This window comes from Hemitrygon akajei, chromosome 12, assembly GCF_048418815.1.
Source record: "Hemitrygon akajei chromosome 12, sHemAka1.3, whole genome shotgun sequence".
Lineage (NCBI taxonomy): Eukaryota > Metazoa > Chordata > Chondrichthyes > Myliobatiformes > Dasyatidae > Hemitrygon > Hemitrygon akajei.
Window position 1 is genome coordinate 114,757,855 of NC_133135.1, and position 72,089 is coordinate 114,829,943.

The following is a 72,089-nucleotide window of genomic DNA, read 5'->3' on the forward strand; positions in this document are numbered from 1 at the left end:
CAACCATCGAATTAACACTTCCTCCGAGGTACACATATCCACCCCACTTAATACACCGGCATGGTTAACCAGTATGTCCTCGATCTCACACCAACGTTCAATCTTATCCGAGTCCATCTCCACTAATTTAAACCGGGTGAATTACACAGTATCCGACAAAATTCAAATGCCGGATGAGCCACCCACAATGTAGTGACCATGCCCCAATTGACTTCCGTTCACCTAGGGTAAACTGATACCAACCCTGCCAGGTCTGTAATCGTGTTGGTGTGGATACGGTGTGATGTGCTCCAGTACACACCCACAACATAAAATACCAGACAGTACACAATATGCAAGTGAATGATTACACTTTATAATTTTACTGCAACTAGGAGATTAATAGCAAACAAATACAAATACGAAAGTGAAAAAAAATAAGGCGCCACACTTATCAGAGTTTATCAGTTCGTGCATAAAATCATTGGAGCTCAAGAAGCAGGGTATTCTCTCCACCATTCGATCTCCTCCGAACTCCACGGCCCTCGGCCTTGGACCAACCATGGTGGTCAACCAGAGCACTTCCCACACATCCTTCCTCTTCACCTCTTGGCTCCAAAGATCCCCAAACCTGTGCAAACTAACAGCTTTAGACAGACAAGAAAGAATAACATCTCTCCCATTGGATAAAAGTCCCATTATCACTAATCATAACCCAAACACGCTGCTGCAGAGAACCCATTACCTCAGCAGTTAACATTACAAAGAAGCCATCTTATTATTAACAGGACAGAGAAGCCATTTTATTAGCAGTTAACAGGTAAAATTGCAGGTAATAGTGCTAAGAACCCTACATTCTCCCCCCCACCGAATTTAGTCATGCCCTCATGATGTTCAGATAATTTGCCAACCCTTCCTGCAGAACACACTGCCCAACCCAAGTGCAGAAAGCAGTGTCGTAACTTCCCAAAACAGTGGAGATCATACCCTGTTCCCCGGGTGCTACGTAGGCCAACCTATCTGGGGGGGTTCCTACTTCTCTGAAACCTGCGCAGTCCCTCTTCTAACTCCTCCACCTCAGACACTACAGGGAGCCCTTTGGAGCTACGGGGCAAACCCTCCCACGAGCGATCACTCAAACCCCTCTGCACCCTGGAATCCTCTGTCTCTTGTTTAAGCCCCACCTCCTCCTCCTTTGGTGCCCTGCAGTACCACCAACAGCCCATCACTAGCCCCCCTTACCCCATCTAACGGGAGCATCAATGTACGGCAGCATGTACAAACATCGGAATCATCATCCTCCGAATCGGTATCCCTCACAGGGGCTGGGGCCGGGCACGTCTCTTCCGTCACCCCGCAGGTACGCAGAGACCTTGTAACCGGCACCTCGGGCTCCCGCTCTACCTGTAATTCTCACCCCTGGGGCAACAGGTGATTCCGATAGAGAATCTTGACGGGCCCCTTCCCACCCTCGGGCCACACTCAGAAAACCGGTAGGTTTGGCATCTGACTCTCCACCACATAGGACGTGGCCACCCAGCGATCAGACAACTTGTACTTTCCAGGTAATCCCAAATTCCTTATGAGGACTCGGTCTCCCAGCAGGAGTTGGGAGAACTTTACTTTCTGGTCACACCTCCTCTTATTTCCCCAATTCTGTTTGGCGGCCGCTTCCCCAGCCAACTCATAAGCCCGTTGCAGCTCTTTCTTCATATCAGCCACATACTTCAAATAAGGCTTCGGCGAAACTTTCACCTGCGGCAGTCCCGAAACAGAGGTCAAAGGGCAACCTTGCTTCGTGCCCAAACATCAGAGAATAGGGTGAGAATCCAGTAGCTTCATTGTGTGTACAGTTGTAACAGTGAACCAGGTGCCCAATATGTTGACTCCATCTGCTCTTTTTGATGATCTCCAGAGTTCCGAGCATGTCGAGCAACGTCCGATTAAAGCACTCCGGCTGGGAGGCGCCCTGCGGATGACAGGGCGTGGTCCTCAATTTCTCAACCCCCAGCATGTCCAGTAACTCATAGATGTGCTTACTCTCAAAGTCCCATCCCTGGTTGCTATGTATCCGCTGGGGAAGGCCATAATGCACAAAATACTTCTCCCATAGCACTTTTGCCACTGTAGTTACCCTTTGATCCTTGGTAGGGAAAGCTTGAGCATACCTGGTGTCATTTTCCGTGATGACGAAGACATTCGCCGTGTTGCTGTTATCGGGTTCTATAGCCAGGAAATCCAGACACACCAGATCCAAAGCCCCTGCACTCTGCAAGTGCGACAAAGGAGCAACCTGCACAGGCAGCGTCTTCCGGCGTATGCAACGTATGCAGGACTTGCAGTACTCGTCGACCTGCAACCTCATTCGGGACCAATAAAACCGGTCCTTGAGCAACTCATAGGTCTTCTCCACCCCCAAGTGCCCAGAGTCATCATGCAGTGACTTCATCACAACCCTCCGATACTTCTCAGGCAGGACCAGCTGCCAACGCCGAGGTCGGTCCAGGGGTGACGTTACCCGGTATAACATTTGGTTCTTCAACCTCAACTGAGGCCATTCTCTCAGTGACAGAGACACTGAGCCGTGTTGTGTCTTCTCCACCCGGGCCACGTCCCCCTTCTCAGCTGCATACCAAATAGTGCCAATGCCAGGGTCATCTTGCTGAGCAGCTGCCACTTCCCCAGGACTCAACTCTGGCAGCTGCGTGGTCTTCAGAGCCGTCATGTCACAGTAAACTAGGGGTAGGGCATCATCGGACACCCCCAATGGGTCCACTGCGTGATCTGGCCTCTCCTTTTCCTCGGCCTGCACGGTGATCGCAAACTGACACATGGCCTTCACCCTGGATGCATGAGCGCTCTCCCATTCCTCGTCCCCCTCCAGGACCTCATGCCTCCATCGGTACAGAGCGTCCACATCGACATTCCGGCTCCCTGGCTGTTACTTCAGGCTGAAATCATACAGACAACACTGCCAACCACTGATAGCTGGTGGCGTCCAGTTTCGCTGAGGTCAGGATGTAGTTGAGTGGGTTGTCAGTCTTCACCTCAAACTTGGCCCCATAGAGATAGTCACTCAGCTTATCCACCACCACCCATTTCAATACCAGGAACTCCAACTTGATGGGTTAATTGGTCATTGTAAATTGTCCTGCGATAAGGCTATCATTAAATTGGAGGATTGCTGGGTGGTGAGACTCAAAGAGCCAGGAAGAGCCTATTCTGCACTGTATATCAATTAAAGTAAAGTTAAAAAACTAACCCTTTGAATGTACAGCTACTTGTGAATTGTGTTTTAAATGATTGCTTTTATGTTTATATTTATTGTGTGTTTTCTCCCTCATTTTTTTGTTGCTGTTTGTGTTTTTTTGCACATGGCGGGGTGGGTGTTTTCTATTTTTCTTTGAAGGTTTTTCTCTATTTTGTGGCTGTCTGTGGAGAAGATGAACGTCTGGGCGGTACTCTGCACACGTACTTAGAGAATTATCTTTATTGAGGCCCTTCTGGAACTTAAGCAATAAACATTGACAGCATGAAATGAAGAGTCCTTGAAAGTGAGACCATTGGTTGTGGGGACATTTCAGGTGAAGATGAGTGAAGTTATCCCTTTTGGTTCAAAAACGTTATGGTTGAAAGTCAGTAACTGTTCCTGAACCTGGTGACGTGAGTCTTGAGGCTCCTGTATCTCCTTCCCGATGGCAGCAGCAAGAAGAGAGAATGGCCTGGGTGGTGGGAGCCCCGGTGATGGAGGCTGTTTTCTTGCAGCAGTGTTTCAAGTATTTTCCTGTAAATGCAAGAAAATGAATCTCAAGGTAGTGTATGTGCACTTCGATAATAAATTTGTTTGAACTTTGAACTTTAGGGAGGACAGAGGGACTGCTGCAAGGTTTTGCCTGTGGTACGTCCTGCACCAACTGTGCTCATAATGCAACCATCTCTGTGGAATTTTTCTACATTTCCCAGATTCAAATTAATTTATACATGCACATCAAAATATCCACTTAAATGAGTTGTTTGCATTAACAACCCAAGGATGAGCTGGGGGCAGCCCACAACTGTTGACTTCACAAACGACCTCCTGAAAATCTTGCACTTTATTGTTTACCTGCACTGCACTTTCTGTGTAGCTGTTACACTTTAGAGACTCATAGAGTACTACAGCAAGGAAACAGGCTCTTTAACTCATCTAGTTCATGATCAACTATTATTGTCCCTACTCCCATCGACTGGCTCCTAGACCATAGCCCTGCACACTCCTCCTGTCCCTGTACCTATCAAACTTCTCTTAAATGTTGAAATCGAACCCACATCCACCTCTTCCAGTAACAGCTCATCCCACATTCTCACCACCCTCTGAGTGAAGAAGTTTCCCCCTTGTACTCCTTAAATATTGCACCTCTCACCCTTAACCCATGACCTCTAGTTCTAGTCTCATCTAACCTCAGTGGAAAGAGCCTGCTTGTATTTACCTTGTCTATACCTTTCATAATTGTTGTACCTCCATCAAATCTCCCCTCATTTTCCCACACCTCCAGGTAATAAAGTCCTAGAGAGGAATAACATATATTGGAAAGGAAAGAGCCAGATTGTTCAAATTCAGAGTGGAACAAGTCTGTGGAAGTGTGCCAGACCCTGTGCCTATCTGTCTGCCATTTTGTGAATATTTGTTCTAACATTCCCATCTTATTTATTTATATTGCCCTCCCTCTTTATTGGCATGTCCCTGTCAGAGACAAACACTTGAAAATAGATGAGTCACTGGTTTTACAGTCTTTCCAATTTTTTTAAGAGTGAAAGAATTGTTTTTGGCACCCAATGGAGTAAGGGAGCATAACATGATCGGAATGCTTCAGAGAAAAGGCGGAAGTGATAACCAGCCCCGACAGGAAAGGTAGCATTGTGTTTGTGTACACTCAAATGAACTGCAAGCTCTTGCATGAACAATAAGGGTCGGAAGCAAAGAATGTCCCGATGCAAAGTCCAAACATTGCTACAAGATTATTGAGAATGTTGTTCCTGTGTCAGAATAGTGTTGCTCATTCATTTTTTGCTCTTTTCAGGATTTCACTTGGGTTAGTCCTCATTTGTTGGGTGACACAGGGATGCAGCGGGGTCAGTCTTGCATCTCCAGAGATCGGGTTCAGTCCTGTTGTGTGTGTGTGTGTGTGTGTGTGTGTGTGTGTGTGTGTGTGTGTGTGTGTGTGTGTGTGTGTGTGTGTGTGTGTGTGTGTGTGTGTGTGTGTGTGTGTGTGTGTGTGTGTGTGTATCAAGTCAAGTCACTTTTTATTGATATTTCAACCATAACTGCTGGTACAGTACACAGTAAAAATGAGACAACATTTGTCAGGACCATGGTGCTACATGAAACAATACAAAAACTACACTGAACTACATAAAAACAACACAAAAAACTACACTAGACTACAGACCTACCCAGAACTGCATAAAGTGCACAGAACAGTGCAGACATTACAATAAATAATAAACAAGACAATAGGCACAGTAGAGGGCAGTAAGTTGGTGTCAGTCCAGGCTCTGGGTATTGAGGAGTCTGATAGCTTGGGGGAAGAAACTGTTACATAGTCTGGTCGTGAGAGCCCGAGTGCTTTGGTGCCTTTTCCCAGATGGCAGGAGAAAGAAGAGTTTGTATGAGGGGTGTGTGGGGTCCTTCATAATGCCGTTTGCTTTGCGGATGCAGCGTGTAGTGTAAATGTCTGTAATGGAGGGAAGAGAGACCCCGATGACCTTCTCAGCTGACCTCACTATCCACTGTATATGTATGTGTCTGTGTCAGTGTGCATGTGTGTATGTGTGTGCATGCATGAGTGTGTTAAAATTGTACAAGGCATTGGTGAGGCCAAATTTGGAGTATTGTGTACAGTTCTGGTCACCAAATTATAGGAAAGATGTCAACAAAATAGAGAGAGTACAGAGGAGATTTACTAGAATGTTACCTGGGTGTCAGCACCTAAGTTACAGGGAAAGGTTGAACAAGTTAGGTCTTTATTCTTTGGAGCGTAGAAGGTTGAGGGGGGACTTGATAGAGGTATTTAAAATTATGAAGGGGATATATAGAGTTGATGTGGATAGGCTTTTTCCATTGAGAGTAGGGGAGATTCAAACAAGAGGACATGAGTTGAGAGTTAGGGGGCAAAAGTTTAGGGGTAACACGAGGGGGAACTTCTTTACTCAGAGAGTGGTAGCTGTGTGGAACGAGCTTCCAGTAGAAGTGGTAGAGGCAGGTTCGATATTGTCATTTTAAAAAAATTGGATAGGTATATGGACAGAAAAGGAATGGAGGGTTATGAGCTGAGTGCAGGTCAGTGGGACTAGGTGAAAGTAAGCGTTCAGCATGGACTAGAAAGGCCGAGATGGCCTGTTTCTGTGCTGTAATTGTTATATGGTTATATATGGTATGTATGTGTGCCTCTGTGTGTGTGTGTGTGTGTGTGTGTGTGTGTACGTGCGCATGGGTGTGTATGGATGTGTGCCTGTGTGAGTGTGTGTGATTGTGAGTGAGTAAGTGTGACTGTGTGTGAGTGAGTGTGTATCTGTTTGTGTGTGTATGTGAGTGAGTGTGTGTCTGTGAATGAGAGTGTGTGTGAGTGTGTGTGTGAGTGAGTGTGTGTGTGTGAGTGATTGAGTGTGAGAGAGTGTGTGTGTGTGAGTGAGTGAATGTGTGTGTGTGAGTGAGTGTAAGTGAGTGAGTGTGTGTGAGTGAGAGTGAGTGTGAGTGTGTGTGTGTGAGTGAGAGAGTGTGTGTGTGAGTGAGTGAATGTGTGTGTGTGAGTGTGTGTGTGAGTGAGTGAGTGAGTGTAAGTGAGTGAGTGTGTGTGAGTGAGTGTGTGTGTGAGTGAATGAATGTGTGTGTGTGTGAGTGAGTGAATGTGTGTGTGTGAGTGTGTATCTGTTTGTGTGTGTACGTGAGTGAGTGTGTGTGTGAGTGATTGAGTGTGAGAGAGTGTGTGTGTCTGTGTGTGTGAGTGTGTGAGTGTGTGTGTGAGTGATTGAGTGTGAGAGAGTGTGTATGTCTGTGTGTGTGTGTGAGTGAGTGTGTGTGTGAGTGAGAGAGTGTGTGTGTGTGAGTGAGTGAATGTGTGTGTGTGAGTGTGTGTGTGAGTGAATGTGTGTGTGTGAGTGAGTGTAAGTGAGTGAGTGTGTGTGAGTGAGAGTGAGTGTGAGTGTGTGTGTGTGTGTGAGTGTATGGAGTTTGCACATTCTCTCTGTAAACACATGGGTTTACCTGCTGCTCTGGTTTCCACACTCAACCCAAAGACGGTCAATGGGTTAATCTGGTACTCTGTGTTAAGTGGGTGTGTCTGGCCAAGTGGTGGAATCTGGGAGGAGCTGATGAAAATTTAAATAGGATCATTCATTTGTTGTGTACCACACCGTATGACGTGGACAATCATGGTCTTTCCATGACCATGATTATTCTTGGCAAAGGTTTCTACAGAAGTGGTTTTCCATTGCCTTTGCCTGGGCAGTGTGTTTACAAGATGCATGAACACCCAGACATTATCAATACTCTTCAGAGATTCTTTTCCTGACGTGGGGTGGCATGGTAATGCAATGGTGAACACAGCACTTTACAGTACAGGTGACTCAGGTTCAATTCCCACTGTTGTCTGTAAGGAGTTTGTACATTCTTCAGTAAGGACAAACTGAACATTCTCCCTGACACCACCTGGGTTTCCTCTGGGTGCTCTGGTTTCTTCCCATAGTCCAAATACTGTGGTAGCTTAATAAGTCATTGCAAATTGTCCTGTGATTAGGTTAGGGTTAAATTTGGAGGATTGTTGGGCTTATTGTCAATAAATAAATAACCAGGACTTGTGATATGCACCAGCTGCTCATATGACCATCCACCACCTGCTCCCATGGCTTCATGTGACCCTAATCAGGGTGGGAGGTGGCTAAGCAGGTTCTACACCTTGCCCAAAGGTGATCTGCTGGCTAACAGAGGGAAGGAACACCTTACACCTCATTTGAAAAAGACGTAGCTCCACCCAACCATCCAAAATGGAATTAATGTAGTTAAATGAATGGTTGGTGGCTAGCATGGACTGTAGGTCAAAGGGCCTGTTGCTATATTTCTTTCTAACTATGAAAGAGAGCTCTGCTCACACTGTCTCTCACCTTTCAAGTTCTCTTTTCCCACTTCAACATCAGAAGTTCTGTAAATGCTGGAAATTTGGAGCAACACACCCAAAATACAGGAGGAACTTGAAAGATCAGGCAACATCTATGGCGGGGAATAAATAGGCAATGTTTCGGGCCGACACCCTTCATCTAGAAGGTTTTGATCTGATCTGATGAAGGGTCTTGGCCTGAAGTTGTACATTTCCCTCCATAGATGCGGCCTGACCTGTTGAGTTCCTCCAGCATTGTGTGTGTATGTGTGTTGCCCATTCCAATCTATGGAGAATTAAAAATTTTGGGCATTTAAGAAACTCTTCAATAGGCATATGGATGATATAAAATGGAGAGAAGAATTAGAATGATTTTAGAATAGGTTAAAAAGTTGGCACAACATTGTTGATCGAATGGTCTATACTATGCTGTTATAAGACCATAAGATATAGGAGCAGAACTGGCCATTTAGCCCATTGAGTCTGCTCCGCATTTCAGCATGGCTGATCCATTTTCCTCTCAGCCTCAATCTTCCCCCTTCTCCCCGTATCCCTTCATGCCCTGATTAATCACAAAGCTATCAATCTCTGCCTTAAATATAGATAAAGACTTGGCCTCCACAGCTGCCTGTGGCAATGATTTCCACAGATTCACCACTCTCTGGCTAAAGAAATTTGTCCTCGTCTCCATTCTAAATGAAAGCCCCTTTTCCTGAGGCTGTGTCCTCAGGTCTTAGACTCCCCCACTATAGGAAACATCCTCTCCACATCCACTCTATCTGTGTCCTCAGGTCTTAGACTCCCCCACTATAGGAAACATCCTCTCCACATCCACTCTATCTGTGTCCTCTGGTCCTAGACTCCCCCACTATAGGAAACATCCTCTCCACATCCACTCTATCTGTGTCCTCTGGTCCTAGACTCCCCCACTATAGGAAACATCCTCTCCACATCCACTCTATCTGTGTCCTCTGGTCCTAGACTCCCCCACTATAGGAAACATCCTCTCCACATCCACTCTATCTGTGTCCTCAGGTCTTAGACTCCCCCACTATAGGAAACATCCTCTCCACATCCACTCTATCTGTGTCCTCAGGTCTTAGACTCCCCCACTATAGGAAACATCCTCTCCACATCCACTCTATCTGTGTCCTCTGGTCCTAGACTCCCCCACTATAGGAAACATCCTCTCCATATCCACTCTATCTGTGTCCTCTGGTCCTAGACTCCCCCACTATAGGAAACATCCTCTCCACATCCACTCTATCTGTGCCCTCTGGTCCTAGACTCCCCCACTACAGGAAACATCCTCTCCACATCCACTCTATCTGTGCCCTCTGGTCCTAGACTCCCCCACTACAAGAAACATCCTCTCCACATCCACTCTATCTGTGCCCTCTGGTCTTAGACTCCCCCACTATAGGAAACATCCTCTCCACATTCACTCTATCTGTGTCCTCTGGTCCTAGACTCCCCCACTATAGGAAACATATCCACTCTATTGAGGCCTTTCAGCATTTGATAGGTTTCAATGAGATCCCCCAATCACTCCTTATGTGATAAGGCTTTCAACACCAAAATCATTTTGGTTTTATGTTATGTTCTAGATTCTATGCTTTTCAAATGCTGCAATCGAACCCACAACCATCACTTCCGCCAGAAGCTCATTCCACACTGTACATCCTTCAATAATTTTGATCCTGGTCACTGTCTGTGAGAGCTTGCTGTGCAAGATTGGTGGCTATATTTCCTACTTTACAATAGCCACTATAATTGACCGGCCATGGAGAGTTCAGGTGTGTCCTCGGGGTGCCATAGAAATGCAAGTCAGTCTTTTTTCTCCGTGTCATATTGTCAGGATGGGAAGGAGAGGGAATGAGGGGATGGGAAAAGGTGGTGAAGGAGTTTCTAAGGAAAAGGGAGAGGGGGAGGGGCTGGGGATGGGAAAGAGGGAACAGATGAAGGAGGAGAAGGGTGAGGGATGAGTGGGATTGCGAGGGACAGGGAGAAGGGAGGGAGGGAGATGGAGATGGGGAGGAATTGGGGATGGGAAGGGGAGGGGATGATAAGTGAAAAAGGGTGGGTGAGGAATGGGAGAGGCAAGGGAGAGGGAGATGGAGAAGGGAGGGAGATGGGGAAGGGTTGGGGTGGGATGGGGTGGAAAGTCGATGAGAGATGGGAAGAGTGGGGAATGAGTGGGATGCAGAGGAAGAAGGAGATGGAAATGTGGAGGATGTAGAGAAGGGAAGGGGGTAGAGATTTGGAATGGGATGTATGGAGATGGGAGGCATTAGAAATGGAGACAGATATGGGAAGGGCTTAGGGTTATGAAGATGGAAATGCAGAGGTGTTAAAGATGAAGACAAGGATGGGGAGCAGTGTAGAGTTATGGAGATGAGGTGGGGAGATTTTAGAGATATGAGACGGATGGGATGTAGTGTAACAATATGTAAGTGGAAATGGGGAGATGTTAGAGATGGAGACTGGAGACGGGGAGTGGTGTAAAGATATGTGGATGAGTTAGGGAGGTGATAGAGTTGGAGACAGAGATGGGGAGCAGTGTAGAGATATGGAGATGGAGATGGAAAGGAGGAGCGACTATACCCCATACCAGGTTTTTGGGTCAGGATCGGTGGGGTTCTCGCAACGTGCCCCCTCGGAAACTTTGGTTCACTTCGGCAGGGAAACTTTGTGTGTGTGTGTGTGTGTGTGTGTGTGTGTGTGTGTGTGTGTGTGTGTGTGTGTGTGTGTGTGTGTGTGTGTGTGTGTGTGTGTGTGTATTTATATTCAGGAATGATTCCCCCCCCCCCCATCCCGAGATATGGATCGTTACACATGACATCAACGGCAGGTCAGAATAAATCAGGAATTTAAGGGACGTCCTGTCAACAGACGAGAGACAGAGAGACAGAGAGAGGGAGAGAGGGAGAGAGAGAGAGGGGGGGGGAAGGGAGAGAGAGAGAGAGAGAGAGAGAGAGAGAGAGAGAGAGAGAGAGAGAGAGAGAGAGAGAGAGAGAGAGAGAGAGAGAGAGAGAGAGAGAGAGAGAGAGAGAGAGAGACCGATATCAGAGATCGGGAACAAAGTTAGCACGACAACAGAGGAGTATGAAAGAGTTCAAACATGTTAAAATGTTGACTCTGCCCTCCCAGTTAATGCAGTTGAAATGAGTTCACGAGTCGGAAGGAGACGCTGAAATTGCCAGTAGACCATAAGGAGGGTTGAACCATGGAATCTCACTACCCGCTGAACTTGGTGAGTGCATTTAAAAAAGGTTTTAATTGTTTTAATTATGCCTTTCGTTTGGAGTCAGGGCGTTGGGTGGGGATGGGTCATTTGCTTGTTCTAGATCGGAGCTATCTAAATGCGGGTTGTGAGGTTGCCCCGGTCCGGAACCCCTGTTGGGTGGAATCGGAATTCGCTCCGGGAGGCTCAAACACGAGGAAATCTGCAGATGCTGGAAATTCAAGCAACACACTCAAAATGCTGGTGGAACACAGCAGGCCAGGCAGCATCTATAGGAAGAAGTCCAGTCGACATTTCGGGCCGAGACCCTTCGTCGGGAGGCTGCCGGACAGATAGGGTGTCAGTCAGCTTTCTCGGTGGGATTTGGTTCGCGGGGCGATACTATTTTAAATCACCGCCACCGCCAACAACAGAAGAATTATCTAGGCTCCCTTTCCACGACGTTATGGCTTTGTGGGGTCTTACCGTGAGCTGTTTAGCAACAGTGACCGCACTTCAAAGGAAATGTCCCACTGGCTGTCCAAGGCGTAGAGACGTCCCGTTTAGTGAGTTTGGGAAAAGGGATTACTCTGAGGTTATTCGGCCCCCTTTTCGGTGGGCAGGGAGGTTCCCAAAAACACGGTTTCTCAGAGGGCACGGGAGCTCCCGGGATCGAACAGTTATTTAGCCCACCCCTCCACAAACCCCCACCACTCATAACTCCGTGCGAGCCGTGTGACCCATTCGTCAGCATGACTGTTTATGGGACCTTGCAGTGCACATATTGACAACGGAGCACTGGCTATGGACAGTGAGTGAAGAGGGCACAATGCTTTATAGTACAGTACAGCTGAGCCTGGTTTAATTCCCGCCGCAGTGCACGAGTTTCTTCCTGTCCTCCCGTACCAGTTGGTATGCTTCAATATTGATTGGATCAAAAGAGAATCCAGACTCCCCACACACCCACGTACAAAAGGGATCACTGAAAACTACAGAAAGTAGGCAAGTTATATCTCCTTTGAACTCATGCATAGCCCTCTATATCCTCCATTACAGCCCCCCCCCCACCAAGGCAGACAAATGAAGAGGCACCCCACCCCATCCTGCAGGTAGATGTGCTCTGGAACAACCGCTCTCCAAAAAGCCCAGGCAAAAACCTTCTCCACTATGTTCCCCTCCCACTCTCAGCCTGCCCATTAACTCTCTGCTAGCCCTCAGGGTAATCCTAACCCACACTAATTTCCCTTGTACCTGTTTTCTCCACAGTCCTATCAACTCCCTTACCCCCTAATTTTTATACCCCTGATCTATACACCAGGGACAAATTGTAGAGGCCAATTAACCCAATGATCTACGTGTCTTTGGGATTTTGGGGGGGGGGGGAGCAATCACATGGTCACAGCACATGGTGCCTCCACATAGACATCACTGGAGGTCAGGGAGGAAGAGAATATTGGGAAGAAGAGGCAGTAACCCTACTAATGACATTACCACGGTTGAGAACAGGAATAACCCTGTGTGAAGTACTCACACAAAATGGATGCCTTCCAAGATGTGGAATTATCTCCAAGGACTGACAGAGAATTTCAATACTTGGAATTGGTTTATTACTTTCCCATATACAGGCAACAGTCTTATCTTACATACTGATCATACAGATCAGATCATTACACAGTGCATTGAGGTAGTACAGCAAGGTAGAGGTCCATTTGAGAGTCTAATAATAGAGGACTCTGTGGCAAACTCTTTTATTCCCAATGGACAGGATTCTCAATTTAAGGATTAACTGGATCTTAGTGGGAGAGTTAGCCATGAGGCCTGGAGTGGGACTGGAAACTCAGAGTCAAGAGGAAGAGATCACCGTCTGGGAGCTCCAAGCATTATCATTATCAAGTAGAACTTCCTCTTGCCAGAAGTCTTATGCTGAAGAGGATATAGTAAATTAAATCAGTAAATCAGTTTATTAATGATTCATGAAGGTAGAATGAAATACTTAGTGTTGTATGCATCAGTACAGATCACTTCATTACACAGTATATCAAGGTACAACAAGGAAAGCAATAACAGAATGCAGAATAATGTGCTACAGTAACCAGAGAGAGTACAGTGCAGGTAGCCAATAAGGTGCAAGGCCACAGTGAGGTAGATTGTGACATTGAGTCCATCTTATCACCAGACCATAAGACAGAAGCAGAATTAGGTCAGTTGGCCCTCCATTCTAGGGGACTGTTCAACAGTCTCATAACACACAGGGTATCAACTGTCCTTAACAGAAGCTGTTGAGCCCTGATGAAAGGTCTTGACCCAAAACGTCGACTGTTTATTCCCATCCATAGAGGCTACCTGACTTGCTGAGCTGAGCTCCCCCTGCACATTGTCTCATTGAGCCTCGTAGGACGTGCTTTCAGGCTTTTGTATCTTCCGTCCAATGGGAGAGAGGAGAGAGAATGAGCAGGGAAGGTGGGGACATTGCACAAGCTGTGTTCACAATTCTCTGTGGGTTCTTGTGGTCATGGGAAGAACAGTTCTTTTCAGCTGGTAGCTAGTCCTGAAGTACGTTGGGCTGAAATATCGACTGTCTATTCGTTTCCATAGATGCTGCCTGACCTGTAGCATGTTTTACTATGAATTTCCAGCATCTACAGAATCTCTTGTGTTTAAGATTTGTATTTATTTTATTAATATTGGGAATGTATAGTAGTTCAAAGAAGCTGTGCCTCCCTTCCAGAACTGAATGAAGGGTGTTCATAGGAGTTCCCAATGTCCACAAAGATCCTGTTGCCAGTAGATTCTCCAGGCAAGATCAAGTGATGTAACAGCCAATAAGAATCCAACTTTGTGTCCCGTCCTGGCAACACACCCTGCCTTTGTATCAGAGGGTAGAGAACCCACCATTTGCTTAACATTCCCGTCAGAGAAGTTCATAGCAGAGAAGATCAAAACTGGACAGGGGGCAGTGAACAGTACAGCATCAGAACAGGCTCTTTCACCCAAGATGTCTGCACCATTCAATGACCAGTTAAACTTGCTCCCTTGTACCTGTAGCTGACCCATATCTCCATCACTTAGGTAGGTTGAATTTAGAGTAGGTTAAAAGGTCAGTACAATATTGCATGCTGAAGGACCTGTACTCTGCTGTACTGAGCAGTGTCTCATTAATGACCCCCATCACCCAGGACATGCCCTCTTCTCTTTTCTACCATCAGGTAGGAGATACAGAAGCCAGAAGGCACATACACAGCAATTCAGGAACAACTTCTTCCCCTCTGCTATTTGATACCCAAATGGATATTGAACCCATGAACACTACCTCACTACTTTTTAAATTTATTTCTGTTTTTGCTCTTTAACTTAACTATTTAATACACACATATATACTTACCGTAATAAAGAAGAAGAAGAAGAAGAAGAAGAAGAAGAAGAAGAAGAAGAAGAAGAAGAAGAAGAAGAAGAAGAAGAAGAAGAAGAAGAAGAAGAAGAAGAAGAAGAAGAAGAAGAAGAAGAAGAAGAAGAAGAAGAAGAAGAAGAAGAAGAATGCCCTTAACTCCTGGTGGAGTCACCAGGGCATCGTCATGACAAGCTTTTTGCACCGATCTTATTGGTGATTGCTCATCCTGTGGTGTTTCTGTAGCATTCTCCAGTTTTTTTGTTATAAGGTCGAGTTGCTAGCTCGACGCACAACCCAGCATCGGGAGAGTTAGGGTTAGGGTTAAGTTAGGACAAAGGGAGCCGGCTGGATTCGAACTTGGGACCATTTGCTCCGGAGTCCAGTGCTGATGCCACCAGCCAGCCACTGTAATACTGTTTTATCTACATTTATCATTATACCATAAGACATAGGAACAGAATTAAACCATTCAGCATGTATGTACAGCATCGTCTGTGGATTGGTTGTGTCCGCAGGTGAATTGTAGGGGGTCCAGTTTGGGTGGTAGCGTGCTGAAGATGTAGTCCTTGACCAGCCTCTCAAAGCATTTGCTTATTATTGAGGTGAGTGCGACAGGACGCCAGTTGTTCAGGTATGAGTATAGTACTCGCCCTGGGATGCCGTCCAATCCCGCAGCCTTGCGACTGTCCACTCGTTGGAAACATCTGCGGACCTCAGCCTCAGAGACCAACCAGGTTGCAGGCTGAAGCGGTGGCTTCCCTCGGAGGCTCAGAGTTAGCGACATCGAACCAGGAGAGAGGCCGCCATGTTGGTGGCACCACTACGCTTGGCTTTGAAGACTGCAGTGATATGCAACCCTCGCCGCAAGTCACATGTTGTAGTGAATCTAGACTCAATCTTGTCCCTGTATTGGTGTTTCGCAGCCTTGTAGCTTTGCCAGATCGTAGCTGCTTTTCTTGTGCTCTTGCTGGCTGCCGGCAGCATAAGCTCTGTGTCGGGCGGTAAACGCTGACCACACGGAACTATTAGACAATAAACAATAGACAATAGGTGCAGAAGTAGACCATTCGGCCCTTCGAGCCTGCACCGCCATTCTGAGATCATGGCTGATCCAGAGTTTCTGGTTTGGGAATACCCTGACTAACTTCTGGGGAACAACATCGTCGATGTACTTCCTGATGAAGCACGTGACTCCACCTGTGAACTCGGAGACATCGTCATCATGGAAGACTTTCCAGTCAAAGTCATTGAAGCAGTCCTGAAGCATGGAGACCGATTGGTGGGACCAACAGTGGACGGTTTTAACTATGGCCTCTCCTCTTCTTTTCAGCTGTCATTCTTCTGGATCCCTCAAAGTTTTTGGCTGCTCCGGGTGTCAGCGTTCTCCGGTGGTCTCTGTCACAAGCCACTGCTGCCACTCGTTGACCTTTTGATACTTGCCTGAGAGAGTTGATTTCTCTTGCCCTGAGAGAGTTCCCGGTGCAGTGCTGCTTTCGGTGACCTGGGGTTGTCCATGTGAGACAAGCGGAGCCGCCTGAGCAGCAACGTGCTTTCAGTGCTTGGAAGGGAGCGACGTTCTCCAGGATGCCGATGCCGCGCTGATTTGCTTGCGGCACGAGTCCCAGGCGTCAGAGGCATAAAGCGACGTTGTGACAACGGCAGCCCTGTACACCTGGATTCCTGTGGACAGACGCAGCTGGTGGTTCTTCGGCATGTTTCTGGAGGCATCCGTTAGCTCTGGTGAGTCGATTCCGTACCGTCGCTGGAGATTACGCTGTTCAGGTAGGTGAACTGCTCAACTGTGGTGAGAGGGTGGTCGTCAATACTGATCCGAGGTGGGTTGTAAACACTACGAGGGGGCTTCTGATGGAGGATCATTGTTTTCTTCAAACTGACCGTTAACCCGAAAGCCCTTGCAGCCTTGGCGAACTGAGTGACTGCAGCCTGTAGCGTGTCCTCTCTGTGTGCGTGATAAGAGCACAGTCATCCGCATGGATTTGTTCTGGCATGGATTTTGTTCGGGCGAGGAGGCGGCCACTCTCAAACAGTACGATAGTCAACGTATTGATAACATATCACACGATGCCTGAGAGGTTTTGCGTGATAAACTGTAAAACAACAGCTTCTCTATCCAGGTTGATGAGTCAACAGATTTCACCAATAAATATCAATGTTGCAGTATTTATAAGATCTGTAAGTGATGGTGCAATTCAAGAAAACTTTTTCTGTTACAAAGAGCTGCCCGAAACAAAGACTAAGATATATTGATGAACCCTCCTGATGAAGGGTTTCGGCCCGAAACGTCGTCACTACCTCCTCCCATAGATGCTGTCTGGCCTGCTGAGTTTTGCCAGCATTTTGTGTTTTTACTAAGATATATTGAGTGTTTTGTCTTATATCTGGAAACAGAAGGTCTGTCTTGGAGGAACTGTGTTGGCATCTGTACTGATGGTGCCCCATCAATGGCTGGCTCCATGAGAAATTTAATTTCTCTTGTAAGAAACTACCCTATTTAGCAGATATTTGTCATCATATGAACCAGTTCAGCAAGACTCTGCAAGGTCCAGGAGAAAATGTTTTGATTTCAAGTGACAAAATTCTTGGATTTAAAAGGAAACTGAATTTTTGGAAAAATGATGCAAAAGGAAATCTTGAAATGTTTCCACTGCTGCTGAGGAAGGATCAGAAAGTATTGAGTCTTATTGAAAAGCATATAATTCAGATAATGGTAGTAGAATCATTTCAAACATGTATAAGGGTTTGTCAAATCTTAAAATACATTCAACTTCATACATTAAAACAAAATGGGAGAAGGAAGGAGGGATAATTATATCTGAGGAAGAACTGACAATAATTTGGAGGTATCAATAGAAGTGTACCAGTTCACAGAAATGGAGGGAGTTCGGATGGAAAAACTTGATAAGATATTTTTATTACACCCTCTCAGAAATCCCATTATGATAGTAACCTTACTGTTTGCTGGAGAAATTGTGGAAATCAAAATGCAAACCATTATCATATTTTCTGGGAATGCCCCATTATCAAAGACTGTTGGAGTGGGATGCACAATGCTCTACAAGACATCTTTAAATGTGAAATACCCTTAGAAAGTAAGACCATATATTTTGGGTATATACCTCAAGAATGGTTGAAAAGAGATAAATATTTAATGAATACACTGCTGGTGGCTGGTAAAAAGACTCTTACTAGGAAATGGTTATCGCAGGAGAGCCCAACCTTAAATACATGGATGGAAAATACAATGGACATTTACAAAATGGAGAAGATAACAGCATCTGTTAATCATAAGTTGGAACAGTTTGATTCATGCTGGGGAAAATGGTTTAACTACATAACACCTCATTTTATTCTCACAAGTCAATGAATATGTTGTAAAAAAAAGATCACTCCCTACTTGTACATAGTTTTCTCCTTTCGCTTGTTCTTTCTTTCCACTCTTTTCTATAAGTGTATACCTCAGATAAATATTATGTGGAGATTTGTGGCATATATGACTATATGATATATATGTACAATATCTGAAATACATCTTATGGAAATGTTTGTTTGATGATGAATTTCAATAAAAAATAAATTACAAAAAAAGAAAACCACCTGGAAGAGCTGCAGAATAAAACTGAACAGTATTTTTCCTCACTTTCAACACAAGTGTATGACTGGGCAAGGGACCCTTTCTCTGAATCTTCTGCTCAGCCTGAGAGCTTGATTTTGAAAGAAGAGGAAGAGTTTAGTGAGATATGGTCTGATTGTGCACTCAATTAAACATTTTCTGACCTGCCCCTGGATAAGTTCTGGATTTCTGTGAAAGAAGGGTGACCTGCCATTCATAGGAAAGCAATGAACATTTGCTGCAGTTTTCACCTCTTACATGTGTGGGCAAGCTGTTTTGTGTTTAACAAGCATCAAGAGCAGGGATAGAAGTAGTCAGCTCATTTCAGCTCATTTATCTCGTTTGACCCAAAATTGAGTATTTGTGCAGAAAAAAAAGCAAGCACAGGTCTTACATGCTAGGCCTATATTTGAGACTGATCATGTCATTTAGTAAAAAAATGTTTTTTTCAGATTCTTGTCTAAGATTGTCAGGCTATATTTTCATTAATATTGCTCTTTGGCTTATGTTTTTCAGTATTCAACCATTCAACATTGTCAATAAATTTTCATGTTGTAAATACCATTAATTAAAATCAATTTACAGCCTTTATTTAAATTATTTCTTCAGCGGTTTGATCGGGACACGACTCCGCAAGGGCGTGGACGTCAGCCAGTGAGAACAGCAAGAAGAAGAAGACACCTTTTAGAGTGGGTATCAGAGTAGAGGGAGACAGAGTAGGAAGGCTTTGGCTCAACGGGGCTTCGGTGATAACGGGTCGAGGCAAGGTAGGTTAACAGTGTAGAATACAGACAGGAAGAATGTGTGTGTGGCTGGTTTTCTGGGTTTGGTGTCAGATGTGGGAGGTCCGGGAGACTCCCAGCCTCCCGCATGGTTACATCTGCACCAGGTGTGTCGAGCTGCAGCTTCTTGGGGACCGGGTTAGGGAACTGGAGATGCAGCTCGATGACCTTCGTCTGGTCAGGGAGAGTGAGGAGGTGATAGAGAGGAGCTATAGGCAGGTAGTCACACTGGGGCCTGCGGAGACAGACGTGGGGACCAGTCAGGAGAGGGAAGGGCAGGAGTCAGAGGCTAGAGAGCACCCCTGTGGCTGTACCCCTTGACAATAAGCACTCCTGTTTGAGTACTGTTGGGGGGAACAACCTACCTGGGGGAAGCAACAGTGGTCGTGCCTCTGGCACAGAGTCTGACCCTGTGGCTCAGAAGGGTAGGGAAAGGAAGAGTAGTAATAAAGGATTCTATAGTTAGGGGGTCAGACAGGTGATTCTGTGGACACAGAAAAGAAACACGGATGGTAGTTTGCCTCACAGGTGCCAGGGTCCGGGATGTTTCTGATCGCATCCAAGATATCCTAAAGTGGGAAGGTGAACAGCCAGAGGTCATGGTACAAACTGGTACCAACAACATTGGCAGGAAAGCGAGGAGGTCTTATAAGCAGATTACAGGGAGTTAGGAAGGAAGTTGAGATGCAGGACCGCAAAGGTAGTAATCTCGGGATTACTGCCTGTGCCACATGGCACTGAGTATAGGAATAAAGAGAGGTAGAGGGAAAATGTGTGGCTGAGGGATTGGTGCAGGGGGCAGGGATTCAGATTTCTGGATCATTGGGACCTCTTTTGGAGCAGGAGTGACCTGTACAAAAAGGACAGGTTGCACTTGAATCCCAGGGGGACCAATATCCTGGCAGGGAGATTTGCTAAGGCTATTGAGGAGAGTTTAAACTAGGATTGCTGGGGAGTGGGAACCAAACTGAAGAGACCGGGGAAGGGGCGGTTGGCTCACAAATAGAGAAAGCTTGGAGACAGTGTGAGAAGGAGGAGAGGCAGGTGATAGAGAAGGGAAGCGCTCAGACCGATGGTTTGAGATGTGTCTATTTTAATGCAAGGAGCATTATGAACAAAGCGGATGAGCTTAGAGCATGGATCAGAACTTGGAGCTATGATGTTGTGGCCATTACAGAGACTTGGATGGCTTAGGGGCAGGAATGGTTATTTCGAGTGCCAGGCTTTAGATATTTCAGAAAGGACAGGGAGGGAGGCAAAAGAAAGGATGGGGGTGGGGGTAAAAGAGATGAGGGTGCGGCACTGTTGATCAGAGATAGTGTCACGGCTGCAGAAAAGGAGGAAGACATGGAGGGATTGTCTACGGCATCTCAGTGGGTGTAAGTTAGGAACAGGAAAGGGTCAATAACTACTTGGTGTTTTTTATAGCTCACCCAATAGGAACAGGGACATTGAGGGGCAGATTGGGAGACAGATTCTGGCAAGGTGTAATAATAATGGGGTTGTTGTGGTGGGAGATTTTAATTTCCCAGATATTGATTGGCATGTCCCTAGAGTGAGGGGTTTAGATGGGGTGGTGTTTGTTAGGTGTGTTCAAGAAGGTTTCTTGACACAATATGTAGATAAGCCTACAAGAGGAGAGGCTGTACTTGATCTGGTATTGGGAAACGAACCTGGTCAGGTGTCAAATCTCTTAGTGGGAGAGCATTCTGGAGCTAGTGATCACAATTCTATCTCCTTTACCACAGCATTGGAGAGGGATAGGAACAAACAAGTTAGGAAAGTGTTTAATTGGAGTAAGGGGAAATATGAGGCTATCTGGTAGGAACTTGGAAGCATAAATTTGGAACAGATGTTCTCAGGGAAATGTATGGCAGAAATGTGGCAAATGTTCAGGGGATATTTGTGAGACATTCTGCATAGGTACGTTCCAATGAGACAGGGAAAGGATGGTAGGATACAGGAACCATGGTGTACAAAGGCTGTTGTAAATCTGGTCAAGAAGAAAAGAAGAGTTTATGAAAGGTTCAAAAAACTAGGTAATGATAGAGATCTAGAAGATTGTAAGGCTAGCAGGAAGGAGTTTAAGAAAGAAATTAGGAGAGCCAGAAGGGGCCATGAGAAGGCCTTAGTGGACAGGATTAAGGAAAACTCCAAGGCACTCTACAAGTATGTGAAGAGCAAGAGGATAAGATGTGAGAGAACAGGACCAATAAAGCGTGACAGTGGAAAAGTGTGTATGGAACCGGAGGAGATAGCAGAGGTATTTAATGAGTACTTTCCTTCAGTATTCACTACAGAAAAGGATCTTGGCGATTGTACGGATGACTTACAGTGGACTGAAAATCTTGAGCATGTAGATATTAAGAAAGAGGATGTGCAGGAGCTTTTGGAAAGCATTAAGTTGAATGTCACTGGGTCCAGATGAGAGGTACCCCAGACTACTGTGGGGGGTGAGGGAGGTGATTGCTGAGCCTCTAGCGATGATCTTTGCATCATCACTGGGGACAGGAGAGGTTCTGGAGGATTGGAGGGTTGCAGATGTTGTTCCCTTATTCAAGAAAGGGAGTAGAGATAGCCCAGGAAATTATAGACCAGTGAGTCTAACGTCAATGGTTGGTAAATTGATGGAAAAGATCCTGAGAAGCAGGATTTATGAACATTTGGAGAGGTATAATATGATTAGGAATGGTCAACATGGCGTTGTCAAAGATAGGTCATGCATTACAAGCCAGATTGAATTTTTTGAGGATGTGACAAAACACATTGGTGATGGTAGAGCAGTAGATATAGTGTATATGGATTTCAGCAAGGCATTTGATGAAGTACCCCATGCAAGTCTTATCGAGAAAGTAAGGAGGCATGAGATCCAAGGGTACCTTGCTTTGTGGATCCAAAACTGGTTTGCCACTGAAGGCAAAGAGTGGTTGTAGACAGGTCATATTCTGCATGGAGGTCAGTCACCAGTGGTGTGCGTCAGAATCTGTTCTGGGACCCCTTCTCTTCATGATTTTTATAAAGGATCTGGATGAAGAAGTGGAAAGATGAGTTAGTAAATTTGCTGATCACACAAAGGTTGGAGGTGTTGTGGATAGTGTTGGGGGCTGTCAGAGGTTACAGCAGGACATCAATAAGATGCAAAACTGGGCTGAGAAGTGGCAATTGGAGTTCAACCCAAATAAGTGTGAGGTGATTCATTTTGGTAGGTCAAATTTGATGACAGAATGTAGTATTATTGGTAAGACTCTTGGCAGTGTGGAGGATCAGAGGGATCTTGGGGTCCAAGTCCATAGGACATTCAAAGCTGCTTTGCAGGTTGACTCTGTGGTTAAGAAAGCATACGGTGCATGGGCCTTCATCAATCGTGGAATTGAGTTTAGGGGCCGAGAGGTAATGTTGCAACTATATAGGACCCTGGTCAGACACCACTTGGAGTACTGTGCTCAGTTTTGGTCACCTGACTATAAGAACAATGTGGAAACCATAGAAAGGATGCAGAGGAGATTTACAAGAATGTTGCCTGGATTGGAGTGCATGCCTTATGAAAGTAGGCCTTATAGGCCTTACCCTCCAGGTGAGGTAAGGCTGGGTAAGCTCCTTTAATTAATCAATTAGATTAGGAGTAGGTAATGGAGGCAGCAGTTAGGGCAGTTGAGTGCTCCGTTTGCAGTATGTGGGAAGTCAGGGCGAGCACTGTTATCACTGATGACTACACCTGCAAAAGGTGCATCCAGCTGCAGCTCCTGACAAACCGTGTTAGGGAACTGGAGCTGGAGCTGGATGAACATCAGATCATTTGGGAGGCAGAGGCAGAAATAGACAGGAGTTTCAGGGAGATAGTCACCCCTAGGAGTCAGGAGACAGGTAGTTGGGTGACTGTCAGGAGAGGGAAGGGGAATAGACAGGAAAAGTAGAACACCCCTGTGGCCATTCCCATCAACAATAAGTATACCGTTTTGGATACTGTTGGTGGGGACGACCTACCAGGGACAAGTTGCAGTGGTTGCATCTCTGGCACTGAGACTGGACCCTCAGCTCAGAAGGGAAGGAGGGAAAAGAGGAGAGCAGTAGTGATAGGGGATTCGATAGTTAGGGGGACAGATAGAAGGTTCTGTGGAAGAGATCAAAAATCCCGGATGGTCTGCTGCCTCCCTGGTGCCAGGGTCCACGATATCTTGGATCAAGTTCTCAGTATTCTCAAGAGGGAGGGTGAGCAGCCGGACGTCGTGGTCCATGTAGGGACCAATGACGTGGGTAGGAAGAGTGAGGAGGTCCTGAAAGGTGAGTTTTGGGAGCTAGGTGCCAAGTTAAAGGACAGGACCTCCAGGATAGCAATCTCAGGATTGCTACCAGTGCCACGTGCAGGTGGGTTTAGAAATAGTTAGATAGCACAGATCAACACGTGACTGAAGACGTGCAGGAGGGAGGGCTTCAGATTTATAGATAATTAGGCACTTTTCCAGGGAAGGTGGGACCTGTTCCGGCGTGACAGGTTACATCTGAACTGGAGGAGGACAAATATTCTTGCAGGCAGGTTTGCTAGAGAGGCTCCATTGGATTTAAACTAGATATGAGGGGGGAGGGGAACCAGAGTGTAGGAACAGATGTATGGGAGAAGGAAGAAAAAGAAGACAGTAAAGTTCTTTGTACTGTTAGAGATAAACAGAGAGGAAGAGGTGGCGAATTTCTTAAATACATTTATTTTAATGCTAGGGACATTGTAAGAAAGGTGGATGAGCTTAAAGCATGGATTGATGCCTGGAAATATGATGTTGTAGCTATTAGTGAAACATGGTTGCAGGAGGGGTGTGATTGGCAACTAAACATTCCTGGATTTCATTGCTTCAGGTGTGATAGAATCGGAGGGACAAGAGGGGGAGGTGTTGCGTTGCTTGTCAGAGAAAATGTTACGACGATGCTCTGGCAGGATAGATTAGAGGGCTCATCTAGGGAGTCTATTTGGGTGGAGTTGAGGAATGGGAAAGGTGTAGTAACACTTATAGGGGTGTATTATAGACCACCTAATGGGGAGCGAGAATTGGAGGAGCAAATTTGCAAGGAGATAGCAGATATTTGTAGTAAGCACAGGGTTGTGATTGCGGGAGATTTTAATTTTCCACACATAAACTGGGAAGTCCATACTGTAAAAGGGATGGCTGGTTTGGAGTTTGTAAAATGTGTGCAGAATAGTTTTTTGCAGCAATACATAGAGGTACCAACTAGAGAAGGGGCAGTGTTGGATCTTCTGTTAGGGAATGAAATAGGCCAGGTGACGGAGGTATGTGTTGGGGAGCACTTCGGGTCCAGTGACCACAATGCCATTAGTTTCAGTATAATTATGGAGAAGGATAGGACTCCATATGGAGAAGTTCGCTGATGACGGCCATAGTGGGGTGTGTCAGGAATGGACAGGAGGAGGAGTATAGGAAACTGATACAGGACTTTGTGATATGGTGCAACTCAAACTACCTGCGTCTCAATATCACCAAGACCAAGGAGATGGTGGTGGACTTTAGGAGATCTAGGCCTCATATGGAGCCAGTGATCATTAATGGAGAATGTGTGGAGCAGGTTAAGACCTACAAGTATCTGGGAGTACAGTTAGACGAGAAGCTAGACTGGACTGCCAACACAGATGCCTTGTGCAGGAAGGCACAGAGTCGACTGTACTTCCTTAGAAGGTTGGCGTCATTCAATGTCTGCAGTGAGATGCTGAAGATGTTCTATAGGTCAGTTGTTGAGAGCGCCCTCTTCTTTGTGGTGGCGTGTTGGGGAGGAAGCATTAAGAAGAAGGACGCCTCACGTCTTAATAAGCTGGTAAGGAAGGCGGGCTCTGTCGTGGGCAAAGTACTGGAGAGTTTAACATCGGTAGCTGAGCGAAGGGCGCTGAGTAGGCTACGGTCAATTATGGAAAACCCTGAACATCCTCTACATAGCACCATCCAGAGACAGAGAAGCAGTTTCAGCGACAGGTTACTGTCGATGCAATGCTCCTCAGACAGGATGAAGAGGTCAATACTCCCCAATGCCATTAGGCTTTACAATTCAACTGCCAGGACTTAAGAACTTTTTTTTTTTTTTTTTTTTTAAAGCTATTATTAATGCTTTTTGAGTTAGTGATTTAGATGCATATCATATTATTACTGAGTTAAGTATTGTATGTAATGAGTTTTTGCTACAACAAGTGTATGGGACATTGGAAAAAAATGTTGAATTTCCCCATGGGGATGAATAAAGTATCTATCTATCTATCTATCTATCTATCTATCTAGGACTGGACCCAGGGTTGAGATTTTTGATTGGAGAAAGGCTAACTTTGAGGAGATGCGAAAGGATTTAGAAGGAGTGGATTGGGACAATTTGTTTTATGGGAAGGACATAATAGAGAAATGGAGGTCATTTAAAGGTGAAATTTTGAGGGTACAGAATCTTTATGTTCCTGTTAGGTTGAAAGGAATGGTTAAAAGTTTGAGAGAGCCATGGTTTTCAAGGGATATTGGAAGCTTGGTTAGGAAAAAGAGAGATATCTACAATAAATGAGGTGCTCGAGGAATATAAAGAATATAAGAAGAATCTTAAGAAAGAAATTAGAAAAGCTAAAAGAAGATACGAGGTTGCTTTGGCAAGTAAAATAAATCCGAAGGGTTTCTACAGTTATATTAATAGCAAAAGGACAGTGAGGGATAAAATTGGTCCCTTAGAGAATCAGAGTAGACAGCTATGTGTGGAGCCGAAAGAGATGGGGGAGATTTTGAACAATATCTTTTCTTCAATATTCACTAAGGAGAAGGATATTGAATTGTGTAAGATAAGGGAAACAAGTAGGGAAGTTATGGAAACTATGACGATTAAAGAGGAGGAAGTACTGGCACTTTTAAGGAATATAAAAGTGGATAAATCTCTGAGTCCTAACAGGATATTCCCTAGGACCTTGAGGGAAGTTAGTGTAGAAATAGCAGGGGCTCTGACAGAAATATTTCAAATGTCATTAGAAACAGGGATGGTGCCGAAGGATTGGTGTATTGCTCATGTGGTTCCATTGTTTAAAAAGGGTTCTAAGAGTAAACCTAGAAATTATAGGCCTGTCAGTTTGATGTCAGTGGTGGGTAAATTAATGGAAAGTATTCTTAGAGATGGGATATATAATTATCTGGATAGACAGGGTCTGATTAGGAACAGTCAACATGGATTTGTGCGTGGAAGGTCATGTTTGACAAATCTTATTGAATTTTTTGAAGAGGTTACGAGGAAAGTTGATGAGGGTAAAGCAGTGGATGTTGTCTATATGGACTTCAGTAAGGCCTTTGACAAGGTTCTGCACGGAAGGTTAGTTAGGAAGGTTCAATCATTAGGTATTAATATTCAAGTAGTAAAATGGATTCAACAGTGGTTGGATGGGAGATGCTAGAGAGTAGTGGTGGATAACTGTTTGTCAGCTTGGAGGCCGGTGACTAGTGGTGTGCCTCAGGGATCTGTACTGGGTCCAATATTGTTTGTCATATACATTAATGATCTGGATGATGGGGTGGCAAATTGGATTAGTAAGTATGCAGATGATACTAAGGTAGGTGGCGTTGTGGATAATGAAGTAGGTTTTCAAAGCTTGCAGAGATATCTCGGCCAGTTAGAAGAGTGGGCTGAAAGATGGCAGATGGAGTTTAATGCTGATAAGTGTGAAGTGCTACATTTTGGTAGGAATAATCCAAATAGATAGATAGATAGATACTTTATTCATCCCCATGGGGAAATTCAACTTTTTTCCAATGTCCCATACACTTGTTGTAGCAAAACTAATTACATACAATACTTAACTCAGTAAAAAATATGATATGCATCTAAATCACTATCTCAAAAAGCATTAATAATAGCTTTTAAAAAGTTCTTAAGTCCTGGCGGTAGAATTGTAAAGCCTAATGGCATTGGGGAGTATTGACCTCTTCATCCTGTCTGAGGAGCATTGCATCGATAGTAACCTGTCGCTGAAACTGCTTCTCTGTCTCTGGATGGTGCTATGTAGAGGATGTTCAGAGTTATCCATAATTGACCGTAGCCTACTCAGCGCCCTTCGCTCAGCTACCATTGTTAAACTCTCCAGGACATACATGGTAAATGGTAGGGCATTGAAGAATGCAGTAGAACAGAGTGATCTAGGAATAATGGTGCATAGTTCCCTGAAGATGGAATTTCATGTGAATAGGGTGGTGAAGAAAGCTTTTGGTATGTTGGCCTTTATAAATCAGAGCATTGAGTATAGGAGTTGGGATGTAATGTTAAAATTGTATAAGGCATTGGTAAGGCCGAATTTGGAGTATTGTGTACAGTTCTGGTCACCAAATTATAGGAAAGATGTCAACAAAATAGAGAGAGTACAGAGAAGATTTACTAGAATGTTACCTGGGTTTCAGCACCTAAGTTACAGGGAAAGGTTGAACAAGTTACGTCTTTATTCTTTGGAGTGTAGAAGGTTGAGGGGGGACTTGATAGAGGTATTTAAAATTATGAGGGGAATAGATAGAGTTGACGTGGGTAGGCTTTTTCCATTGAGAGTAGGGGAGATTCAAACAAGAGGACATGAGTTGAGAGTTAGGGGGCAAAAATTTAAGGGTAACACGAGGGGGAACTTCTTTACTCAGAGAGTGGTAGCCATGTGGAACGAGCTTCCAGTAGAAGTGGTAGAGACAGGTTCGGTATTGTCATTTAAAGTAAAATTGGATAGATATATGGACAGGATAGGAATGGAGGGTTATGGGCTGAGTGCGGGTCAGTGAGACGAGGTGAGAGTAAGCGTTCAGCACGGACTAGAAGGGCTGAGATGGCCTGTTTCCATGCAGTAATTGTTATATGGTTATATAGTTAAAATAGGTTGAGTGAACTCGGCCTTTTTTCCTTGGAGCGACGGAGGATGAGAGGTGACTTGATAGAGGTGTATAAGATGATGAGAGGCATTGATCATGTGGATAGTCAGAGGCTTTTTGCCAGGACTGAAATGGCTAGCATGAGAGGGCAAAGTTTTAAGGTGCTTGGAAGTAGGTACAGAGGAGATGTCAGGGGTACGTTTTTTACACAGAGAGTGATGAGTGCGTGGAATGGGCTGCCGGTGACTGTGGTGGAGGTGGAAACGATAGGGTCTTTTAAGGGACTCCCGAACAGGTATATGGAGTTCAGAAAAATAGAGGGCTTTGGGTACCCTAGATAATTTCTTAGGTAAGGACATGTTAGGGACAGCTTTGTGGGCTGAAGGGCCTGTATTGTGCTGTAGGTTCTCTATGTTTCTAAATCTTCCAAGCCTACCTTTAGAAAAATTAAATCCCATTTTGGCTTAAGCTAGTTATTTAACAGAAATGTATTAATTTTGTCTTATGAGTTTTTAAAATTTATGAAAGGGAATTAGATTAATTTCAAGAACGATAAACTAAACTTTACCTGTTTTTTCAAGGAAGGTTGGCTAAAAGATCATTGTCTACTCAAAAGAGCATTGACAATTATTTTTGTATTATCATATGTACAATGTACCAGTGATGCTAATGCACCATGAGCTGTAGATACAATCATTTTTATCTCAGGGGTTCCCTGAGACCTGAAAATTATTTGAAGTGTTCCTCCAGGGCACAAAGGTTGAGAAAGGCTGCTCTGGAGTTTACTGATTATGGTGTGAGGAGAACGAACATCCAGTGAGTGGCAGTTCTGTGGGTGAAAAATGCCTTGTTAAAGAGAGAGGTCAGAGAATGGTCAGACTGCTTTGAGCTGACGAGAAGGTGACAGTAAGTAAGACTCAAGTTCAAGTTCATTATCATTCACTGTACAAATATACAACCAAATGAAGCAAAGTTCCTCTGGACCACAGTGCAGTCATAAAACATATATCACACACAGCAGCACCTAAAACAAAATATTACCAGAAAATGTAATTTAAAATGCACATGAAGTGCACAACACAGGTAAACAGTAAATAGTACAATAATTACTATGCAGGAAATTAACCACACATTACAACAGTGAAGAGTATCTGTGAAGTGGATGGGTTACAGAGGCTGAATAGCACACCAGGTTCTACTTATACTGATAACTTGATTGATATCACCCATGTCTGCAGGAGTGATTAAGGTTATTCATTATTAGTGAAGCTGATTTTTTTTCCCTCAGCAGTTACCAAAGGGGCAATTTAACCATGTCTGCCAGATGGATTAAAATCATCATCCCAGCTAGTCCTTCTAATATGCTGCCTGCAGCCCATGTGCCCACACTGTGCAGGGAGGCATATGTAACATGCATGACAAGCATTTCCTTCAAGTCTGTTGGCAATGGTGACTTTGTTATAAAAGAGTCATTTTCCTAAGCTGTCGGAGCATTGGCCCCGGTTTATACAAAATTGGCCATCAAGTTGTTGTCTAGTTCTGGAACAATTGAAAGAATCCCACTCTCATAGAGCCTGAGAGTGATACTTCATGGGAAATGCCCTTTGCCTCAACTAATCCATCCTGCCAAAGATGCCCCTCTTGCCACTTTTGGCTTGTATCCCCCTAAACTCAGTCCCTCACAGGAGAAGCCCTCCCCGCCGTTGAGGTCTACAAGGTGTGCTGCCACAATAAAGCATCAACTTCCATGTCTGGAGCTTAGGACTTCTTTCATCATGTTAGTTTCCTGTTGGATTTTACCACTGTTAGTCATGCAAGTCCCGGGTGGAGACTCAGGAATACCATTGCATTCAGATGTAGAAAGATTCTTCATTGCTGTTTCTATAACAATTTTGTTTTACCAGTCAGGATTGTTAGTCCTGAGCTGAAACCCTGAACCTGGAGGGCTGGTGTACCACTCTAAGTCTGGCCTCTACCCTTTGACTTGTTTTGCATTGGTGACCCTATCAAGAACCAAAGCATAAAGCCCTGTCTCCAGCCAACATAGATGGCTGGATAGTTGAATCCTGAATCTTAATTCCAAAGAACAGGTTTATTGAATGCCTCTGTGGTGTTTCCCATTCCCTCCCCTCTCCCTTCCCCTTTTCCCAACCATGATTCCCCCCTCTCTCTGGCCCCTTCCCACTCTCAGTCCACCATAGAGACCCAGATCAGAACCAGGTTTATCAACACTCACATATGTCATGAAATTTGTTTTTCTTTTACAACAGCAGTACAGTGCAATACATAAATTACTACAGTATTGTGCAAAGGTCCTAGGCTCTCTAGCTATATACATGTGCCCAAGATTTTTGCACAGACTGTAGCACACAGCACAAATAGCGCACATGGTTATGAAAGCAAAAAAATCACACAGGCACAGAGAAAAATAATAACATAGACCAATTCCCTCAGTGGCATGGCCTGTATAGTGATCATAATTTGTCCTGGTCCATCTAGGCCTTTTAAAGTGTTGTAATTCTTGTTCTTATAAGAAAGGAAACAATCTTTATTCAAGTTTAAGTTTAGTTTCATAGGCATTCAAACACAGGTCAAGATGCCATGAAAGGCAGACTTCTGCATCACATCAACTTAAATTAACAGAAATTATATATAATTTACATAATAACAACAACACTCATGTGAGATAAGATCATAAGACATGGGAGCATAATCAGAATCAGGTTTAATATCACTAGCACATGTTGTAAGATACACAATGTAATTTACAAGCAGCACAATGCTATACATAATAATATATTTTTTTAAAACCTGAATTACAGTAAGTATTTTAATAGTTAAATTAAATAAATAGTGCAAAAATTAGAAATAAAAAAGTAGTGAGGTAGTGTTCATGGGTTAATTGTCCATTCAAAAATCTGATGACAGATTTTTGAAAGAAGCTGTTCCTGAATCATTGAGTGTGTGTCTTCAGGCTCCTGTACCTCCTCCGTGATGGTAACAACGAGGAGAGGACATGTCCTGGGTGATGGGGGTCCTTAATGAAAGACCATCATTAAATTAGGCCATTCTGTCCATTGAGTCTGTTCTGCCATTCCACCATGGTTGATTTATTTTCCATCTCCCCACTCTCTTGCCTTCTCTCTATAAACTTTAATGCCCTTACTAATCAAGAATCTGTCCACTTCTGCTTTAAATATACACAAAGACTTCGACTCCACAGCCATCTGTGGCAATGAATTCCACAGATTTACCAACCTCTGGCTAAAGAAATTCCTCCTCACCTCTGTTCTGAAGGGACGTTCTTCTATTCTGAGACTTCCTTCTGGTCTTAGACTTCCCCACAATTGGAAATATCCTCTGAATGTCTTTCTAGGGCTTTCAATATTCAGTCAGTTTTAGTGAGAGTACCTCCCCCACATTCTGTAATCCAGTGAGTGCTGGCCCATGGGGTATGTGGGAGAGTGAAGGTTCCCCTTGCTTGAACTGCAGGGAGAGGTGCTTGGGAAGTGATCTCGAGTTTATACCTTTCCACTATGCACTAACACCACTGTTGAATCATCTTGTACAGCTCCACCATGCTCCCTGCTAGTCTGCTTCTAATAGCCGTGCTATTTGCCTGGGTGCTGGTGGACGGCTTGAACACGGCGGGAGGGAGGAAGCTGGCAGAGACGGTTGCCAGGCCAGACGCCCTCCATCCCCTTCCTGACCTGGAGGCTGCCCACGCATTGCGCAGGACCCTGCTGAGCAGGTTCGGACTAGAGAGACTCCCAGAGCTCAGCGGCCAGGCTGTCGTCCCTCAGCACATGTGGGACCTGTACCACTTCCACACCGGGAACTACGCTGCAGTGAAGGACTCCAGCTTCAATGCCCTGGAGCACCGCACTTCAGGAACCAACACATTCCGCTGCTTCCATCACCTGGGTGAGTGTGGAATCGAATAAGAGTCCGTATCCAAATTAGAGTCCGAATGTGAATCTGAATCACAAAGTCAAAGTCAAGCTAAATTTATTATCAAAGTATGCATATGTCATCATTTACTACCCTGAGATATATTTTCTTGCAGGAATTTACAGGAATTATAAGAAATACAATAGTATTTGTGAAAAACTCATGTGCAGATTCAATTAGGTCTTTTAAGAGACTCTTAGATAGGTACATGGAGCCTAGAAAAATAGAGGGCCATGCGATAGGGAAATTCTGGGCAGTTTCTCGAATAGGTTACATGGTTGGCACAACATTGTGGGCCAAAGGGCCTGTATTGTGCTGTAGATCTTCTATGGTCTATACAAAGGCTGACAGACAACCAACGTACAAAAGGAGACAAACTGTACAAACATTTTTTTAAAAATTAAATAAATAATACTGAGAAGATGAGTTGGTAAGTCCTTTAAAGTGTGTTTGTAGGTTGTGGATTTAAAGAGCAAACATGAGGAAATCTGCAGATGCTGGAAATTCAAACAACACACACAAAATGCTGGTGGAACACAGCAGGCCAGGCAGCATCTATAGGGAGAACCATTGTCGATGTTTCGGGCCAAGACCTTTCATCAGGACTAACTGAAAGGAAAGATAGTAAGAGATTTGTAAGTAGTGGGGGGAGGGGGAAATGTGGAATGATAAGAGAAGACCGGAAGGGGTGGGATGAAGCTAAGAGCTGGAAAGGTGATTGGCCAAAGTGATACAGAGCTGGAGAAGGGAAAGGATCATGGGACAGGAGGCCTCGGGAGAAAGAAAGGGGGAGAGGGGGGAGCACCAGAGGGAGATGGAGAACAGACAGAGTGATGGGCAGAGAGAGAGAAAATAAAACAAACAACTAAATATGTCAGGGTTGGGGTAAGAAGGGGAGGAAGGGCGTTAACGGAAGTTAGAGAAGTCAATGTACATGCCATCAGGTTGGAGGCTACCCAGCCGGTATATAAGGTGTTGTTCCTCCAACCTGAGTTTGGATTCATTTTGACAGTAGAGAAGGCCATGGATAGACATATCAGAATGGGAATGGGACATGGAATTAAAATGTGTGGCCACTGGGAGATCCTGCTTTCTCTGGCGGACCAAGCGTAGGTGTTCAGTGAAACGGTCTCCCGGTCTGTGTCGGGTCTCACCAATATATAAAAGGCCACACTGGGAGCACCGGATGCAGTATACCACACCAGCCGACTCACAGGTGAAGTGTCGCCTCACCTGGAAGGACTGTCTGGGGCCCTGAATGGTGGTGAGGGAGGAAGTGTAAGGGCAGGTATAGCACTTGTTCCACTTACAAGGATAAGTACCAGGAGGGAGATCGGTGGGAAGGGATGGGGGGGACAAGTGGACAAGGGAGTCGCATAGGGAGCGATCCCTGTGGAAAGCAGAAAGAGGGGGGGAGGGAAAGATGTGCTTGGTAGTGGGATCCTGTTGGAGGTGACAGAAGTTACGGAGAATTATACGTTGGACCTGGAGGCTGGTGAGGTGGTAGGTGAGGACAAGGGGAATCCTATCCCGAGTGGGGTGGCGGGTGGATGGGGTGAGGGCAGATGTGCAGGAAATGGGAGAGATGCGTTTGAGAGCAGAGTTGATGGTGGAAGAGGGGAAGCCCCTTTATATGGGTATCTGTCCCCCTCTTTTCCTTCGCTACATCGACGACTGCATTAACTTTGCCTCCAACTTTCACCCTGCCCTCAAATTTACCTGGTCCATTTCTGACACCTCCCTCCCCTTTCTTGATCTTTCTGTCTCTATCTCTGGAGACGGCTTATCTACTGATATCTACTATAAGCCTACAGACTCTCACAGCTACCTGGACTATTCCTCTTCCCACCCTGTCTCTTGCAAAAATGCTATCCCCTTCTCACAATTCCTCTGTCTCCGCAGCTTCTGCTCTCAGGATGAGGCTTTTCATTCCAGGATGAAGGAAATGCTTTCCTTTTTTAAACAAAGGGACTTCCCTTCTTCCACCATCAACTCTGCTCTCAAATGCATCTCTCCCATTTCCTGCACATCTGCCCTCACCCCATCCACCCACCACCCCACTCGTGATAGAGTTCCCCTTGTCCTTTCCTACCACGCCACCAGCCTCCAGGTCCAACGTATAATTCTCCGTAACTTCCGCCACCTCCTACGGGATCCTACTACCAAGCACATCTTTCCCTCCCCCCTCTTTCTGCTTTTCGCAGGGATCGCTCCCTACGCGACTCCCTTGTCCATTCGTCTCCCCCATCCCTTCCCACCGATCTCCCTCCTGGCACTTATCCTTGCAAGCAGAACAAGTGCTACACCTGCCCTTACACTTCCTCCCTCACCACCATTCAGGGCACCAGACAGTCCTTCCAGGTGAGGCGACACTTCACCTGTGAGTCGGCTGGTGTGGTATACTGCGTCCGGTGCTCCCAGTGTGGCCTTTTATATATTGGTGAGACCCGACACAGACTGGGAGACCATTTCGCTGAATACCTACGCTCGGTCCGCCAGAGAAAGCAGGATCTCCCAGTGGCCATACATTTTAATTCCATGTCCCATTCCCATTCCGATATGTCTATCCATGGCCTCCTCTACTGTCAAAATGAATCCAAACTCAGGTTGGAGGAACAACACCTTATATACTGGCTGCACAGCCTCCAACCTGATGGCATGAACATTGACTTCTCTAACTTCCGTTAATGCCCCTCCTCCCCTTCTTACCCCATCCCTGACATATTTAGTTGTTTGGTTTTTTTTCTCTCTCTCTGCCCATCACTCTGCCTATCACTCTGCCTGTTCTCCATCTCCCTCTGGTGCTCCCCCTCTCCCCCTTTCTTTCTCCCGAGGCCTCCTGTCCCATGATCCTTTCCCTTCTCCATCTCTGTATCACTTTGGCCAATCACCTTTCCAGCTCTTAGCTTCATCCCACCCCTTCCGGTCTTCTCCTATCATTTTGCATTTCCCCCTCCCCCCACTACTTTCAAATCTCTTACTATCTTTCCTTTTGGTTAGTCCTGACGAAGGGTCTCGGCCCAAAATGTCGACAGCGCTTCTCCCTATAGATGCTGCCTGGCCTGCTGTGTTCCACCAGCATTTTGTGTGTGTTGTAGGTTGTGGAATCAGTTCAGAGGTGAGAAGTTATCCATGCTGGTTCAGGAGCTTGTTAGCTGTAGGTTAGTAACTGTTCCTGAACCTGATGACATGGGACCCAAGGATTCTGTATCTGCTTCCCAATGGCAGCAGTCTGGAGTGAGCACAGCCTGGAAGGTAGGGGTTCTTGACAATGGATGCTGCTTTCCTGTGCCAGCACTCTTTGGGGATGTCCTCAATCATGGATTCACAGGCCAGAGAAGCAGAATCGGTTTATTATCATTAATGTATGTTGTGAAATTTGTTGTTTTGTGGCAGCAGTACCATGCCAGACATAAAAAATTACTATCAAGCTTCAATACATAAACAAACAGTGGAAAAGAGGAATAGTGAGGTGATGTTCATGGGTTGGTTCATTGTTCATTCAGAAATCTGATTTTCTAGGGTCTTTGGTGACATACCAGATCTCCTCAAATTGTTTATGAAACAGAGCTGCTGGCATGCCTTCTTCATGATTGCATCAACATGTTGTGCCCAGGATAGATCCTCTGAGATGTTGATGCTCACCATTTCCACTATTGCCTCTCAGTAATACTGAACATGGAGAGTAATTGCACCCTCTGGGGGGGGGGGGGGGTGGTGGTGGGACAGGTCTATGTGAAGGGGAGGGGGTTAAGGCTGATCATTTTTACACTTCCTGGAAATCCTCAACAGCTCAATTGGTAACTGTAGAGAAAGAAAACCAGTGTCAAATCTTGCTATCGTACAGAAACAGGGCCTTTGGCCTACCGAATCTGTGCTGACATTTTCAGGATCTGATATCACCGCCATAGATCATGAAATTTGCTGTTTCGTGGCAGCAGTACAATGCACTACGTAATAATAAAAATTATAAATTACAATCATATAATTAAATATATAGTGCGGGAAAAAAAAGGCAAAAGAAAGCAAAGAAGTAGTGAGGTACTGTTCATAGTTTCAATATCCATTCAAAAATCAGATGGCAGAGGGAAGAAGCTGTTCCTGAATCATTGAGTGTGGCTTCAGGCTTCTGTACCTCCTCCCTGATGATATCAATGAGAAGAGGGTATGTCCTGGATGATGGGGGTCCTTGATGACAGATACCCCCGTTTCAGGCATCGCTCCTTTAAGATGTCCTCAATCCTGGGGAGGCTAGTGCCAATGGTGGAACTGTCATTTTTCCCCCCACAATCCTATCAGAACTCCCCCACTACCCATCTGTGCATGGGGACAATTTATCATGGCCAGTTAGCCCACCAATAGACTCAAGAGCAGTTTCGATCCACTGTTAGACGATTGAGGACTAATGCAGAAGTCAGTACCGGGACCTCTGTTATTTGGGTGTGAATGTATGTGGCATGTTTAGCACGTTTTCTGATTCACTGTATGTATGTATTTATTGAGATACAGCACAGAGTAGGCACTTCTGGCCATTCCAGCCACGCTGCCCACCAATTCCCCCCCACCCCCCGATTTAATCCTAGCTTAATCACAGGACAATTTACAATGATCAATTAACCTACCCACAGATATGTCTTTAGACTGTGGCAGGAAACTGGAGCACCTGGAGGAAACCCATACAGCCATGAGGGAAAAGTACAGACTCCTTACCGGCAGAGGCAGGAATTGACCCCGGGCCGTTGGTACCGTAAAGCATCATGCTAACCTCTATGCTACCATGCCACCCAAGGTCAGGTTCATAGTGGATCAGGTTATAATGAACTGCAGAGATTTCGATCAATTAGGGACATGGGCTGTGGAATGGCAAATGAATTTCAACAGATAATTGCGAGGTGATGCGTTTTGGACATTGGAACCTACACAGAGAATGGCAGGGCACTGATGAGTGTTGTGGAACAATCTGGGAGTACAAGTGAAATTGGCCACACAAAAGTTCAAAGTACAAAGCAAACATTATTATCGAAGAAATATATGTACCATAAATAAGCTTGAGATTCATTTTCCTGCAGGCATACTCAGCAAATCTATAGAATAGTAACTGTAACAGGATCAATGAAAGATCAGCCAGAGTGCAGAAGACAACAAACTGTGCAAATGCAAATATTAATAAATAGCAATAAATAACGAGAACATGAGATAATGAGATAAAGAGTCCTTAAAAGTGAGATCAATGGATGGGGCAAGTGAGTGTAGTTATCTCCTTTTATCCAAGATCCTGATAAAAGGGGATAACTACACTCACAAGTAGACAGGATGGTGAAAAAGGCATTTAGTACACTGACCTTCATCAGTCAGTTTTAGTGTAGGGGCCATTACGTTGTGGTTATACAATTCATTAGTGAGATCATACGGAGTATTCTGAAAGGTTTGGCTCACCTTGCTGTAGGATAGACATTTTCAAGCTGGAGTGAGTGCAGAAGAGATTTATGAGGGTGCTGCCGGGACTAGAGGGCCGGATTTATAGGGAGCAGTTGGTCATACTGTATCTTTATTCCTTGGAGTGTAGGAGAATCAAAGTCTACCTCACAGAAGTTTATAAAACAAGGGCTATTGATAAGGTGAACAGTCATAGTCTTGTTCCCAAGGTTGGGGGAAAACACGCTTTTCCCTCTCACCTGCACACTCTAGTTTTAGTTTCCCCTGGCCCGACCTTATTTATGCCCCTCATGATTTAGGATAAACTCTGTAAGGGTCCCTGTCAGTGTCTGAACTAAAATACAAAAGCAATGTTGTACAGCTGAGGCTTTGTAAGGCCACAATGGAGTATTGCAAGCAATTTTGGGCCACATGTCGAAGAAAAGATTGGCAGGAGGTGAAGAGTAGGAATAAAGGGAACCTTTTCTGGTTGGCTGCCGGTGACTAGTGGTGTTCCACATGGGTCTGTGTTGGGACCACTTCTTTTTACATTATATATCATTAATTTGGATAACGGAATTGATGGCTTTGCGGGCAAGTTTGCAGATGATACAAAGATAGGTGGAGGGGCAGGTAGTTTTGAGGAAATAGAGAAGCTACAGAAGGACATAGTCAGATTAGGAGAATGAGCAAAGAAGTGGCAGGTGGAATACTGTGTCAGGATGTGTATGGTCATGCACATTAGCAGAAGAAATAAAAGTGTAGACTATTTTCTAAATGGAAAGAAAAATCAAAAAACTGAACTGCAAAGGGTCTTGGGAGTCCTCATGCAGGATTCTCTGTAGGTTAATTTGCAGATTTAGTCAGTGGTGAAGAAGGCAAATGCAATGTGAGCATTCATTTTGAGAAGACTAGAAGTTAAACGCAAGGATGTAATATTAAGGCTTTATAAATCACTGGTAAGGCCTCACTTGTAGATTTGTGATTTGGGCCCCTAATCCAAGAAGTGGTGACATTGAAAGGGTTCAAAAGATGTTCACAACAATTATTCTGGTGTTGAAAGGCTTATCATATGAGGAGCATTTGATTGCTCTCGGCCTGTACTCGGTGGCATTTAGAAGAATGGAGGGTGTTCTCAGTGAAACCTATTGAATGTTAAAAGCCCTCAATGGAGTGGATGTGCAGTGGATGTTTCCTATGCTGAGGGAGTCCAAGACCAGAGGACACAGACTTGGAAAGGAGAAACGTTCAGTCAGAACAGAGATGAGGAGGAATTTCTTTAGCCAGAGAGTGGTGAATCTGTGGAATTCGTTGCCACAGGCCAATGTGTTGGGTATATTTATGGCAGAGGTTGATAGATTCCTGATTAGTCGGGATATGGGGAGAAGGTGGGAGATTGGGGATGAGATGGAAAATTGAAATTGGATTTGCCATGAATGGCAGAGCAGACGCGATGGGTCAAATAACCTTATTCTTCTCCTATACCTAGTAGTCTTATGATCTTATGGAAAACTGTGGAGTGGGTCCAGAGGAATGTCACAAAATGGACTGGTGTGGAGAGGGTCCAGAGGAAGGTCACAAAATGGACTGGGTAATGGAGAGGGTCCAGAGGAATGTCACAAAATGGACTGGCCATGCATAGGGTCCAGAGGAATGTCACAAAATGGACTGGCCATGGAGAGGGTCCAGAGGAATGTCACAAAATGGACTGGCCATGGAGAGGGTCCAGAGGAATGTCACAACATAGACTGGCCAGGGAGAGGGTCCAGAGGAATGTCACAACATGGACTGGTCATGGAGAGGGTCCAGAGGAAGGTCACAAAATGGACTGGATAATGGAGAGGGTCCAGAGGAATGTCACAAAATGGACTGGCCATGCATAGGGTCCAGAGGAATGTCACAACATGGACTGGCCATGGAGAGGGTCCAGAGGAATGTCACAACATAGACTGGCCAGGGAGAGGGTCCAGAGGAATGTCACAACATGGACTGGTCATGGAGAGGGTCCAGAGGAAGGTCACAAGATGGACTGGTGTGGAGAGTTCCAGAGGAAGGTCACAAAATGGACTGGCCATGGAGAGGGTCCAGAGGAATGTCACAAAATGGACTGGTCATGGAGAGGGTCCAGAGGAAGGTCACAAAATGGACTGGTCATGGAGAGGGTCCAGAGGAAGGTCACAAAATGGACTGGCCATGGAGAGGGTCCAGAGGAAGGTCACAAAATGGACTGGTGTGGAGAGTTCCAGACGAAGGTCAAAAAATGGACTGGCCATGGAGAGGGTCCAGAGGAAGGTCACAAAATGGACTGGCCATGGAGAGGGTCCAGAGGAATGTCACAAAATGGACTGGCCATGGAGAGGATCCAGAGGAAGGCCACAAGATGGACTGGTCATGGAGAGGATCCAGAGGAAGGCCACAAGATGGACTGGTCATGGAGAGGATCCAGAGGAAGGCCACAAGATGGACTGGTCATGGAGAGGGTCCAGAGGAAGGTCACAAAATGGACTGGCCATGGAGAGGGTCCAGAGGAATGTCACAAAATGGACTGGCCATGGAGAGGATCCAGAGGAAGGCCACAAGATGGACTGGTCATGGAGAGGATCCAGAGGAAGGCCACAAGATGGACTGGTCATGGAGAGGGTCCAGAGGAAGGTCACAAAATGGACTGGCCATGGAGAGGGTCCAGAGGAATGTCACAAAATGGACTGGCCATGGAGAGGGTCCAGAGGAATGTCACAAAATGGACTGGCCATGGAGAGGATCCAGAGGAAGGCCACAAGATGGACTGGCAATGGAGAGGGTCCAGAGGAATATCACAAAATGGACTGGTGTGGAGTGTTCCAGAAGAAGGTCACAAGATGGACTGGCCATGGAGAGGGTCCAGAGGAAGGTCACAAAATGGACTGGCCATGGAGAGGGTCCAGAGGAATGTCACAAAATGGACTGGCCATGGAGAGGATCCAGAGGAAGGCCACAAGATGGACTGGCCATGGAGAGGATCCAGAGGAAGGCCCTAAAATGGACTGGTCATGGAGAGGATCCAGAGGAAGGCCACAAGATGGACTGGTCATGGAGAGGATCCAGAGGAATGTCACAAAATGGACTGACCATGGAGAGGGTCCAGAGGAATGTCACAAGATGGACTGGTGTGGAGAGTTCCAGAGGAAGATCACAAGATGGACTGGTGTGGAGAGGTTCCAGAGGAATGTCACAAAATGGACTGGCCATGGAGAGGATCCAGAGGAATGTCACAAAATGGACTGGCCATGGAGAGGGTCCAGAGGAATGTCACAAAATGGACTGGCCATGGAGCGGGTCCAGAGGAAGGTCACAAGATGGACTGGCAATGGAGAGGGTCCAGAGGAATGTCACAAAATGGACTGGCCATGGAGCGGGTCCAGAGGAAGGTCACAAGATGGACTGGCAATGGAGAGGGTCCAGAGGAATGTCACAAAATGGACTGGCCATGGAGCGGGTCCAGAGGAAGGTCACAAAATGGACTGGCCATGGAGAGGGTCCAGAGGAATGTCACAAAATGGACTGGCCATGGAGAGGGTCCAGAGGAATGTCACAAGATGGACTGGCCATGGAGCGGGTCCAGAGGAAGGTCACAAAATGGACTGGCCATGGAGAGGGTCCAGAGGAATGTCACAAGATGGACTGGCCATGGAGAGAGTCCAGAGGAATGTCACAAAATGGACTGGCCATGGAGAGGGTCCAGAGGAATGTCACAAGATGGACTGGCCATGGAGAGTGTCCAGAGGAATGTCACAAAATGGACTGGTGTGGAGAGTTCCAGAGGAATGTCACAAAATGGACTGGTGTGGAGAGTTCCAGAGGAAGGTCACAAAATGGACTGGGCATGGAGAGGATCCAGAGGAATGTCACAAAATGGACTGGTGTGGAGAGGGTCCAGAGGAATGTCACAAGAATAGTCGCAGGAATTAAAGGATTAACATATGAGGAATGTGTGATGTCTCTGGGCCTGTACTTGATGGAGTCAGCAGGATGAGGGTGGATGGGATCTTTCTGAAATCCACTGAAAGGCTTGGGCAGGTGCCCCGAACACTACCTCATTGGTTTTTTTGCACTACTTGAAGGGAGCGAGTCTGTATCAAATGATCTGCAACCTGACAGCTATTCCATTATGCGAGCAGTTGATCTTGATCGAGCTGCATCTCTACAGCAGGCTGGGCACTGGAGGGGCGTTGCCTTCCACATCTGGCATGTTCTGTCTGGATGCGCGATCACCGACTACTGGAGAGGTGGCAGCCTCCTGCTAACCAGTCTCAGTAGGAGGTCTTTGAGGGGGGCTGAGTGGAGGAGCCCTGAAGGATGGGTGAGAAATGGTGGGCTTTACTGTAATTCATGTCTTTTATATTATTATGTATTGCAATGTACTGCTGCTACAAAATCAACAAGTTTCCTGATATATGCCAATGATACTAAACCTGATTCTGAATCTGATTCTCTTTCTGCTAGTAGGAGAGTCTAGGATCTGAGGACACAGCCTCAAAATAGAAGAATGTCCATTTAGAAATGAGATGAGGAATTTCTTCAGCCAGAGGGTGATGAATCTGTGGAATTTGTTGCCACAGATGGCTGTGGGGGCTCAGTTGTGGGTGTATTGAAGGCAGAGATTGCATAGTAATGTAGCAGTTAGCAGAACACTTTACAGCACCAGTGATCAGGGTTCAATACCTACTACTGACTGTAAGGAGCTTGTAACTTCTCCCCGTGACTGTGTGAGTTTCCTCCACGTACACCGTTTTTCTCTCACACTTCAAATATACAGGTTAAGGTTAGTATGTTGTGGGCCTGCTGCGTTGGCACTTGTGGGCTGTCCCCAGCACATCTCAGACTGTATTTGTTGTTGACGCAAGCAATGCTGTATAACATTACGACTTGAACCCCTTCCGCCAAACCTGCCTCAGGTTCTACCACTCAGGGGCAATTTGCAGCACTCAATTAACCTGCCAACCCACTCATCTCTGGATGAGGGAGGGATAGGTAGAGTAGTGGTTAGCACAAAGCTTTACTGTACCAGAAACCAGAGTTTAATCCCCGCTGCTGCCTGTAGGGAGTTTGTACGTTCTCCTCATGACCATGTGTGCTTCATCCGAGTGTTCTGGTTTCCTCCTACTGTCCAAAGACGTACTGGTTAGTAGGTTAATTGGTCATTGTAAATCATGGGTTCCCAACCTGGGGTCCACTGACCTCTTACTTAATGGTATTGGTCCAAGACATAAAAAATGTTGGGAAACCCTGTTGTAAATTGTCGTGTGATTAGGCTAGGGTTAAATCAGGGTTTGCTGGGTGGCTTGAAGGGCCAGAGGGCCTGTTCTGTGTTCTACTTCAAGTGAAGGAAAATCAGACCACTGGGTGGAACCCACACAATCACAGAGAGTGTACAAGACATCCGGATCTCTGGCACATTCACTCTGAGTTGCCACACAGCACATGGAACAGTGCAGTACAGGAGGAGTTCCGGTTATTTTATACAGATTTTCTCTTGTCCGTACAGCAATCCCCTGATTTAATCATAGCCTAATCACGGAACAAATTAATATGCCAACTGGTACGTCTGGACTTAGGGAGGAAACTGGAGCACCCAGAGGAAACCCACATGACCATGGTGAGAATGTGTAAGTGGTGGGAATTGAACCCAGGTTGGTGATTGCTTATGCTGTAAAGCGCTACGTTAACCACTACACCACTGTGCCACACCTATAAATATAGGTGACAGAGGAATGTCACAAAATGGACTGGCCATGGAGAGGGTCCAGAGGAAGGTAACATAAAATAAAAAATATCCTAATAATAATACCTCAAATAAATATCTTACTTAGGTAGATATATATAATGTGATGTACATATACTATTATATATAAAATATAATGAGGGAAAATAACAGCTTGTACGTGCTCGCTGAGACCACGTGGGTATCAAAGTTTGAAGTTTATTATCAAAGTACAATTACAATACAACATTTACAGCCTGGGATTCATTTTCTTATGGGCATACTCAATAAATCTATAGAATAATAACTATAACAGGATTAATGAAAGATCACACCAACTAGGGCATTCAACCAGAGTGCAGGAGACAACAAACCCTGCAAATACAAAAATAAATATATAAATAATCAATCAATCAATCAATCAATCAATCAATCAATATTGAGATGAAGAGTCCTTGAAAGTCAATCCATAGGTCGTGGGAACATTTCACTGATGGGGCAAGTGATGGTGAGTGAAGTTAACTCCTTTGGTACAAGAGCATTTTGGTTGAGGGGGAATAACTGTTCCTGAACCTGGTGATGTGTGTCCTGAGGATCATGTACCTTCTCCCTGATGGCAGCGGTGAGAAGAGAACATGGCCTGGGTGGACCTGCATTGCTGATGATGGCTGCTGCTTTCCTGCAACAGTGTTTCATGTAGATGTGTTCAATGGTTGGGAGGGATTTAGCCCTGAATGTTGTTACTCCACGTCAATCACGTCTGCACACTCCCCTTTGCCATCAAGTTGTCCGTAACTGTACATCATCAAAACATGAGCCCATCTGATTACTTTTCAATGTATAATTCATAACATCAGATTCTGTAACAAGGCTCACAGATTAACAGTGGTTGGGAGGACCCCACCCCGCCCTACTCCAGGTGTTCTGGTTTCCTCCCTCCGCCCAAAGATGTTCTGGTTGGTAGTGTAATGTCTATGGGCAACTACAAGTATATTAAATGTCATTGTAAACTGTCCTATGATTAGGCTAGGTGGATTGTTGTGTGACACAGCTTGTTAGGCCCAGAAGGATCTGTTTGCACTGTATCTCTAAATAAATAAAATATTCAATAGGCCATGGGGTTCATTACTCTGGCACCACCACTGTCCTGACTGTGCCAAGCTGTCAAAGTTGGTGTTGAGTCTTCATTCAGTGTTTAACCAGGCTGACAGTTTGTTTTCTGCTCCAGAAGACCAGGAGGAGGGACCACAGTTGGAGGGAGCGAACCTGCATCAGATGGTCTTCAACCTGACAGCCATTCCGGTTGGCGAGCAGATCATCTCAGCCGAGCTGCGTCTTTACAGCGAGTATGACAGCTGGGCAGACGCCAGGCACCGGAGGGTCGGTGGATACCACCTCTGGCAGGTTCTGCCTGGGCAAGCGGCTCACCGACTACTGGAGAGGCGGCAGTCCCCTGCCAACCAGTCCCAGTGGGAGGTCTTTGAGGTGGGCCAGGTGGTGGAGGAGTCCAGGAGGATGGGCGAGGGGCTTGTGGGCTTCCTGGTGAAGGTGGGAGAAGCTGGAGGTGACACTGGGCCGCTGAGGGTCAGCAGGTCGCTAAGGGGTATGGAGGGGAGCTGGCCTCTGCGAAGACCACTCCTGGTTACCTACGGTCTGGATGGGAAGGGATTCCCTCTGCACTCCAGGCCGGAGCAGTCCAGACGCAAAAGGAATTCCAGGAGAGGTCGGGGCCGGAGCCAATGCCGGCGGAAGCCACTGTATGTGGATTTCAGGAGAGTGGGCTGGACTGAGTGGATCATTGCTCCCCGGGGCTACAACGCCTTCTACTGCCAAGGAGACTGCCGCTTCCCACTGGCTGACCACATGAACTCCTCCAGTCATGCCATTGTACAGACCCTGGTCCATGCCGTCAATGGCAAGGTGCCCAGGGCTTGCTGCATACCCACCGAACTCAGCCCCATCGCCATACTGTACCTGGATGAAGAGGAGAGGGTGGTCCTCAGAAACTACCAGGAGATGGTGGTGGAGGGCTGCGGGTGTCGCTGAGGGTCACAGGGCAGCAAGCGATTGGGGGGGTGGGGTTACAGAGACAGGGAGAGGTGTAGGGGAGGGAATGGGTTACAGACACAGGGAGGGGTATAGGGGAGGGAGAGGGTTACAGACACAGGGAGGGTTGCAGGAGCAGAGGGAGGTTACAGAGATGTGGAGGGGTGTAGGGGTTGGAGGGGGTTACAGTCACAAGGAGGTGTATAGGGTAGGGAGAAGGTTACAGAGACGGAGGATTGCAGGAGCAGAGGGAGGTTACAGAGAAGTGGAGGGATGTAGGGGTTTGAGGGGGTTACAGAGATGTGGAGGAGTGTAGGGGTTTAAGGAGGTTACAGAGATAAGGAGGGCAAGGTCCCCAGATGGATTTGAATTAAAGGAGGAAAGTTTGATGATACTTTTTGTTTGATTTCCTGTTGTCAGTGAAGAGGATGGGACTAGGAGGTAGAAGGAAAGGAAGGGGGTGAGAGGAGAGGAAAGAAGATGAGGAGAGAGATGCACTGCAAACCCTTGAGCCCTCACAGTGCACTCAAACTGTCCCCCATCCTCACACCACCAAATGGAAGAGTTGTATTCATATAGCACCTTCACCTCAGAATATCACATTTTGACTTGGGGGTCAATATGGAAAGATCACCTGACTTCTGTCAGATTGACTGAGGAAGAAATGTTGAATGTCTCCGGACCTCAGCCGATGTCCATTGGGGAATGCCATGCAGGCTGAATCTCATTATCCCTCGGTATCATGGACTGTCATCCCAGGATGGGTAATTCTTCTCTTAGTCACCACAAGCTGCCAGTGTGCGTCCCACCATAGAACTGTGGGACACTTGGACACTGGATGCCAGCTTGAACTGATGGGCAGTTTCTCCATGAGCTTGGCCAAGTCTCAGCTCAACATGGAACACCACCCACCCTCTACAAAATGTTGATGGACTATTCGACTAACAGAATCAGAATCAGGTTTAATATCACTGGCGTATGTCATGAGATCGTTGTTATGTGGCAGCTGTACATTCCAAAACACAATAATAAAAAACTAAATTACAGTATAAACTAGAAGTTTAATTAAGTAGTGCAAGAAGAGGGAAAAAAGTAGTGAAGTAGCATTCATGAGTTTAATGTTTGTTCATGGGAGAGGGAAGAAGCTGTTCCTGAATTGTTGAGTGTGTGTCTTCAGGCTCCTGTACGTCCTCCCTGATGGTAGCAATGAGAAGAGGGCATGGCCTGGGTGATGATGGATGCTAGCTTTTTGAAGGCATTACTCCTTGAAGGTGTCCTGGATGCTGGAGAGTCTGGACCATCGCTCCCCGACCTGCTTCTGCCTGTGTCCAATTGATCGATGCTTTCCAGAGATGACCACTAGTGGCTATTTGCATCTTTGAGACAGCTCCCTGACCCCTTCCACTCCCAACCTGACCATAAGTCTATTTCAATGGTGCTATGGGTATGCATACCCATGGTATATCAGCTATGAGAGATAGCTTCTAGCAGTTCATTGCAAATATAAGTTACTATCAACTTAAAGAGATGATGATGATTATCTATCATGTGTATATCAAAACAGAGTGAAATGCATCGTTCTGCGTCAGTCCGCGGATGTTGCTGGGGGTCAGCCTGCAAGTGTCACCGTGCTTCCGATGCCAACATAGCATGGCCACGGCTCACTCTCCCTAACCAACACGTCTTTGGAATGTGGGAGAAAACCAGAGCACCCAGACAGAAAGCACTAACTCCCTACAGACAGCTGTGGGAGTTGAGCCTCAGATCGGTATCTCTGATGCTAATGTTCTCTCTAATTTTTTTATACAGCTGCACAGACCAACAATTACTTTGAGCAGGAAATTTTGACACAACTCAAAAACTGTGCAGCACTTTAAATGCTATTTTTTGTATAATGCATACTATGAATATTTAGAATGTTCAGGATATTTAGAAAAATCACATACTTTGATTTTTTTTATTAATTGAAGGGTATAATGAAATACAGTACAGCAGAGAAAACCCTTCATGTTCCATAAACGTTTTCTTGCTGCATCCAATTCCGGCTGCACAGAAACAAAGGCTATGAGCATAGGGACATTTCAGTTAGTGTGTGGCTGTGCCCCCATGCACATGTTACATGTGGCTGGCGATGTGAAGTGATTGTGCTAACCACTATGCTGCCAAATTATACATAACTTACATGACAAAATCAATATCACCACACTGCTGCAAGCTGAGAGAGAGAGAAAGCACTATAGTGTTCGGGATAAGAAATATCTACAGTCCATGAGTCAGCCAGCCTTCTCATCTTCCAGAGGCACATGAGATTCTGTAGATGCTGCACATCTTAAGCAATGCACACAAAATGCTGGAGGAACTCAGTAGGTTAGACAGCATCTATGGAGGGAAATGAACAGTTGGTGTTTCAGGCTGAGATCATACACCATATTTTGGCCTTTGCCACTTTCTAGTCCTGATAAAACATCTCGGTTCAAAACTTCGACCACTTATTCCTCTCTGAACATTCTGCCTGACCTGCTGAGTTCTTGCAGCATCTTGTGTGCGTCTCCCACTTTCCATACTTGGTTTGTGTGCTACGAGTGGACAATACTGAACTTTAAATCAGAATTGGAATCGGAATCAGATTTAATATCACTGGTATATGTTGTGAAACTTGTTAACTTGGTGGCAGCAGTATAAAGCAATATGTAATAATCTTCACGTACAAACAAGCTGGAGGAACTCAGCAGGTCGGGCAGCATCCGTGGAAACGAGCAGTCAACGTTTCAGGCCGAGACCCTTCGTCCGGACTGAAGAGGGAGGGGGCAGAGGCCCTATAAAGAAGGTGGGGGGAGGGTGGAAGGTGCAAGGTGAAAAACCAGTAAGGGGAAAGATCAAGGGGTGGGGGAGGGGATAGGCAGGAAAGGTGAAAAAGGAATGGAAGAGAAAAGCACTATGGGTAGTAGAAGAAGGCAGAATCATGAGAGAGGTGATAGGCAGCTGGAGGAGGAGGCAGAGTGAAACTGGGGTGGGGGAAGGGAGGGGTAGGGAATTATCGGAAGTTGTAGAATTCAATGTTCATGCCAAGGGGCTGGAGACTACCCAGACAGTATATGAGGTGTTGCTCCTTCAACCTGAGTTTGGCCTCATCATGGCAGTAGAGGAGGCCATGTATGGACATATCCGAATGGGAATGTGAAGCAGAGTTGAAGTGGATGGCAACCGGGAGATCCTGTTTGTGGTTCCGACTCCTCTTACTACCCATAGTGCTTTCCCCTTACATTCCTTCTTTATCTTTCCTATCTATTCAATCACTTTTAGATGTGTTAGTTCTTTCACAGTGTCCATATATTTTCTTCTTTGCCTTCCTCTTCCATGTTTCCCAGGCATACAACCTTATAATGTAAGGCATTCTAGTTCTCCCTTTCTGATGACATGGCCCAGGAAATTAAGTTTGCTCTCATTTAATGTTCTCATTAAAGATCCTTTTTGTATGGGCACATTGGAGTACTGTCTCATTAGTTACCCTATCTCTATATGATATTTTCAGCATTCTTCTAAGAAACCACATTTCTGTTGCTTCTAAGTTTCTTCGGCGTTTTGGTGTTATAGTCCATGTTTCGGAAGCATACAGCAAGATTTTAGTAGCCTAAGCCTTGTTGTCATTAGAAATGTGTCTGTTGGTAAAAATGGGTTTCAGTTTTTGGAAGTTGGTTTTGGCAATGGCAATTCTTCTTTTTATTTCTACTTTACTTCTAGCATTTTGTGATATAAAGCTACCAAGGTAATTAAAGCTGGTCTTTTGTTCAACCCCTTGGTTACCAATGTACAATTGGCGGTTGGGAGTATCCTGCTGTTTCAATATTGCCATACATTTGGTTTTTTTACAGTTGATGGTTAGACCAAAATCTGCACTTGTTTGTACTACTTTGTCTAGGAGGATTTGTAGGTCTTCCGCAGCTCTTGCTATTAGGGTGGTATCGTCTGCATATCTTATATTGTTGATGTTAAGACCTCCAATTTTTAACCATGTAGGTCTTCTACTTCTCTGAGAATCATTTCAAGATTCAAAAACTTTATTTTCATTCTAACCGTACATCAGCTCTGCAGGGCAGAATGAGACAGCGTTTCCCAGGAGCAGTGCAATCATAATATAACAAACGCAACACTAAATAATAAACACAACAATAAATAGTAAAACACAACAGCCATAAGTCGGTTAAAAACAAGTTATAAGTGTCCAGTGCAAGTTAAAAGTGTCCAGAGCAGAGTCAGGTAGAGCAGCTATTTAGGAGTCTGACTGCCTGTGGGAGGAAGCTGTTTAGTAGCCTTGTGGATTTTGTTTTGATGCTCCTGTAACGTTTGCCTGATGGCAGAAGAACAAACAGTTCATGGAGAGGGTGTGAGGGGTCTTTAATGATGTACCGTGTCTTCTGGAGGCTTCGACTCTGAAAGAGGTCTTGGACAGAAGGTAAGGAGACCCCAATAACCTTCTCTGCTCCCCTAACCACCCTCTGCAAGGCTTTTTTGTCAGCAGCACTGCAGCTGGAGTACCAGGTTGTGATGCAAAAGGTCAGCACACTCTCAACCACACCTCTGTAGAATGTAGTTAAGATGTTAGTGGGGAGTGATGCTTGTTTAAGCTTCCTCAGAAAGTGCAATCTCTGCTGGGCTCGTTTCACAATCTCAGTGGTGTTCCTGGACCAAGTGAGATTGTCTGAGATCTGCACCCCAAGGAACTTGATGTTTTCCACTCTCTCCACTGTAGAACCGCTGATGCTGAGGGGTGTGTGCTCAGGCTGAGACCGTCTGAAATCGACGATCATCTCCTTGGTTTTGGTGACATTAAGCATCAAGTTGTTGTCACTGCACCAGCTCTCTAGGTGTTTGACCTCCTCCCTGTACATTGTTTCATCATTTTTGCTGATGAGCCCCACCACTGTGGTATCATCAGCAAATTTAATGATCAGGTTCCCCTTGAATCTGGCTGCACAGTCATGTGTTAGCAGTGTAAACAGCAGTGGGCTGAGCACATAGCCTTGTGGGGATCCAGTGCTCAGTGTGATGGAGTCAGAGATGTTCCTGCCAACAAGGACTGACTGTGGTCTCTCTGTCAAGAAATCCAGAATCCAGCGACACATGGCAGTGTTAAGACCAAGTAGCGACAGTATCTCCACTAGTCTCTGTGGGATGATGGTATTGAACGCTGAACTGAAATCAATGTACAGGATTCTGGCATAAGTGTCTTTGTTGTCCAAGTGAGAGAGAACTGTGTGCAATGTGGTGGATATTGCGTTCTCCGTAGAGCAATTTGGATGATAATTTGGACTGCGCAGGCGCGTGAAGGAGGCCTGGGAAGGAGGGAAGATATAAAAAGGAGAGAAGGAGTGAGGTAGTTCTCTTTTGGAAGAGGACAGCGAGGCTTTGAGAAGAAGTGCGGCGGCGGCCATTTTCAAATTGCTTCTCAGATCGGAGTTCTGAGAGGCGGGACTGTGCAGGCGCGTGAAGGAGGCCTGGGAAGGAGGGAAGATATAAAAAGGAGAGAAGGAGTGAGGTAGTTCTTTTTTGGAAGAGGACAGCGAGGCTTTGAGAAGAAGTGCGGCGGCGGCCATTTTCAAATTGCTTCTCAGATCGGAGTTCTAAGAGGCGGGACTGCGCAGGCGCGTGAAGGAGGCCTGGGAAGGAGGGAAGATATAAAAAGAACGCAGCCTTAAGCAGCGGAGTGAGCCGGGAGCAGAGTGTAGGGCTTGGGCTCAGAGGGCTTAGGCGGAAGAGGGCACAGTAGGCTTATCTTTTAGTTCTTGTTATTTTCAGTTATTCGGGAAGTATGAGTGTGAGGGCAGCTTGTTGTTCTCGGTGTCGGATGTGGGAGATCCTGGAGTCTCCGAGCCTCCCGGACATCCACATCTGCGCCAGGTGCGCCGAACTGCAGCTCCTGAGGGACCGAATTAGGGAACTGGAGCTGCAGCTCGATGACCTTCGCCTGGTCAGGGAGAGTGAGGAGGTGATAGAGAGGAGTTACAGGCAGGTGGTCACTCCGGGGCCACGGGAGGCAGATAGGTGGGTCACGGTCAGGAAGGGGAAGGGGCAGGTACTACAGAGTACCCCAGTGGCTGTACCCCTTGACAATAAGTACTCATGTTTGAGTACTGCTGGGGGGGACAGCCTACCTGGAGGAAGTGACAGTGGCCGGGCCTCCGGAACAGAGGACGGCCCTGTAGCTCAGAAGGGTAGGGATAGAAGAAAGAGGACCATAGTAATAGGGGACTCGATAGTCAGGGGTTCAGACAGGCGGTTCTGTGGAGGTGATCGGGAGTCCCGGATGGTAGTTTGCCTCCCTGGTGCCAGGGTCCGGGACGTTTCTGATCGCGTCCAAGATATCCTGAAGTGGGAGGGTGAGGAGCCAGAGGTCGTGGTACATGTAGGTACCAATGACATAGGTAGGAAAGGGGAAGAGGTCCTGAAATGAGAGTATAGGGAGTTAGGAAGGCAGTTAAGAAGAAGGACCGCAAAGGTAGTAATCTCGGGATTACTGCCTGTGCCATGCGACAGTGAGAGTAGGAACGGAATTAGGTGGAGGATGAATGCGTGGTTGAGGGATTGGAGCAGGGGGCAGGGATTCAAGTTTCTGGATCACTGGGACCTCTTCTGGGGCAGGCGTGACCTGTTCAAGAAGGACGGGTTACACTTGAATCCTGGGGGGACCAATATCCTAGCGGGGAGGTTTGCTAGGGCTATGGGGCAGACTTTAAACTAGTAAGATGGGGGGGCGGAAATCAATTTGAGGAAACTATGGGAGAGGAGGTTAGTTCACCAGTAGAGCAAGTAAGTAGACAGTGTGTGAGGGAGGAAAGGCAGGTGATGGAGAAGGGATGCGCTCAGCCCGAAGTTGTAGGGGAGAAGAAAGAAAAGGATAATAAATTTGAATGCATTGCTAGGGATGAAAAGAGAGGAGGAGATGGAGAGTATCTTAAATGTATCTTTTTTAATGCTAGGAGCATTGTAAGAAAGGTGGATGAGCTTAAAGTGTGGATTGATACCTGGAATTATGATGTTGTAGCTATTAGTGAAACATGGTTGCAGGAAGGGTGTGATTGGCAACTAAATATTCCTGGATTTAGTTGCTCCAGGTGTGATAGAGTAGGAGGGGCCAGAGGAGGAGGTGTTGCATTGCTTGTCCGAGAAAATCTTATGGCGGTGCTTTGGAAGGATAGATTAGAGAGCTCCTCTAGGGAGGCTATTTGGGTGGAATTGAGGAATGGGAAAGGTGTAGTAACACTGATAGGAGTGTATTATAGGCCACCTAATGGGGAGCGTGAGTTGGAAGAGCAAATGTGTAAGGAGATAGCAGATATTTGTAGTAAACACAAGGTGGTGATTGTGGGAGATTTTAATTTTCCACACATAGATTGGGAAGCTCATTCTGTAAAAGGGCTGGATGGTTTAGAGTTTGTGAAATGTGTGCAGGATAGCTTTTTGCAACAGTACATAGAAGTACCGACTAGAGATGGGGCAGTCATGGATCTCCTGTTAGGGAATGCGATAGGTCAGCTGACAGATGTATGTGTTGGGGAGCACTTTGGGTCCAGTGATCACAATAGCATTAGCTTCAATATAATTATGGAGAAGGACAGGACTGGACCTAGAGTTGAGATTTTTGATTGGAGAAAGGCTAACTTTGAGGAGATGCGCAGGGATTTAGAGAGAGTGGATTGGGTCAAGTTGTTTTATGGGAAGGATGTAATAGAGAAATGGAGGTCATTTAAGGGTGAAATTATGAGGGTACAGAATCTTTATGTTCCTGTTCGGTTGAAAGGAAAGGTTAAAGGTTTGAAAGCGCCATGGTTTTCAAGGGATATTAGAAACTTGGTTCAAAAAAAGAGGGATGTCTACAATAGATATAGGCAGCATGGAGTAAAGGAATTGCTCGAGGAATATAAAGAATGTAAAAGGAAACTTAAGAAAGAGATTAGAAAAGCTAAAAGAAGTTACGAGTTTGGTTTGGCAAATAAGGTGGAAATAAATCCGAAAGGCTTCTACAGTTATATTAAAAGCAAGAGGATAGTGAGGGATAAAATTGGTCCCTTAGAGAATCAGGGTGGTCAGCTATGTGTGGAGCCGAGGGAGATGGGAGAGATTTTGAACGATTTCTTCTCTTCGGTATTCACTAAGGAGAAGGATATTGAATGGTGTAAGGTGTGGGAAACAAGTAAGGAAGTTATGGAACCTATGACAATTAAAGAGGTGGAAGTACTGACACTTTTAAGAAATTTAAAAGTGAATAAATCTCCGGGTCCTGACCAGATATTCCCCAGGACCTTGAGGGAAGTTTGTGTAGAGATAGCAGGAGCTCTGACGGAGATCTTTCAGATGTCATTAGAAACGGGGATTGTGCTGGAGGATTGGCATATTGCTCATGTGGTTCCATTGTTTAAAAAGGGTTCTAGAAGTAAGCCTGGCAATTATAGACCTGTCAGTTTGACATCAGTGGTGGGTAAATTAATGGAAAGTATTCTTAGAGATAGTATTTATAATTATCTGGATAGACAGGATCTGATTAGGAGTAGCCAGCATGGATTTGTGCATGGAAGGTCATGTTTGACAAACCTTATTGAATTTTTTGAAGTAGTTACGAGGAATGTTGACGAGGGTAAGGCAGTGGATGTAGTCTATATGGACTTCAGCAAGGCCTTTGACAAAGTTCCACATGGAAGGTTAGTTAAGAAGGTTCAGTCGTTAGGTATTAATGCTGGAGTAATAAAATGGATTCAACAGTGGCTAGATGGGAGATGCCAGAGAGTAGTGGTGGATAATTGTTTATCGGGATGGAGGCCGGTGACTAGCGGGGTGCCTCAGGGATCTGTTTTGGGCCCAATGTTGTTTGTAATATACATAAATGATCTGGATGATGGGGTGGTAAATTGGATTAGTAAGTATGCTGATGATACTAAGGTAGGAGGTGTTGTGGATAATGAGGTGGGTTTTCAAAGCTTGCAGGGAGATTTATGCCAGTTAGAAGAATGGGCTGAACGTTGGCAGATGGAGTTTAATGCTGAGAAGTGTGAGGTTCTACATTTTGGCAGGAATAATCCAAATAGAACATACAGGGTAAATGGTAGGGCATTGAGGAATGCAGTGGAACAGAGAGATCTAGGAATAACAGTGCATAGTTCCCTGAAGGTGGAGTCTCATGTAGATAGGGTGGTGAAGAAGGCTTTTGGAATGCTGGCCTTTATAAATCAGAGCATTGAGTACAGAAGTTGGGATGTAATGTTAAAATTGTACAAGGCATTGGTAAGGCCAAATTTGGAATATTGTGTACAGTTCTGGTCACCGAATTATAGGAAAGATATCAATAAATTAGAGAGAGTGCAGAGACGATTTACTAGGATGTTACCTGGGTTTCAGCACTTAAGTTACAGAGAAAGGTTGAACAAGTTAGGTCTCTATTCATTGGAGCATAGAAGGTTGAGGGGGGATTTGATCGAGGTATTTAAAATGTTGAGAGGGATAGATAGAGTTGACATGAATAGGCTGTTTCCATTGAGAGTAGGGGAGATTCAAACGAGAGGACATGATTTGAGAGTTAGGGGGCAAAAGTTTAAGGGAAACACGAGGGGGTATTTCTTTACTCAGAGAGTGATAGCTGTGTGGAATGAGCTTCCCGTAGAAGTAGTAGAGGCCAGTTCAGTTGTGTCATTTAAGGTAAAATTGGATAGGTATATGGACAGGAAAGGAGTGGAGGGTTATGGGCTGAGTGCGAGTAGGTGGGACTAGGTGAAATTAAGAGTTCGGCACGGACTAGGAGGGCCGGAATGGCCTGTTTCCGTGCTGTGATTGTTATATGGTTATATGGTTATAAGCAAACTATAGAGGATCCAGCGATGAGGGGAGGCTGGCTGCGATATGAGGCTTGACAAGCCTCAAAACATTTCATCACTATGGGGGTCAGGGCAACGGGACGGTAATCATTCAGACAGGCTACAACTGATTTCTTTGCTACAGGGATGATTGTATAGATATATTCACTATAGATATTAAATAATTCCGGTGAGGCAATGCATCCCTGTCTAACTGCTCTTTGAATTTTAGTCCAACTGCTTATAGTATCATCAATTTTTACCGCCACCATTTGATTCCAATATAAATTTTGAAGCAGTTGTTTGTCCCTTTCGTCAATGTTTAGTTTAGTGAGAATTTGAAATAATTTTTCATGATGCACTTTGTCGAATGCTTTAGTGCTATCAATAAAACAGAAAAATACATTATTTTGATATTCAGTTGCCCTTTCTGAAAGCATTTGTAGTATGAAAATTGCACTCCTAGTTCCTCTATCCTCAATAAACCCATATTGCAGTTTAGAAGTTTTTGGCCTTAATTTATTTTTAATTCCACTCAGAACAATTCTCAACTAAATCTTTATTATGTGACTCATAAGACTGATTGTTCTATAATTTTCACAGTCAGTAGTTCCAGGAATTTTTGGCAGAGTTATAATGATTTCAAGAGATCGTCAGGCAATACACCAGACTCATATATGCCATTAAACAGTTCAAAAAGAATATCTATGCCCAGATCTTCTAGGGCTTGTATCATTTCCACTGAAATTTCATCAGGTCAGGTGGCTTTGCCATGTTTCATGCTTTTCATTGCTTTAGTTATTTCTTCTTTGGTAATAGGTGGGCCGAAAAATTAGGGTGTTTAATATCTGGAAGTTCCTCTCTATTATCCTCAAACAGCTGCTCTATATACTGAATCCACCTCTCACATACTTTATCTGGATCTGTTAGTCTGGATCCGTCTGCTGCTCTTATGTATCCTGTAGAGGGGGTTTTCTTAATTCCAGTAATTTCCTTAACTTTCTCGTGCATTTCTTTGCTGTTGTTAATATGATCTTCTACTTCATTGCATTTTTTGATTCAGCCATTCTTCCTTTGCAATATTGCACAATTGCCTGGTCCATCTGTCTAACTCTCTGTATTGCACTTCATTATTCTTCACTAACCTTCTTTGTTCCATCAGATCTAGAACTTCTTGGGTTATCCACCCCTTGTTGGTGTGTTGAATTTCTTGTACTGGGATTATCTCCTCTGATGGTTGTTGTATAGCATATTTAAATCTGACCCAAATAGGTGTTTTGTTTTCATTGAGGTGTTCTTCTACAGTTGTTTTGACTTGTTGCTTAAGCATGCTATCATTTTTAAGTTCTCCCAACATATACTTCTTTCTCTTTTTTCCATGTTTCAGTTTCTTTAATTTTGATTTGATGGTAGCTATTACTGGATGGTGATCTGAACCACAGTCTGTTCCTGGGTAGGCTTTAGAATTTGTGATACTATTTCTAAAACGTTCATCGATGGTAATGAAATCTATTTGATTCTTTGTTCTATCTCCAGGGCTGATCCAAGTACACAATCTACATGGATGGTTTTTATACCAAGTATTGTTGAATACTTGGTTGTTTCTGACACACCAATCAGTAAACCTTTCTCCATTTTCATTTTTCTCCCCTAATCCCAAAGGTCCTATGATGTTATCAACCCTTTCCTGTCTAACTTTGGAGTTAAAATCTCCCAGGACTTGTTTTATATCCTAAGATTTACATTATGTATGGGGTGTATGGGGTGGTTTGGTCCTGACTAAATATCAGGAAATGCCAATAGCAATTATATAGCTTCTCCCACCCAAGACAACTCCGCCTTCACATAGGACTGAGGTCCGGGTGTGCCCTGTCTCGCTGAAGGTGCTCTGTCTATGGTGAATGTTTGGTGCCAGAAAAATAACCAGACTAATAGTGGTGGTGTCACCTATAATCACTGAGGTCTTCAGCAGCAGGGAGATGGATTCCAAGCTTTGGTGGAGGATGGTCTTTGTACAACAACAGCAAAGGTTGGGCGATGTCTAGTGTATGATTCCCAATTGGGAACACCAGTAGAGGTCAAATGCTCCAGTTAGATGAGCACTGCGGCAACAGAAGGCAACGGCAAAGCACTGTTGAAATTTCTGCCTAGTCAATCATGGAAAGAAACAAAAGAAGGAAACCTCACAACAGCATGAATGGGATTGATTCTAATCAACAGAACAACACCTCGCTTGGTAGGGGTCGTCATGTGCTGCAGGTGACACCAGACCCTCATCCAGAGACGGTAAGCAATAGGGAAAGGCTAAGGGTAGCAACATGGAGCATCCATACACTTTACTAGAAAGGAAAGTTGGACGACAAGTTAAATGAAATGAAAAGGTTGGAAGTTGATATCTTAGGCCTGTAGAAATTAGATGGACTGACAGTGGCAAATTCACTAAGAGTAGTTCTCTGATAATGTATTCTGGAGGTCAATAACACACGTATGGAGTTGGAATTATTTTAAACAAACAAGTATCAAAATGTCTTATGTAATAATAGAGAAAAAGCAGTGAATTACAGCAAGAACTGTATATATTTTAAATAGGTAAATTAAATAAGTAGTACAAAAATAGAAATAAAAAGTAGTGAGGTAGTGTTCATGGGTTAATCCAATGGCAGAGGAGAAGTTGGTCCTGAATTGTTGAGTGTGTGCCTTTAGGCTTTTGTACCTCCTTCTTGATGGTAGCAATGAGAAGAGGACATGTCCTTTCAAGATCGTCACTATAGGTGCCACAGTCTTCAGTCTCTGCCCACACTCAGAGAATAGAAGTACAGCCAGGTGATCAGACTTTCCAAACTCTGGGTGTGGGATAGCACGGTAAGTGTTAGTATAAAGGTATGGGGTATGCCACTGGCCCGGTTAACACTAAGTGCCCATTTCACAGTGATCCTCAAGGTAGGTGTGCCTTGCTTCAGTCCATGGACAGAATGATTTTTCACTCCAGGATTTAACCTTCAGTCACACTTAACAGATCTTCGAGACTAAGGTCAGTGGGGCAGTGGGGGGGGGGGGGCATGGTTTGGGTGGTGGGTTTAAATTCTTTGAATTGTTGGTAAAGGAGAAGGAGGACATTCATCCCATCAAATCAGTGCAGCAATCCCACCTTTCCCTATAGCCCTTGTTGACTACAAACCCCCAAATGCCCAACCAATTCCCTTTCAAAGGCTGTGTTTCCACCACTCTTCCAGGTGGTGAGTTCCTCCACCCCACCCTCTGAGACAGTCTCTCCCTCACAGCTCCTTTGTACAGAGATGAGAAGGAATTCCTTTATCCAGAGTGTGATGTGGAATTTGTTGCCATGGACAGCGGTGGAGGCCAAGTCTGTGGGTATATTTGGAAGTTGATAGGCTCTTCATTAGTCAGGGTGTTAAATATCATGGGAGAAGGCAGGAGAAAGGAGTTGAGAAGTATGATAGCAGAGCTGACTGGATGGACCAAATCGCCTAACTCTGCTCCAATATCTTAAGGTTTTTTGCTGTAAATTTTAAAGCTTTGGCGCCAACTCTTGTTGACAAATGAAAGAAGCTTCCTGTTGTTTTCTGCGTCTCACCCACTTGTGATCCTGTCCCCACCCCCGTTTCCTCAGCCTCGCCTCATGGCTAAGATCTCCCTTTCCTGGCACCATTCACGTGACCCTTTCCCGCACCCTTTCTGGGATTTTTATGTTCTCCCCAGAACTGGAGTCAATTTAAAGATAAAGAAGAAAAAATAAAGATGATCTCAACAAATTGTTTATCACACCAGATCCTAGCATCTGCAGTCTCCATAAGTCCATGAGAGATAGAAGCCATCGAGTCTGCTCCGCCATTCCAGCATACCTAGTTTATTGTCCCTCTCAACCTCTCTCCTGCCTTCTCCTCTACTAGGAGATCTATAATTGTAACATTTATTTTAAAAAAGAATTTAAAATATATTGTGGTATGATAAAAATTCAAAGTCAATATATCATCAAAGTACATATATGTCATTTAATACAATTTTGAGATTAGATTAAGATTAAGAGATTATTATCCCTCTCAGCCCCATTTTCCTGCCTCTCACTTTTGACACCCTGACTAATCAACAACCTATCAAACTCATCTTTAAATATACCCATTGACTGCCCTCCACAGCTGTCTGTGGCAATGAATTCCACAGATTCACCACCCTCTGGCTAAAGAAATTCCTGCTTGTGTCTCCATTACTAATCAGTCATTTGATTTCATCTTTATACGTCACCGTAGTGTAGTGGTTCACACAACACTTTACAGTGCCAGCAACCCAGCTTCAACTCCTGTCGCTGCCCGTTAGCAGTTTGTACGTTCTCCCCTGTGACCGTGTGGGTTTCCTCCGGGTGCTCCGGTTTCCTCCCACAATCCAAAGACGTACCAATTGGTGGGTTAGTTGGTTGTTGTAAATTGTCCTGTGATTAGGCTAGGGTTAAATCGGGGGACATAAAGTTTGAAAGGCCGGAAAGGCCCATTCCACGCTGTATCTCAATAAATAAACAAACAGCTGGGCAGCACGGTTAGTATAATGCTACTACAGCATCAGTGAGCCAGGTTCAATTCCAGCTGCTGTCTGCAAGGAGGGACAGTTGTATGTTCTTGCCATGACTACATGGGTTTCGTCTGAGTGCTCCAATTTCCTCCCACAATGTAAAGATTTACCGGTTAGAGGGGTAATTGATCACGTAGGTATAATTGGATGGCAGAGGCTCATTGGGGCCAGAAAGGCCTGTTACCACACAGTTACCACTGTCTCCACAAAGCAAGACTACTTCTATTGGCAACTCACAGATGAACATCACAGTTGGGGAGTGAGCACATTGCAAGATGGATTTGCTCCAATCTGACATACATACTGCCACTGGGCATGGACAAATGGGCACAGCATACCCAGCAAACAGGGAGGCTACCACAGAGAGACACAGACATCCTTAACTCTTTGTATATCAGCCTGCCTTCTGAAGCACAGCAGGCTTGATCCTACTGATCTTAATTCCCAGTTCAGTCCACCATGTGGTTTTTATATGCAATATAGTTTGTTAATGGTATTTATTGTACCTCATGCTTGAACATTAATTTTTTAAAGTTTTGTTTGTTTTTGCAAAGTTTCTTAATAGATATTTCTTAATAAGTTTAAAGTATTGAAAGAAAGGAGATTTGCTTTATTTGTTACAAGTTCAGTGAAACATATGGTGAAATGCATTATTTGCATCAACATCCACAGTCAAAGGACGTGCTGGGGGCAACCTGCCAGTGTCACCATGCTACTGCACCAACGTAGTAAGACCACAACTTACTACCCCGTATGTCTTTGGAATTTTGGTGGAAGCCAGAGCATCCAGAGAAAGCCTGCACGGTCATGGGGTAAACGTACGAGCTCCTTACAGACAGCAGTGGGAATTGGCTGTACACACTGGCTGAGGCAGTTTACTTTTACACACGTTGTCTCTAGTCTGTCAAAGTGTACAGAGAAATCAAAAATCTTCTTCAAAGCACGAAAAAAGGAACTTGAATTTCTGTGGTGACTCCTGGAAGTCCCAAAGTGTTTTTACAACATTTAAAAAATTTTAAGTGAAGATATTATACACCAGTACACTAAAATATTCACTATTACACAGCTAGGTTTGGACTTCTGCAAACTCTGCTCTTCAAAGTAGCATGCTGTTGTGTAAACTCTGGCAACCAGGCATGCTCTATATTTACATAGAACATAGAATATTACAGCACATTACAGGCCCTTCAGCCCACAATGTTGTGCCGACCCTCAAACCCTGCCTCCCATATAACCCCCCACCTTAAATTCTTCCATATACCTGTATAGTAGTCTCTTAAACTTCATTAGTGTATCTGCCTCCACCACTGACTCAGGCAGTGCATTCCATGCACCAACCACTCTCTGAGTGAAAAACCTTCCTCTAATATCCCCCTTGAACTTCCCTCCCCTTACCTTAAAGCCATGTCTTCTTGTACTGAGCAGTGGTGCCCCGGGGAAGAGGCGCTGGCCATCCACACTATCTATTCCCCTTAATATCTTGTACACCTCTATCATGTCTCCTCTCATCCTCCTTCTCTCCAAACAGTAAAGCCCTAGTTCCCTTAATCTCTGATCATAATCCATACTCTCTAAACCAGGCAGCATCCTGGTTTCTCCTCTGTACCCTTTCCAATGCTTCCACATCCTTCCTATAGTGAGGTGACCGGAACTGGACACAGTACTCCAAGTGTGGCCTAACTGGAGTTTTATAGAGCTGCATCATTACATTGTGTCTCTTAAACTCTATCCCCTGACTTATGAAAGCTAACACCCCATAAGCTTTCTTAACTACCCTATCTACCTGTGAGGCAACTTTCAGATATCTGTGGACATGTACCCCAAGATCTCTCTGCTCCTCCACACTACCAAGTATCCTGCCATTTACTTTGTACTCTGCCTTGGAGTTTGTCCTTCCAAAGTGTACCACCTCACACTTCTCTGGGTTGAACTCCATCTGCCACTTCTCAGCCCACTTCTGCATCCTATCAATGTATCTCTGCAATCTTCGGCAATCCTCTACACTATCTACAACACCACCAACCTTTGTGTCATCTGCAAACTTGCCAACCCACCCTTCTATCCCCACATCCAGGTCATTAATAAAAATCACAAAAAGTAGAGGTCCCAGGATAAATCCTTGTGGGACACCACTAGTCACAACCCTCCAATCTGAATGTACTCCCTCCACCACAACCCCTGCCTTCTGCAGGCAAGCCAATTCTGAATCCACCTGGCCAAACTTCCCTGGATCCCATGCCTTCTGACTTTCTGAATAAGCCTACCGTGTGGAACCTTAGCAAATGCCTTACTAAAATCCATGTAGATCACAGTCACTGCACTAACCTCATCTATATGCCTGGTCACCTCCTCAAAGAACTCTATTAGGCTTGTTAGACATGATCTGCCCTTCACAAAGCCATGTTGACTGTCCCTGATCAGACCATGATTCTCTAAATGCCCATAGATCCTATCTCTAAGAATCTTTTCCAACAGCTTTCCCACCACAGGCGTAAGGCTCACTGCTCTATAATTATCTGGACTATCCCTACTACCTTTTTTGAACAAGGGGACAACATTTGCCTCCCTCCACTCCTCCGGTACCATTCCCGTGGACAACGAGGACATAAAGATCCTAGCCAGAGGTTCAGCAATCTCTTCCCTCACCTCGTGGAGCAGCCTGGAGAATATTCCGTCAGGGCCCGGGGACTTATCCATCCTAATGTATTTTAACAACTCCAACACCTCCTCTCCCTTAATATCATCATGCTCCAGAACATCAACCTCACTCATATTGTCCTCACCGTCATCAAGTTCCCTCTCAGTGGTGAATACCGAAGAGAAGTATTCATTGAGGACCTCGTTCACTTCCACAGTCTCCAGGTACATCTTCCCACTTTTATCTCTAATCGGTTCTACCCTCTCTCCTGTCATCCTTTTGTTCTTCACATAATTGAAGAATGCCTTGGGGTTTTCCTTTACCCTGCTCCCCAAGGCCTTCTCATGCCCCCTTCTTGCTCTTCTCAGCCCCTTCTTAAGCTCCATTCTTGCTACCCTATATTCCTCAATAGACCCATCTGATCCTTGCTTCCTAAACCTCATGTATGCTGCCTTCTTCCACCTGACTAGATTTTCCACTTCACTTGTCACCCATGGTTCCTTCACCCTACCATTCTTTATCTTCCTCACCAGGACAAATTTATCCCTAACATCCTGCAAGAGATCCCTAAACATCGACCACATGTCCATAGTACATTTCCCTGCAAAAACATCATCCCAGTTCACACCCGCAAGTTCTAGCCTTATAGCCTCATAGTTTGCCCTTCCCCAATTAAAAATGTTCCTGTCCTCTCTGATTCTATCCTTTTCCATGATAATGTTAAAGGCCTGGGAGCGGTGATCACTGTCACCCAGATGCTCACCCACTGACAGATCTGTGACCTGACCCAGTTCGTTACCTAATACTAGATCTAGTATGGCATTCCCCCTAGTCGGCCTGTTAACATACTGTGACAGGAATCCATCCTGGACACACTTAACAAACTCTGCCCCGTCTAAACCCTTGGAACTAATCAAGTGCCAATCAGTATTAGGGAAGTCACCCATGATAACAACCCTGTTATTTTTGCACCTTTCCAAAATCTGCCTCCCAATCTGCTCCTCGGTATCTCTGCTGCTACCCCCTAGGGGACCTATAGAATACCCCCAGTAGAGTAACTTCTCCATTCCCGTTCCTGACTTCCACCCATACTGACTCAAATGAGGATCCTGCTACTTTACCCATCCTTTCTGCAGCTGTAATAGTATCCCTGACCAGTAATGCCACTCCTCCTCCCCTTCCCCCCCTCTATCCCTTTTAAAGCACTGAAATCCAGGAATATTGAGAATCCATTCCTGCCCTGGTGCCAGCCAAGTCTCAGTAATGGCCACTACATCATAATTCCATGTATGCATCCAAGCTCTCAGTTCATCACCTTTGTTCCTGATGCTTCTTGCATTGAAGTACACACACTTTAGCCCCTCTACCTTACTACCTTTACACCCTTTATTCTGCTTCTCTTTCCTCAAACCCTCTCTATATGTTAGATCTGGCTTTACTCCATGCACTTCTTTCACTGCTCTATCGCTCCGGGTCCCATCCCCCTTGCAAATTAGTTTAAACCCTCTGGAACCATGCTAGCAAACCAACCTGCAAGGATATTGCTCCCCCTCGAGTTCAGGTGTAACCCATCCAATCTGTACAGGTCCCACCTTCCCCAGAAGAGATCCCAATGATCCAAAAATCTAAAACCCTGCCCCCTGCACCAACTCCTCAGCCACACATTCAACTGCCATCTCCTCCAATTCTTACCATCACTTTCCCGTAGCACTGGCAGCAATCCTGAGAACGCCACCCTTGAGGTCTTGTTCTTCAGCCTTCTGCCTAGTTCACACTTCAGGACCTCATCCCTCTTCCTGCCTATGTCGTTGGTCCCAACATGTATCACAACTTCTGGTTGCTTTCCCTCTCGTACCAGGATGTCATGCACCCGGTCAGAGACATCCTGGACCCTGGCACCCGGGAGGCAACAAACCATGCGGGTGTCCTTCTTACATCCACAAGATCTCCTGTCTGCTCCCCTGACTATAGAGTCTCCAATGATGACAGCTCTCCTCTTCTCCATCCCATCCTTCTGCACCACAGGGTCAGACTCAGTGCCAGAGGCTCTGCCACCTGGCTTACACCTGGTCGGTCATCCTCGCCAACAGCATCCAGGACGGTAAACTTATTATTCAGGGGAATGGCTACAGGGGTGCTCTGCACTACCTGTCTACTCTCCTTTAGAAAGAGATATAGCACTTGCGCTGGGGTGTCACGGGCAAGGTTAGCATTCATTAGTCTTTCCCAATATTGAATGATTCTGAACAGCAGCCTGCTATCTGTTGACACCTATGTGTAGCCACTGCTGATTCTGACCTGTGTCACCTCCCTCGCATTGCCCAGAGATGTGCTGGTAGACTGGTAATTAATTACTTACTTCCTGCCTGTTACACCGCTGGTGTTTATGGCAGCAATGAAAATCGTCCTTCTCTGGCTGTGGTCAGGGTTTCCACGATAGTGTGAGGCTTCCTCTTGGTTTTCACTACTGTCAGTCTGCAAGTCCTGGGTGGAGACTCAGGAATACCATCGCACTCGGATGTAGAAGGATTCTTCATTGCTGTTTCTATAACAGTCTTGTTTGACCAGTCAGAGTTACTAGCCCTGAGCTGAACCCCTGAATCTGAAGGACTCCTGACTGGTGGACCACTCTGTCCACTTTTTGACCTGTTTGGCATGGGCGACCCACCAGGATCCAAAGTATAAAGCCCCGAGTCCAGCCAACATAGCTCTCCGGGTTATTGAGTGATGCGAGTCGTAGGGTTTGGAGACAAGGCTGTGGTCCTCTTGGTTAATTGGCTGTGATATATCACTCTCCATGTCTCTCTCTCTCCCACCCTTTCCCCTCTCTCCTTTTCTCTCTCTCCCTCTCCTTCTCTCTCTATTTCTCCTCTATCCTTTCCTCGCCCTCTTCCACCCTCACCCTCTCCCCCTCCCCCTTCCCACCACCTCCTTCACCATTTTACACCATTTAAGTGAATAAGGCAATTAGACCATAAGGCATAGGAGCAGAATTAGGCCATTTTGCCCATCAAGTTTGCTCCACCATTCAATCATGGCTGATCCTTTTCTCCCTCCTCCTCCCTAGTCTTCTCCCCATAACCTTTGGTGCCATGTCTATCAAGCCCTGCCTTAAATAGACCCTATGACCTGGCCTTCACAGATGCCTATGGTAATAAATTTCACAAATTCACCACCCACTGGCTAGAGAAATTTCTCCACATCTGTTTTAAGTGGATGCCCCTCTATCCTGAGGCTGTGCCCTCTTGTCCGAGTCTCCCCCACTATGGGAAACATCCTTTTCACATCTACTCTGTCCAGATAGTTTAACATTCAACAGGTTTCAATGAGATTCCCCCCTCATCCTTCTAAATTCCAGTGAGTACAGACCCAGGGCTATCAAACGTTCCTTGTATTATAACCCCTTCATTCCCAGAATCATCCTTGTGAACCTCCTCTGGACTCTCTCCAATGCCAGCATATATTTTCTTAGATAAGGGGCCCAAAACTGTTCACAATACTCAAAGTGAGGCCTTGCCAATGCCTTATAAAGCCTCAGCATCACATCCCTGTTCTTGTATTCTAGACCTCTTTAAATGAATGCTAACATTGCATTTCCCTTTCTCAACACCAACTCAACCTGCAAGGCAACCTTTAAGTTGTTCTGCACAAGATTTTCTCCCCATTTAGAAAATAGCTTATACATTTATTTCTTCCAGCAAAGTGCAAACTATGCATTTTCCAACATTGTATTTCATTTGCCACTTTGTTGTCCATTTTCCTAATCAGTCTCAGCTCTTCTACAGCCTACTTGTTTCCTCAACATTATCTGCCCCTCCACCAATCTTCGTATCATCTGCAAAATTGGTAAAAAAGCCATCTATTCCATCATTTAAATCATTGATATACAGCATAAAAAGAAGTGGTCCCAACACCGACCCCTGTGGAACATCATTAGTCACTAGCAGCCAACCAGAAAAGGATCCTTTTATTCCCACTCACTGCCCCCTACCAATCAGCCAATTATCTAACCATACCAGTAACTTTCTTATAATACCATGGGCTCTCAATTTGGTAAGCAGCCTCATGTGTGGCACCTTGTCAAAAACCTTTTGAAAGTCCAAATGCACAACATCCACTGAATGCCCTTTTTCCTAATCTCCTCGAAGAAACCACGCTGACTTTGTTTTATCTTGTCCTGAGTCACCAAGTACTCTGTAACTTCATCCTTAACAATTGACTCCAACATCTTCCCAATCATTGAGGTCAGGCTAACTGGTCTATAATCTTTTCTGCTGCCTTCCTCCCTCCTTAAAGAGTGGAGTGATATTTGCAATTTTCCCTCTTAACTCTCCACTATCAACCCCAAATCAACAGCAAAATATTAAATTTCACGACATAAGCCAGTGATAATAAACCTGATTCTGATTCAGTGACCTATCCATCCTCTGAGCCTGGTGTTATTCTGTTTAATCTGAACTATCTCCCCCCTCCTCCCCCAACCCATCAGAGAGAGTAATTGCCCTAATCAGGGGTTCCCAACCTGGGGTCTATGGATCCCTCAGTTAATGGTAAGGGCCTATGGCATAAAAAGGTCGGGAACCTCTGCAGAGACTTGACAAAGGTTTGATATAAAAGCATTCTTGCCTTCTTGCCTCTGAAACCCAACAGCTGAAGATGAGGCCATATTCACTTGATGGATAGTTAGTGTCTGTCCTTATATATGTGTTCTAATTTCAAAGTACATTCATCATCAAAGTATGTCTACTATATACAACCACGAGATCCATCTCATTACAGGCAGCTACAAAAGAAATAAACTCAATAAAAGCCATTAAAAAAAGACCATCAAACACTCAACGTGCAGAAAACAAATCGGGCAAATAACATTCAGAACTGAAGTTCACCAAAGTGAGTCCACAGCCACGAAGCCGCTTTTGTGAACTTTAGTACTATTAAAAAGTTCTCCCCACTTCCTCTCTTTCTCTGTTCCCCACTCTGAACTTTTACCTCCTCTCACCCACAGATTAATTGCCTCTGGCCCCCTCGTTCTTCTCATCTATTGTCTGGGTTACTTCCCGTCTAACTGGCGAGGCCTCCTCCGATCTATCACTCGTGCCCACCTGCAACTCGGGGCCCTCTGTCCCGTGGCCAAACCCCGCTTTCTCCCCTTCAAAGTCCTGCTGTAACCCAGGCTGCCCACGGATAGCCCCCACTTCACCTGACTCAATGGGAGAAGGGCCGGGAGTCTCTTCCTCAGTCAACGGGGAGTTAGCAAAAGGCAACATGTACCACACATCCAGGTCCTCATCCTCCGAATCAGTATCCCTCTCAGGGGTGTGGGCCGGCCTGACCTCAACTGTTGGGGGCCCGGTAGTTGCCCCGTGTTTCTGCAGAGTCCTCTTACTAGGTGTAGGCTCCAAGCCAGGCTCTGGGCCTACCTGCACCTCTTGACCCAGGGGTAACAGGTGGTCCTGATGGAGAATCTTGACAGGCCCTTTCCCCTCCTCTGGTTTCACCCGGATAGTGTGGCAAATGCTCTTGGAAAAACCACATCAAACTCGTCAGTGGAAAAGACACCTTCCAGCTTCAACATCTTCGCTACCAACCTGCTTTTCCACACTGCAGGCACCGGGGAGTCTCCAAAGTTGAATGACTCAGCTGTCAACTTTCCCCCTTTTTCCAATAGTTTCTCCCTGGCCACTGAGAGGGTCTCATCATCAGGCACTCCGGGAAATTTGGGGGTCCCCATCACTCTTGTTACCTCCCCGGGCCGGACCACCAGTGGCTTCAACTAGGTGAACCACACAGTCCCTCGTTTAAATTCAGTATTGTGCTCAATGCAGCCACACACTTCATCAAAAGCAGCTCAAAACACCAGGTACATGGACAATGCCCCCCGAAAGTTCTCCCCAGCTTTCTCCTTGCAGACCCCCATGAGCCTCCTCACAAGAGGTTCCCACCAGAATTGAAATGCTACCCTTCTCAATGGGGTCCAGACAAACCAGCACCAATGTATCAAGGACCTCAGACACTCTCACATCAGCCTCTGAGAACTCCAGCTTCACTGAAAAATAACCATCGTATGGATAATCACCGGCACTGAGACCCCAGACCTCCAGTGCCCTGAATGGGGTTGAGGGTAAATGCTTCAGATACCGGTTGTAAAACGAACGGTACAACAACGTGACCTGTGACCTGGTGTCGAGTATGGCTTTAGCATAAATTCCCTCTATCCGGAGCGACACACGAGCATGAACCCACTAAGCCTTCAGGAATAGAGTCTTTCACTTTCGGGGGGTGGTGTCCTTGATATACGTGTTCCCCCAGAGACACCAGGCCGCTCCCTCACTGGGTCTCCTCTAAGTTTCCCGACACCTCTCCCTGCTTAGGCACCTGGGGGTTCACTCTGCGAGGGACTTCCCACTGCTCATATTCCTGCCTGAAGTGGCCGTCTTCACCACAGTTATAGCAGACGATACCGGCCACCCCTCTTCTCGCAGAACCCCTGCCACACGCAGCCTTCTGCATTGTCCGTCCCCTTGGGTGGTCCCCCTCGCTACCGTCCTATCATACGGGGAGCCCACCCCCACAGTTAACACCCGGGACAGCTCTGCACAATCTCTTCCTTCCGCACCTCTCTAATCAGCTCAACAAAGGAAGGAGGGGGACGCATCTTATGGGACTGTCGAAAACTCCAAGTGATCAGGTCCTGGGACTGGGCGCCCCTGGCTATCTGGTCCATCCTTAACTGATCCACCTCCGCCGCCTGAATGGCCCCTCTGTGCTGAAAGCAGTTGATCTACCTCTCTAGCCGAAATATAAAAGCAGAGAGCTTCTCCCCCCTACTCCAGACGCATATTCTGAAACCCCACCGTGAGCTCCCGTCAGCTTCCTATCAGGCCAAAAGCACTCTCCAATGCATCTAGATACTGGGTGAGAGTTGGCGAGTCTTCACAGCTCTCACCATGTCAGCCGCCAACCCCTTCAAACTTTCAAAAGCAAAAATGAGGGGATCTGCAGATGCTGGAAATTCAAGCAACACACACAAAATGCTGGTGGAACACAGCAGGCCAGACAGCATCTATAGGGAGAAGCGCTATCGACCCTTCGTCAGGACTAACTGAAAGGAAAGATAGTAAGGGACTCCTATTTTCAAATCTCAGCGAGGAGGAGATACTATCACCAATCCACATAGATTGTGGTCTTCCAGTTAGGAAGTCGAGGATCCAATTGCAGAGGAAGGACAGAGGTCCAGGTTCTGTAATTTCTCAACAGGTTTGTGGTAATGATGGTGTTAAATGCTGAACTATAGTTGATGAACAGCATCCTGACATAGGTGTTTGTGTTGTCCAGGTGGTCTAAGGCCGTTTGAAGAGCCATTGAGATTGTGTCTGCCATTGACGTACTGTGGCAATAGGCAAATTACAGCGGGTCCAGGTCCTTGCTGAGGCAGGAGTTCAGTCTAGTCATGACCAACCTCTTAAAGCATTTCATCACTGTAGATGCACATGCTAGTGGGCGATATTCATTAAGGCAGCTCACATAATTCTTCTTAGACACTGGTATAATTGTTGCCTTTTTGAAGCAAGTGGGAACTTCCACCCATAGCAGTGAGAGGTTGAAAATGTCCTTGAATACTTCCACCAGTTGGTTGGCACAGGTTTTCAGAGCCTTACCAGGTACTCCATCGGGACCTTTTGCCTTACGAGGGTTCACCCTCTTTAAAGACAACCTAACATTGGCCTCTGAGACAGAGATCACAGGGTCACCAGGTACAGCAGGGATCTTCACAGTTGTAGTTGTGTTCTCCCTTTCAAAGTGGGCATAGAAGGCGTTGAGTTCATCTGGTAGTGAAGCATTGCTGCCATTCATGCTATTGGGTTTTGTTTTGTAGGAAGTGTCGGAGTCTATAATTATTAAGGATGAAGTTTCAAGGTACTTGGAGACTAATGATAAAATAAGTCAAAGTCAGCATGGTTTCTGTAAAGGGAAATCTCGTCTGGCAAATTAATCTGTTAGAGTTCTTCGAGGAAGTAACAAACATGGTGGACAAGTGAGAGGCAGTGGATGTCATTTACTTGGATTTTCAGAAGGCATTTGATAAGGTGCCGCACGTGAGGCTGCTTAACATAAAATCCTACAGCATTACAGGCAAGATACTGGCATGGATAGAGGGATGGCCGACAGGCAGGAGGCAGCCAGTGGGAGTAAAAGGGGCCTTTTCTGGTTGGCTGCTGGTGGTGTTTCTCAGGTGTCAGTATTGGGACCACTGCTTTTCACATTGCTTTTTAATGATTTAGATAATGGAATTGATGGCTTTGTGGCAAAGTTTGCAGATGATATGAAGATAGGTGGAGGGGTAGGTTGTGCTGAGGAAGCAATGTGATTGCAGCAGGACTTAGACAATGGGGGAAAGTGACAGATGGAATACAGTGTTGCGACAAGTATGATAATGCATTTTGGTAAAAGGAGCAATAGTATAGACTATTATCTAAATGGAGAGAAGGTTCAAACATCAGGGGTGCAGAGGGACTTAGGAGTCCTCGTGCAAGACTCCCAGAAGGTTAATTTGCAGGCTGAATCTGTGGAAAAGAAGGTAAATGCAATGTCGGCATTTATTTCAAGGGGAGTAGAGTATAACAAGCAAGGAGGTAATGCTAAGTCTTTATAAGACACTAGTCAGGCTATACAAGGAGCATTGTCAACAGTTTTGGGCTCCATACCTCAAAAAGGAAGTGTTGTCATTGGAGAGTCCAGAGAAGGTTCACGATGATTATTCTGGGAATGAAGGGGTTAATGTGTGAGGAGCGGTTGCAGTTTTGGGGCCGTGCTCACTGGAATTTAGAAGATTGCAGGGGGATATCAGTGAAACCTATGGTGGAGGCCAAGTCCATGAGTTGATCGTTTCCTGATCGGTCAGGTCATCAAAGAATATGGTGAGAACGCAGGTGTGTGAGTTGAGTGTGATCCAGGATCAGCTATGATGAATGGTGAAACAGACTCCATGGGCTGAATGGACTAATTCTGCCCCTTTGTCTTATGGTCTGTTTTTGCCTCCATGGATGCTGCTTGACATGGAGTAATCTGAACAGTTTTGGTCACTCATTTGTTGAAAAAAAAAGATGTGATTAAACTGAAAAGATTTCAGAGAATATTTATTTAGTTATTTATTGAAATACAGTGCAGAATAGGCCCTTCTGGTCCTTTGAGACCCGCCACCAATAATATTCCGATAATAAATCCACCGATTTATTCCTTGCTGTATCTGGGTGAGAACTAGGAAGATTTTAGTTGAACACGTGACTAAGAAGTTGGTGTAAGAGGGAGGGCATCAGATTTTTAGATCATTGGGATCTCTTCCAAGGAAGGTGGGACCTGTACAGAAGGGATGGTTTGCATCTGAAATGGAGAGGAAACTAATATCCTAGCGGGAAGATTTGTTAATACTGCAAGGCAGTGTTTAAACTAGAGTTGCAAGGGGGTGGGAACCAGAGTGCCAGAACAGTTAGTGGAGTGTTTGTGGAGGCAGATGTTGGTAAAACCTCGGACAAAGTTAGGAATCAAAAGGTTGAGTAAGGTGTGACTAGAGTCCTGAGCTGCAGGAAGTATCATCATCAAGGTGAATGAGAACTGTACAGGGTACTGGTGAGGCCACACCTGGAGTACTGTGTGCAGTTCTGGTTTCCTTACTTGAGGAAGGATGTACTGGCTTTGGAAGCAGTGCAGAAGAGGTTCACCAGGTTGATTCCGGAGATGGTGGGATTAGATTACGAGCAGAGATTGAATCACCTGAGACTGTTCTCACTGGAATTCAGAAGAATGAGAAGAGTTCTTATAGATCAGCCATGATCTTATTGAATGGCGGAGCAGGCTCGACGGGCCAGATGACCAACTCCTGCTC

The 72,089-nt window shown here is 45.4% G+C and overlaps 1 protein-coding gene across 3 annotated transcripts; it reads left to right on the forward strand.

The window, feature by feature from the left end:
* Positions 1-11,181: 11,181 nt before the first annotated feature.
* Positions 11,182-45,164, forward strand: LOC140736620 (bone morphogenetic protein 2-like). Of its 3 annotated transcripts, XM_073062439.1 has the most exons (4): positions 11,182-11,364; positions 18,963-19,120; positions 31,562-31,914; positions 44,325-45,164. In XM_073062439.1, exons 3-4 carry the CDS (start codon positions 31,569-31,571, stop codon positions 45,140-45,142), a joined length of 1,164 nt encoding a protein of 387 aa, XP_072918540.1. In that variant the 5' UTR covers positions 11,182-11,364; positions 18,963-19,120; positions 31,562-31,568; the 3' UTR covers positions 45,143-45,164. The 3 variants fall into 3 exon arrangements, with proteins under 3 accessions (XP_072918540.1, XP_072918541.1, XP_072918542.1); XM_073062440.1 differs by lacking the exon at positions 18,963-19,120; XM_073062441.1 differs by lacking the exons at positions 11,182-11,364; positions 18,963-19,120 and adding an exon at positions 21,322-21,398.
* Positions 45,165-72,089: the final 26,925 nt, after the last annotated feature.

Bases quoted from the DNA above. Each gene is read 5' to 3' on its own strand.
- LOC140736620 (XM_073062439.1), top strand. From the start codon at position 31,569: ATGCTCCCTGCTAGTCTGCTTCTAATAGCCGTGCTATTTGCCTGGGTG. The intron at 31,915-44,324 runs GTGAGTGTGGAA...TTTCTGCTCCAG, and splicing joins CCGCTGCTTCCATCACCTGG to AAGACCAGGAGGAGGGACCA.